Below are 71169 nucleotides of genomic sequence, written 5' to 3'. Positions count from 1 at the left end.
TGACAAAGAGCTTGCCAGGACCTCTGGAACTTTGTGATGTCACAGTGAAGCCCCCTAGCCCCGCCCACCTGAACCAACCATCTGGTGGTTTACTGAATTTTTTCTTACTGAATCAACAAAACACCAAAACCAACTCTGAAAACCTTCAATATCTGTTCATGTATCTCTGGAGCCGACTCTTTAATCTGAATTTCTTTGATAGCTGTTAAAGTGATTACATTTTTTGCCTTTGACCTCATTTAATGAGTTTTATTCGCTCGCTCAATCGACTTCTCCATTTAAAATATAAACATGGAAGAAGCCTGAATGAGCGAAACTATTAAAAAAGATAATTTATTCACACAGTCGTCATTAAAGTGGAACATTTTAAACACATCAGGCTCCGAACCGTTCGATGCCGTCTGTGTTTTAATGATGAAAAAAATCCTGTCTGTCAGGAAAATACGTTACATGTTGTTTACACACGAATGGATGCTGGCAGAAACCCAGATGATCGTTTCCTGCAGGACAGTGGACGAGCGCAGGTTGTGTTCAGGTGGACCTGCAGGACAGGAAACTGAAAGAAATGTAAAACCCCAACGAGCTATAAAACTTCCTGCCACACACACACACACACACACACCTCCTAACAGTAGCTGTGTTTCTGTTTAGAGACAGAAGCCCAAATAAAAGGGAAAATTGTCTTCATCAGAGAACCAGAGTTCAGTTCAGTTCAACTCACAGGAAACTGTCTGTGGTTATCTGTATTTTTGCATGTGTGTGTGTCTGTGTGTGTTTGTGTTGGTGCTTCAGTGTTCAGTGAAAACTTTGACTCCAAACATTTCTCTGTCTCACTTTCAGACGATCAAAGCTGTCTGCTGCGCCTTCCTGCGGCGTGTTCACTAATTTAGACAGCAGCACACAGAACACTGCACACAGACGCACACGGACACACACATCAGTGTGAGCTCCCCCCTGAACAGCCATCCTGCTGCTGCTCCTCCATGAATCCACTGGGCCTGTTGTTATTCTGAGTCCAGACCAGAGTCCAGACAGTCTGCAGACTTCAGGAAAAGAAGGAAACATTCAGAGTTCTTGTCCTCTGAGGCTGAAGAGGTTTCCATCCGTCCTCACAGATCAGCTGTCGATGTGAATCGATGGAGTCAGTGTCTCAGTCGGTGAAGTTCTGAAGCAGCAGGTCTGTTTCACAGCCACTTCAGATATCAATCAGTTCCCATTACAGCAGCCAGGCCTCTCATAGCTGCAGGGATCTGTGCACTTATTCAAACTGACAGTCCGTATGAGTGACTGATTGAGGGCGTCCTTCATATTTTTTACCTTGTCGCTTTGTGATGAGAAAACTGTAAACCCTGCTGTCTCATTACCGCCGACTGTCATCAATCTGACGCAGCAGAAAAATCAAAGAATCGATGGGATGGAAACTAGTTCTGAATGATTTTTCTGTTTGTTTGTTTTTGTTTTTAAAGTAGTTTTTAATCCAGAGGAAGTTTCCAGAATAGATCAGCTCCCAGACATCCTGTCGCCTTTTTAAAGTCCTCCATGATCGGGTTAATTCACATTTCAATACATTTCATTGATTCCCTGAAGAAAGCTGAAATGATTTATTTGTCTACAAATTCGCTGCAAATATGAAAAAACAATTACTCAAATAAAAATAAAAAGCTTATTTCTGATTATTTTTTTTTATTATTATCATATTATTTCAGGTTTCTTTTTATAATCTGATTTTATATATTCAGATTCAGATTCAGTTCGCAGGTTTAAATCATAAAAACGGAGGAAAGAAGGGAAGGAAACGATGAGACTGTCTTGTCAGTGGCATGACCTCATCGTCAGGTTGTGTTGTCATAATGATGACGATTCCCACGTGGTGGGTGTGACTGTTGTTATGGTGCCCGTGGTTACAAGGGAAGGCCCAGTCCGTGTTTGTTGGCTCCATCTTCTCTGACATCCACACTAAAATGGGAGGCAGGACCAGGTTAGACCAGGTTAAAGGGTGCAGGCCCGGCCCCCACCGCACAGGTAGACCCTGGTGTCTACAGTGTGGGAGAAGTTTCTGAGGTGCACTTCTCTGCCTGACGGAGTCTCCTTGGAGCGAAGCTTTTCTGGGTTACAGAGACAGTGAGGGATTACATCCCCCCAGAGCCAAGACGTTACAATCCCCCTTATTATTAATAAACCCCTGAAACCCATGGGACGCCCCCCCACCCCCGCACCCTGCCTATCCTTCTATAATGGATTCATTAATTGACTCATTTTAATCTGTCTAATTATTCAATCAATTAAATTCAATTTAGCTGATTGCACACTTCCCATTTAGCATCAAGTGCATGGTCTTTTGAGAGGGAGGGGGTTCAGGGTGGGGGTGAGGTGAAGGAAGAGAGCGAGAGAACTGACGAATAAATGTGTTTGGCGGTAATAACTGTTAATGTGGCAGCTAATTATGGAGGTAAATTGATAATTTTGTCTTAATTGATTTTAGCTTGTTAAAAGGGCGCCGGCTTCGTTAGTGACGGCGAGCCCTTCGTCTCTATGACACTAATTGGAGGCGAACGCTCTCCTTTTTGTCTTCGTCGGCCCACCGAGGCCTCTCAGCCATCCATCCTCACATGGAGACGGACTCAGCAGCTGTGCTGCTAAAAAACAGAAAAGGAAATCTGGCTCAGAGATTTTCTCCAGGACCAGGACCACAGAAGCCCACCTCCCTCCCAAATGATGGGCAGCAGCAGATCTTCATCAAGACCAGCTGGCCCTGTCGAGGTCTGAATTACTGTCCTGATGGATTGTTGCTGCTCCCTCATTAGATTTTGGCAGCGAGAACAAATTTTGTGGAGTCAACTTTAGCTTCAACATTTTCAGGTGACAGGAACTGAATATTTCTTCCTCGATAGGAAATTTGTCATTTTAAATATTGAATCCTGAGTTCCCCCACAGTGACGGCTGGTTTTATTAATCTGCTACTGAAGCCGCACAGACCACATTGTCAGCAGTTCTCTGGACTGACTCTCTGGAAGAAGTGCAAAGTGTGGAGACGGTTCACAGTGAGGTCTGTAAATTATTCAGAGAAGTCATCACTCTGGACAGACGTGGTGTTGCTGGAGATTTTCAAGTGGAATTTTTCATTTCCTTGACCAACAGAGATGAAAACCAGCTCAAAAACAAAAACTGGTTTTAAGCTGAATTTCTAATTTAGTAACTGACCCTTCAAAGGTCCACACAGTCTGAAGGTCTTTGATTAGAAAGCAGCTCCTCAACTCTTTCAGACAGAGGACTGATTCTGAAAAATCCCCAGAACAATCAGGACTCCAGCTCCAGGAGTCTTTTGGTGGTTTTGATGTATTCATTGGATGGATCAGGGACACAACAGGAAACATGAGATAAGAAGAACAAAGCAGCAAAGAGTTCCACCAAGCAATAATCAAGCTCTCCATTCTTTAGCATGAGACTGCGGGGCTGAGCGCTCCGAACACTGTCCAGACGTCACTGAACGCACCACACGTCTCAGTCATGGTGACGACAAACTTCCTGTTGTGTCTGTGATGTTGGAGGTTGGAGACAGTTAGCTTCATGCAGATTTCTTCTCAGATGCAGATGGCTTCCTTGTGATGTCACAACGAAGCAGTCTCCACCCTCAGCCTGCCACCCCAACACCTGAGTTTACTGGATTTGGGTTCTCTGAATTCTGCCATACTTTTTACTTGATCACGCTCTCCTCTGATTGGCCGACTGACCTGTCAGTCCAGGAGCTGCAGAAAGACGTCTGAGGAGACTGAAAACAACTCTGAGATGGATTTTGATGTTGAAGCCACAAATATATCTTCTGATGGAGATCAGCCCTTTAAAATAAAATAAGGACCTTTAAACTGAGAGGCTTCAGGTAGAAAACAGCAGCAGGCAGATTCCTGCCCAGTTAATAAGAGCAGTTCTGAAGTGAAACTGGATGAAGCCAGAACTTCCACAGCCTCCAGTCAAAGCCCTGACCCAGATCTGCAGGGAACACCTGGAGGTCTTGGTTCACATCTGCTTTGAAATTCGAGGCAGCGGGTTCAGCTGTTTCAGAGAGCACTTCGCATCAGAATTTCCTCACAGAGAGGTCCCGTTTCCAAAAGTTCCAGGAAAACAATGTGAGGACAGTCTGGCCCAGAATCTGAGACCTGATTCAGACATCCTTCCACTTCGCTTCACCATTTATTTCCAGAAATGGATCTTCAGAGATAAAGAATGAGGAAGAGAGAAAAACTGCAGACTTCAGAGCAAAGATGATGACACTGCGAAAGACCTAAGTCATCCATGTGTGTGTGTGTGTGTCTGTGTGTGTCTGCGTGTGTGTCTTTATATCTTCCTGCCCATCCAGCCATGGAATGTCAGATACAGAAGAAGATATGGCTCTGCAGGGGATGGCTGCTACCTAGAGTGTGTGTGTGTGTGTGTGTGTGTGTGTGTGTGTGTGTGTGTGTAGTATAGTGTAGGGTAGTGTAGTGTTTGTGTGTGTGTATTGTGCTATAGGATATTGCACTGCAGGGGACAATCCTAAACTTCAGTATCTATCATTAAATCCTCCTCGAGTCTCTGAGCACACACACATTCACGTTCTCTCTCTCTCTCACACACACACCTTTACACACACAAGCACACACTCCTCTTTAAACTTTCATAGCGTCGGCTGAAGGGTTCTGGGCCTGAACCTGAAAACTTTGCAGTGGAAAGTTCTTTGAATACAAAATCTTACCTGCAGTTTTTAGCTTCTCGCCAGTTTCAGGTGTTCTTAAAGACACAAAATGTTTAATTTCATGAATCAGATATCACAGATTGTGATGTTATTATTATTATTATTATTATTATTATTTCTGTTCTCATTTGTTTGACGGAAGATGTGAACTGTGGCCGATCTGAAACTGAACCAAGTTAGTTCAGATCTGGATCAGTCTGACTGGAGCTCTGCTGCTTTTCCTCCATCTTTGATAGTGACGATAGTCACGTCATGATTTATTATTGTTGTTTTTATCCAGAAAAGAAAGAAACTTAGTTCTTGTTTTCTGATTCCAGAAAGAATCTGAACTGATCAGACGGAATCAGCTGAGGAGACCTTTAAAACATTTTATAAGAAACGCCTTAATGTGGCTTTAAAAAGGTGCAAACAGCCCGTGAACTGGCGTCTGAGAAGTGTCAGTGAGGTCTGACTGAAGGAGAATAAAACCTCATAATAGAAAAAGACAAAAGAAATGAAGCTGAACTGGCTGATGTGTGAGCACTGAATACTTTCAGAGGGCAAAATCTCATTTCCAGTAAAAAATTCAATTTTGAGGATTGAAAGCTCTGTGCATGGTTCCAATATGAAATTCAGAAAGTCAGAGTTTTGTGTGACTTATTATGTAAATACTGAAACACAGTCAGCTCCACCAAATCCCTCTGCAGCTCCCAAAGGTTTGTTCATTCGTTAAATATTAATAGAGCTGCAGAAATTCATTCATTTGGAACCTGACTGAATGTTTATCATTTACCATGTGCACCGACAAAAACAAAAACCCTCATTTTTTTTTTAGATAAAGTTTCCTCGGCCTCACGCACAAACAGCTGTACCCGCTGAAACACACACACACATCTGGAGCCTTGTGGGAGCGACTTCAATCATCCAACATGACGACTTCCACCAGGAAACACACACTCCGAGTCCCTGCAGGCCGGAGCCCGAGGCGGTACAACCCCGAGGCTGCAGCTGATTCGGATTCAGCTCGTCTTTGTTCAGTCCTCGGGGACGCTCACCTGCAGAGCGGCCTCGTCTGCACTACAAAGATCTGACTGTGGAGCCGAGGAAGGTGAATACAGCTGGAAATGGAGAGCTGGAGTCTGACTGAAGAGAAACCTCAAAACCAGCAGCTCAGAGTCCGGCTGAGGGACCGGCTGAAGGGCCAGCTCAGAGTCTGGCTCAGAGTCCAGCTCAGAGTCCGGCTGAAAGTCCAGCTCAGAGTCTGGCTGAGGGACCGGCTCAGAGTCCAGCTCAGAGTCTGGCTCAGAGTCTGGCTGAGGGACCGGCTGAAGGGCCAGCTCAGAGTCCGGCTGAAAGTCCAGCTCAGAGTCTGGCTGAGGGACCGGCTCAGAGTCCAGCTCAGAGTCTGGCTCAGAGTCCAGCTCAGAGTCCAGCTCAGAGTCCAGCTCAGAGTCCAGCTCAGAGTCCGGCTCAGAGCCTGGTTGAGGGACCGGCTCAGAGTCCAGCTGAAAGTCCAGCTCAGAGTCTGGCTCAGAGTCTGGCTGAGGGACCGGCTGAAGGGCCAGCTCAGAGTCCGGCTGAAAGTCTAGCTGAGGGACCGGCTCAGAGTCCGTCTTCTTTAACTCTGTAGGACGTCTCTGTGGTCTCCCTGCTGCTCACCAACACAGACCTGCATTCTGTCTAAAACCATCAGGGGGCGCTCCACTGCAGATTCAACTGAAGTCTTTGGGAAAATGTGCCGCCTAGCACCAGAATGTGGTGATGATGTCACAGTAACCTACTGACAGACCAGCCAGTGTCTTTTTATCATCTCTATAAACAATAACACACCATGTTGTCAATAATTACACACATTTTGTTTTCAGAAAAAGCAGCTCAACTGCCAATATATGTGTTGATGTGTGCAACAAAAAAACACTTTCATCTGTGGAGACACAAAGATCACAACAGCCCTTTAAGGAAGAAAAATGTATACACACACTGACACACAACGTTACAGCTCCTTGTAAACATGAACACACGTATTCAGACGTGTGTATCATGTGAACACACAAACACAAAATCTAAAAGTTCCATTGGGGCTGACAGGTGGCCCCTAACAGAGAGTTCACAACTAGTTCAGGTGATGTATCAGTGTAATGACACACATAAGACACAAAGACACACACACACAGTTCAGCTTTGGCATCAGTGTAATTACCTGGAGCTCAGCAGGGTGTCACACACAAAGTTCTGTTGAAGTTAGTTCTTATATCTTTGCTCTCACACACACACACACACACACACACACACTTATTCGCTTCAAATATGGGTGTAATTACTCCAGGCTTTGCTCTCATTGGTCACAGGTGTTGCCTCCAAATGAGCGTAAATGAAAGCCATTAATCGTAGCTGGAGGCGAAGCTGAAAGAGAGTGATTAGCAACAACACAGCGGGCTCTGCAGGTCGGAGACGAATGGCTGTATGAGAGATGGATGGATGGAGCGAGGGACGAATAAATTCTGTCGTATGTGATCAGTTGGATGGATAGAAACTGCTGCCGATTGACGGATGCATCATGGGACGGATTTTAGAAGCTGACACAATGGACGAGGTTAAAGTCCTGGCACACGGAGGGATATCTCAGTCCGTCTGAGTTCCGGGACTTTTTGAATATCAAGTTGACGGAGGAATCAGAGAGGAGGAGAGAAGTGTGTAATCATTAAAGAGACACACTAAAGCCAACACAAAACAGAAAGCTGCCTGCGGCTCTGTCATCAATCAGGAAGTGGAGTCAGCTGTGTTGGTCAAAGAAAACCTCCAGAGCTGCATTAACTAAAGATAGCTAAGCTAACGTGCTCGGGTCTGAAGATGAAGCTAAGCTAACAGGAAATCGATGGTTCATTTCACTGGCTGATTGGCTGCCGCGGCACAGCAGCTCTTTATGTGATGGAAGATGTACTTTATATTGTAGTTTTAAGGATTTTTATTTAACGTCCCTGTTTTTTTATGTGTGATTTTTCTTGTTTAAATTGACCTTTTTCTTAAATCCTCTGAAACTGAGTTGGCTGGTGTTAAAGGAGCAAAATGATGGAATGATTCGGACTCAGTCAACCCTGCTCAGAGAAAAAAGGGCTTGGTGCTCGGACTGGTCTGTCTGATCGCTGCTAATCGCTGTTCCTCATTTATTTATGATGCAGATTTATCCAAATGTAAAGCAGAATAGGCTTCCTGCCTCAGAACAGTCGTGTTTAGCCGCGATACAACACACCCACAGCAAATATTACACTGCAGCAGCAACAACTACCAACAACAAGAGAAGCTCTTTCTGATTGTAAAGCAGATCCCGTCTATTTTGAAGCTGGTGCAGCTGAACTGGATGGATGAAACATCTTCCAGTTGATGCAGAACTGATATGTTGACGGGAAAGTAGACAGGGAGACAGATAGATGAGCCCTCTGATGACTTCAGCATCAGATATGACCAGACTGCAGGAGGCGGGGGGACACGGGGGGAGGAAATGTGAGCGGACGATTAGCAACAACGTGAAGTAATGAGCACGAGACAAATGATGGGGGGGGCATTACTGAACTGGAGGTGAAGATAGATGAGGGCAAAGATCCAGAGCTTCATTAGAGAGGAATGGCTGCTAACATAACAGCGAAGATTGATGGATGAATTGATGTTTTTCTCTCCACACGAGCACAAATTGGTTAAATGAATGAACTGATGATGGATCTGTGCTTTTGGTTTGTGTGTAAAAGAAGATTAAACCAAACTGTAAATTCACTGTTTGCATCAATCAGACTAAACATGCTGGAATGACATCAGCACCGTCATGTAGGTGAAAATAAATTGGCCCATGGAAACTCCTCATTCTGATTGGCTGGCAGGCATCCATTCATATAAAGTAAAGGACAATGTAAGAGGACACGTCTCAGCATTTTTCAAAGAGACGACTGAGTAACTGATGAAAGGAAAAAGGTGACGAGGGACAACCAAAGAAAAGTTCCTCTCAGGAATCATTCTGACAACTTCACCTAAGAATATTTTTTTTCATTCCAAACAACCAAAAATCCATTTTCCATTCATCTGGTCAGAGTCTGGACTCAGAATAACAACAGGCCCAGTGGGTTCATGGCTGTTCAGGAGAGAGCTCACACTGATGTGTGTGTCCGTGTTTGGTAGAGAAAGCAGATTCTCTTCTTTAGCAATGAAAATGTTAACTCTTAAGCTCACACCATCATGGAGCGATAACTTCACCGGTTTCTGGACGGTGGTTTTGAATTAGTTTCAGCTCAGTAATGAAGTGGAGGTTAATGAGCAGCTGTCTGACAGAGGTCGAAGGATGAGGAGTGGGCCTTCAGCATGGTTCATTGGTTAATTGTTCTGGATCGATTCCAACATTTCGTTGGGCATTTCCCAGGAAACCGGTGCACTCCAGGCGGCTGGATGCTGCATCTTCAGAGCAGGACGCCTGTAGGACGCTGTGACATTTCACCTGGCATTAGCAGACAGTCGGCAGGACCCTGGCAGCACTAACGACGCCTCCTGCTGTGTCAGTATCACACGTCCACTCCACTTACCAGCCCGCTCCATCACCGAGCAACCGTCACCAAGGTGACACCGTGAGGTTGCCACCGCTGTGCTCCTGGAGACCGTCTCTACGGTATCACGCTGCTGTGCGTGCTGTGCCAACAAGACGAGGTTACAAACTCAAGATGAGGTTTGTTTTTTTTCAGACGACAGAAAACTTGTGAAATGTTTCTAATTTCAAGTAAAAAGGTGTTCAGCAAACAGGAAGTAATAAAAAGGTAGAACAAGAGCCATTTTGGGCCCTTACATCAGACTCAACCCCCCCTTTGACCTCTGCACCTGATGCATGCAGGGAACATCTGTAAATCGCAGCGTTGACCATTAGTCTGCTTACGAGGCGTTCAGGGGGTCCTCGGGCTCTGGGATCACCACAGCACAGGGAAGCATAAATAAAAATATACTGAAAATTACCTGAACTTTGGTTCAGTCGGTCTGGTCCAGGTGTTTCGTTTAGAAAGGCAGAAAATATTCACGCAGATAAAATCACAAAGACAAACAGCAAAGGCAAAAAAATCTGTGAAAGGATAAACTCTCAGACGTCGTCCTCATGCAAATGCTTCAAAATGGCTTGACATATTGATAAAGACTCAAAAGGCTGCAAAGAGCTTATCAACGCCTCAGTCGGCAGCACCAGAGATCACAAAGCCTCCAAAGGTTAATGGGATTCCTCAGTCCATAAGGAACTGTCTTTAGTTTGGGGAAGGGGGGGGGGTTCAAAGGCTTTTCAGCATTTACAGAAGAAAAGTCAGCTGATTGATTTGCTTTCAGTTTTACTTCAAATGACACAAAATGGGATTCAATAGTTTTTACGACATCAAATCTTCCGAGTTTATAGTTTTTTTGTTTGAGAAGTAAATTTCATGAAGCTCTTTAGAAGTTTAGCTGAATGCTTAGCCAACATTAGCATTAGCTAACAGCAGTGGATTAGCGAGTGGATTAGCGAGCTAACCAGCAAGTTTATGAATTTAAAGACACAACAAACAGGACTAGATCTAACCAGTTCAGACCAGAGCAGACCGGTTCAGACGATCTTTAAAATGCTGAAACCTGTTCTCTATCACCTCCATATTATGAAGTTAGCTTCCGGTCATCACAACGACCGTACACTTCGATTCGTCAACAATCCAACCTCCAGCTTCCTGTTTGAGCCTCAGTTTTTTTCTGTCCCTCTTCAGCGTTTCCTCAGACTGAACACACACAGATCAGGTAGATAAACGCACACCGGCCTTCCTGCAGACGTCGTTCAGGCGTCTTACATTCTGTCATTTCCCAGAATCAATCTGTTTTGTCCTCTAAGTGGCACGTTGTGTTTCTGTGATCTTAATAAAAATCACTTTTCTCTGTCGCTGCATCTGAAACAAACAGATGTGACCTTAACCGGGCGCTCGCTGGATTTGTGTGTTCGATTAGATTCTGAAGGAGAGAGAGGAGGCGTCTACTGAGCCCTCATTTTCATTGTCGCTCGTTCATTTGGGATCAGCAGAGATGAGTGCTCATAAAATCAGATTTAGTCTTTACGTCCCAAACTTTGTTTTCCTTAAATATCTAATTCCTATAAGCAGATTATGGGATTTTATATGTGAATGCACTGAAATAATGAAGGATTCATCTGGATCCATAAACCAGAGTCATGATCATAAATATATAGATCAGCCAGAACATTATGACCACCTGGTGAACACCTGACCTGCTGCTCTGGACTCATTCACACCTCTGAAGATGAGCTCAGACACAGAGAGACACACACACTCTCATTAGAATAAATAGTGTCTGGGGAAAGAAGGATTTTAGCATTAATAGTTGTTCCAAACAGTCGCACACTGCAGGACACCACAGCCAACCGTTTCGTTTCCAACTGTGAGACCTGGAGGACACACACATGAATATTTAAACAGCTAATATAATAAACACACTCACATATACGATACAGTACATCGACACTGACTTGGGTCACTACGCTAACACGAATCTGGATAAACCCATTAATTTATAATGTGTGTGTGTGAGAGAGAAGTGACAGTGAAGGTCACCGCACAAAAATTTGATATACGCAGCCTGCTGCAAAATGACAACATTAATTTTATGGGTGCACGCATGCACGTGCACACACACACACACACACAGGTTTATATGACATTTTCTGAATAAGAAATGTTGCAGCTCAGAACTAAAAATCAACCCACAGAATTTAGATTAACATTAATTAAAGAAATGAATTTAAGTCACAGAAACTTTTTCCAATATTTTTTAAGTTTAATTAAACTGTAGAACATGAAGGAGTGTGCAGATTCCTGCGCTAACGGAGACAGTGAACGCAGCGAGGCCGTAGCTGGAGGAGTGGGAGGAGCCAACAGAACAGGAAGTTGTCTTGACTTCAATCATCAAGTTAAAAAATGTAAAAAGTTTTTATTTCTGGACAAGAATCTGAGATGCAACTCAGTTAGCTGCTAACAGAGAGGGAAGCTCTGGAGGTTGTAGGTCCCAGCTGATGATGCTGTGACCAATAACACAAACACAGACACACACAGACGTACAACCTTGCTAATGAGCAGTTGAGGTTGAGTTATTGCTCCCTCGTCCTCCATGCTCCGCTGCAAACGGGATAAACATGGACTTTAACACAAACCTCAGAGGAATCTGACGACCTTTCCCAACTTCACTGCTCAGTCTGTGTGTGTGGATGTTTGTACGTCCATGTTCAAGTTCATGACATTATTATAATATAGCATTTGTCCTGAAACAATCTGAAACAACATCAACATTTAGGAAACTGTTTATTTGTTTGCTGGTGATTCAATTTACGTCACAAACAGGAGGTGGAAGTTGTTTTTCCAGAACTACATCAGCTCAACCATCAAAATAACGCTCAACATCTGACATCATATTCAATCTCTGTCTTCTTCATTAAATATGATGGTAGCATGGTAGCTAACCTGAGCTAGCTTAACCCGTCACCCGCGGCTAGCATTAATGCATTAACTCGCGATCTTTCTAAAGTAATTTTTTAGGGAGGGTTAGGCCGAATATTCGGTGCATCCCTATTTTACAGTCTTTCAGCAGGCCAGTCAGTTATAAGCCTGCACATTAATGTGCACATGAATGGTGTCGAGTTAAAGTTTTTATTTTGAAATTTAATTTATATTGTGTATTGTTGTAATGTCAGTGCTAAATAAATATTTTCATACTTTTGAAATTGAATTCTTGCAATGCCTTGATTTTAGTGAGGTTAGCACACATCGTAGCAATAAATGCTATGCTCCTAATAATTTACATAATTTCTTTCGGTGTTTCGGTTTTCGGTTTCAGCCAAGAATTTTCATTTTGGCCAATCCCTATAATTTTTCCACATCACAATGATACAGCAGTAACACAGTGTGTTAAAGCTCCTAGCTCCCATTGGTTTAATGAACGTATCTCAGTAGCAGCATTTTCTCATCAGCTAAAATCAACAAGCTAATAACGTGATGTAGCCTGTTAGCATTTAGCACTGCTCTTAGCGGAGCCCAACAGAGGGTTAGTGGTTAGAAGGTCAAAGCGGCTCTTCAGACTCTCTTCTAGTAAACAAAAGATTTATCAATACACTACGGTAATATTAATCATTAGTTGGTGAGGTTCGTCAGCGTCTCTGAGTGAGTGTCAGGGCCGGAGCGCCACCGTGTGGTGGAGCACGGTAAACACTCTCAGTGTGGGTTACATTAGCACAGGTCGCAGTAACAACTTCATAAATTAGACAGAGGTCAGTGCAGGCCGACACACACACACACACACAGATTACTGTTGCTGTAAGTTGTCAGTCCTTAGTGTGTGTGTGTGTGTGTCAGTGTGTGTCTGTGTATGTGATCCAGCTGTGTAACAATATTAAATGTTGGAGTGATTAGAAGATGATTGATTAGCTGCTTTTCAGAGAAAGGTCCAAGCGTTTCCATGACAACCGGTCTGAACAGTCTGACCTCTGTTTCCTCCAGAAGCGGTCTGTTGATGAATCCCGACTCGGAAAGGAAACGATGTCATCAGGGCCCGTCAGCCAATCACAGCCCGGCGTGACAGCCAATCGTTCAATCAGATAAATTTATGACAGCTTGTTCAGAGCAGTCTGTGTGAGTCTGTGTGTGTTCGTGTGTGAGTCTGTGTGTGTCTGTGTGTGTCTGTGTGAGTCTGTGTGTGTGTCCATGTGAGTTTGTGTGAGTCTGTGTATGTCTGTGTGAGTCTGTGTGAGTCTCTGTGTGTCTGTGTGAGTCTGTGTGAGTTTGTGTGAGTCTCTGTGTGTCTGTGTGAGTCTGTGTGTGTGTCCATGTGAGTTTGTGTGAGTCTGTGTATGTCTGTGTGAGTCTGTGTGAGTCTCTGTGTGTCTGTGTGAGTCTGTGTGAGTTTGTGTGAGTCTCTGTGTGTCTGTGTGAGTCTGTGTGTGTCTGTGTGTCAACATCATCATACGTGATATTGGCATTTCACAAATTTGAGATGTACAACCGTTATCGTCAAAGTGAAGGTTGTGTTTTGGACACAGACGTTGTTTTGTCTGTTTGTGTTCAGTTTTCTCTCAAATGTTTCCATAGAATTGATATTTCAGAATGAATAAATGACAAACAGTGTGTCGTTATTATGAATGTAATTAGGAGATATTCACTTAAAACACATTTTTAAAAGTTATTTTCCAAAGCAAAGCGTGTGTTAAAGCTGTGAACGAAGGTTTCCTGATGGAAGCAGACAGACTGAAGAGAACCGAGACGTTAAGTGGTGTCACTTTTGATTTTTATGGAAGAGCTTAATGAACGGTGCAGTATTGTCAACATCCATTTGAAGTAATCACTTCTTGAATGCTTTCAAAAATGAGTATTTTTAATGACAGTAATTAACACAAACAGGTGTGTTTCTGAGAGAAGAACCACGTCCATCACGGAATCATTTTAATCTGTCTCTGTTTCTCCTCTTTCTTCGTCCTGACACCCCCCCACTCCATCAGTCTGCCAACACATCACAGGTCCGGACCAGCTACAGTGCTGTTCTGAAGTTAAACTGACTTTACTGAAGTCAACTGATTTCATCAGAATAAAATCAGCTGCTACAGCCACTGAGCAGAACTCCTGATCAGATAAAGACAGAAACGACCCAAACACACGAGAGGAACTTTTCTTTGGAGGAGGAAACATTCAGACAGAATCAGAGGAAAGATGGACATCTTTCAAAAATCACAACTCTATGGAGAGAAAACACAAACGCATCAAATAAATTTGATGGTGGAAGAAAAGAGGTGAAATGTTTAATGCTGACAGAATTCAGTGTTTTCTACACCAACATTAAATTGATGCATTGTCTTGTGGCGTGTGAATGAATATGCCATTGACAGTGTGTGTGTGTTTCCCACTTGTCCACAGGTAACTTGTGTGATAAAGTGTGTCACAGGCTCAGGTTTCTATCAGGTGTTTCCTCATATGACAGCAGTGCTGCCACGTTTTAATGAGCCCGGCTCCACAGAGAGACTAAATCTGGATCCTGTTCTGGAAACTTTAGAAATCCTCCGGATTCGTCTTTTCCTCTTGAGGGGTCGGGGGTGTGTTTTCCTCCACGTGTGCAGCTAAGAGCTCATTACTGCTCTGATTTGGTTGTGTTGCTGTGCGTTTAGCAGAGATCAGCTGTCAGCCGGCGAACGGAGGCAGATTCCTCCTGGACTTCCTGTCACTCCAGCTACTTCTGCTTCCATCCCGAGTTTTACTGCACTGAGCTATATTTACTGCCGACAAACCAGAGCAGAAGTTTCTTATTATGATGCACAATGTGGGAGAAAAAAGGTGCCAGAAGAACTTTAAAATATCTTTACTGCTGATGGAGCTCATCATGTCAGAGTTCGGTCTCCAACGTGTTGCACTGATGTTCACTTTTATTTCCCGTCACATTCTGAAATCGTCCAAAAACAGATTCTACTCAGCAACGACAGGAAGATTCTAACTACGCTAACCGTTCTGGTCTGAGTCCAGTCTGAGTCCAGTCTGATTCCTGGTCTGAGTCCAGTCTGAGTCCAGTCTGAGTCCAGTTTGAGTCCAGTCTGAGTCCTGGTCTGAGTCCAGTCTGAGTCCAGTCTGATTCCTGGTCTGAGTCCAGTTTGAGTCCAGTCTGAGTCCAGTCTGAGTCCAGTCTGAGTCCAGTCTGAGCCCAGTGTGAGTCCAGTCTGAGTCCAGTCTGATTCCTGGTCTGAGTCCTGGTCTGAGTCCTGGTCTGAGTCCAGTCTGAGTCCAGTCTGATTCCTGGTCTGAGTCCAGTCTGAGTCCAGTCTGAGTCCAGTCTGAGTCCAGTCTGAGTCCAGTCTGAGTCCAGTCTGATTCCTGGTCTGAGTCCTGGTCTGATTCCTGGTCTGAGTCCAGTTTGAGTCCTGGTCTGAGTCCTGGTCTGAGTCCAGTCTGAGTCCAGTCTGAGTCCTGGTCTGAGTCCAGTCTGAGTCCAGTCTGAGTCCAGTTTGAGTCCAGTCTGAGTCCAGTCTGAATCCAGTCTGAGTCCAGTTTGAATCCAGTCTGAGTCCAGTCTGAGTCATGGTCTGAGTCCTGGTCTGAGTCCAGTTTGACTCCAGTTTGAGTCCAGTCTGAGTCCAGTCTGAGTCCTGGTCTGAGTCCAGTCTGAGTCCAGTTTGAGTCCAGTCTGAGTCCAGTTTGAGTCCAGTCTGAGTCCAGTCTGAGTCCAGTCTGATTCCTGGTCTGAGTCCAGTCTGAGTCCAGTCTGAGTCCAGTCTGATTCCTGGTCTGAGTCCAGTCTGAGTCCAGTCTGAGTCCAGTTTGAGTCCAGTCTGAGTCCAGTCTGAGTCCAGTCTGAGTCCAGTCTGAGTCCTGGTCTGAGTCCAGTCTGAGTCCAGTCTGAGTCCAGTCTGAGTCCAGTGTGAGTCCTGGTCTGAGTCCTGGTCTGAGTCCTGGTCTGAGTCCAGTCTGAGTCCAGTGTGAGTCCTGGTCTGACTCCTGGTCTGAGTCCAGTCTGAGTCCAGTCTGAGTCCAGTCTGAGTCCTGGTCTGAGTCCAGTCTGAGTCCAGTCTGAGTCCAGTTTGAGTCCAGTCTGAGTCCTGGTCTGAGTCCAGTCTGAGTCCAGTCTGAGTCCTGGTCTGAGTCCAGTCTGAGTCCAGTCTGAGTCCAGTTTGAGTCCAGTCTGAGTCCAGTCTGAGTCATGGTCTGAGTCCTGGTCTGAGTCCAGTCTGATTCCTGGTCTGAGTCCAGTCTGAGTCCAGTCTGAGTCCAGTTTGAGTCCAGTCTGAGTCCTGGTCTGAGTCCAGTCTGAGTCCAGTTTGAGTCCAGTCTGAGTCCTGGTCTGAGTCCTGGTCTGAGTCCAGTCTGACTCCAGTCTGAGTCCTGGTCTGACTCCTGGTCTGAGTCCAGTCTGAGTCCAGTCTGAGTCCAGTTTGAGTCCAGTCTGAGTCCAGTTTGAGTCCAGTCTGACTCCTGGTCTGACTCCTGGTCTGAGTCCAGTCTGAGTCCAGTCTGAGTCCTGGTCTGAGTCCAGTCTGAGTCCAGTTTGAGTCCAGTCTGAGTCCAGTCTGAGTCCTGGTCTGAGTCCTGGTCTGAGTCCAGTTTGAGTCCAGTTTGAGTCCAGTCTGAGTCCAGTCTGAGTCCTGGTCTGAGTCCAGTCTGAGTCCAGTTGAGTCCAGTCTGAGTCCAGTCTGAGTCCAGTTTGAGTCCAGTCTGAGTCCAGTCTGAGTCCAGTCTGAGTCCAGTCTGAGTCCAGTTTGAGTCCAGTCTGAGTCCAGTCTGAGTCCAGTCTGATTCCTGGTCTGAGTCCTGGTCTGAGTCCTGGTCTGAGTCCAGTTTGAGTCCAGTTTGAGTCCAGTCTGAGTCCAGTTTGAGTCCAGTCTGAGTCCAGTCTGAGTCCAGTCTGATTCCTGGTCTGAGTCCTGGTCTGAGTCCAGTTTGAGTCCAATTTGAGTCCAGTCTGAGTCCAGTCTGAGCCCTGGTCTGAGTCCAGTCTGAGTCCAGTCTGAGTCCAGTTTGAGTCCAGTCTGAGTCCAGTCTGAGTCCAGTTTGAGTCCAGTGTGAGTCCTGGTCTGAGTCCTGGTCTGATTCCTGGTCTGAGTCCTGGTCTGAGTCCTGGTCTGAGTCCAGTTTGAGTCCAGTTTGAGTCCAGTCTGAGTACAGTCTGAGTCCTGGTCTGAGTCCAGTCTGAGTCCAGTTTGAGTCCAGTTTGAGTCCAGTCTGAGTCCAGTCTGAGTCCTGGTCTGAGTCCTGGTCTGAGTCCAGTCTGAGTCCAGTTTGAGTCCAGTCTGAGTCCAGTCTGAGTCCAGTTTGAGTCCAGTGTGAGTCCTGGTCTGACTCCTGGTCTGACTCCTGGTCTGAGTCCAGTCTGAGTCCAGTGTGAGTCCTGGTCTGAGTCCAGTTTGAGTCCAGTTTGAGTCCAGTCTGAGTCCTGGTCTGAGTCCAGTCTGAGCCCAGTGTGAGTCCAGTGTGAGTCCTGGTCTGAGTCCTGGTCTGAGTCCTGGTCTGAGTCCAGTCTGAGTCCTGGTCTGAGTCCTGGTCTGAGTCCAGTCTGAGCCCAGTGTGAGTCCAGTCTGAGTCCTGGTCTGAGTCCTGGTCTGAGTCCTGGTCTGAGTCCTGGTCTGAGTCCTGGTCTGAGTCCAGTCTGAGTCCAGTGTGAGTCCAGTCTGAGTCCTGGTCTGAGTCCTGGTCTGAGTCCTGGTCTGAGTCCTGGTCTGAGTCCAGTCTGAGTCCAGTTTGAGTCCAGTCTGAGTCCAGTCTGAGTCCAGTCTGAGTCCTGGTCTGAGTCCAGTCTGAGTCCAGTTTGAGTCCAGTCTGAGTCCTGGTCTGAGTCCAGTCTGAGTCCTGGTCTGAGTCCAGTCTGAGTCCAGTGTGAGTCCTGGTCTGAGTCCAGTTTGAGTCCAGTTTGAGTCCAGTTTGAGTCCAGTCTGAGTCCTGGTCTGAGTCCAGTCTGAGTCCAGTGTGAGTCCTGGTCTGAGTCCAGTTTGAGTCCAGTCTGACTCCTGGTCTGAGTCCTGGTCTGAGTCCTGGTCTGAGTCCTGGTCTGATTCCTGGTCTGAGTCCTGGTCTGAGTCCTGGTCTGAGTCCTGGTCTGAGTCCTGGTCTGAGTCCTGGTCTGAGTGAGGCTCAAACATGGAGGCCAGTGTCCTCTGCTCTGTCACCTGTCCACCAGGAGCAGCAGGTGGTGGGCGGGGTCGCTGCATCAGCTGATGCTGAAGCTTTATTTAAAAAGTGAAAAAACAGAAAAGAAGAAAGAAGTCAGAGTTGTTAAAATGATGATGGCAGCAGAGAGACGGTGAAGGTCACTGCACATGATTCATTGGTGGATCCATCTGAATTTGTCCAATTTGTTCAGATTTTAAATTTCATCTGCTGCCTGATGTGGATTTTTTCCTGACTATGTTGTCCTCAAAGAATTTTTATCATGTTTATCGTTCCCTCAGAACTTGAAGTCACAAACACACAGTCAGCTTTAATGAACTCGAACTATCTTCCTTTAAAGTTTTCATTAAATGTGAATTCTTCTGTCTCACCTCCTCAGTGAATGTACCAACCATTTTAGGAAATACCTTCCCAGCTCTGGTCCGCTGAGTGTGTTTTCCTTTAAACCCGCCACATTTCAGTCCTGTGGAATTACAGAATCTGTTTCTGCTGCATGATTTTGTTGCATCGACGTATCGTGAAGTGAAATCAGCCGCCGATCAGTCCAACGTCTTGTTTTTTTGTCTTCTTCTTTGACGTCTCTCCGCAGTCACATTTAAGGCAGCAGCATAAGTTTGTGGAAGAAAACATGAATAAAATTGATTCATTTTCAAACAGTCACCGAAAAAACGATGTGAAAGAGGATTTTCTTTCCGCGGTTCTGCTTTAAATGATTCTCAAACTGTTTCACATTAAAGGCCCGAAGAGATCGAGGGGAAGGATGCAGCTCCTGAAATGAGACACAGCTGGACTCTTTCCGCTCTGCTGTTGCCTTTTGCTTCGTTTTGATGAACTCTCCTCATCTTGTTGGGTTTGGTTGTGGTTTGGAATAGAGATTTGTTTGACTTTTTGTCCTCATGTCTCACTTCATACAAAAACAGAACGTCCTGTGGGTGACCCTTGACCCCTGAGCCAGCCCAGCCTCCTAAACTCTGTTTCATCTGTTTAAATAATTTTCTGCTTTTACTTTCTGCCATTTTACAGAAAGAATATTTCTTCTCGTTAGGACTAAAATATTCTCTCATCGTGACCTTCCCCAACAATATGGAATCCTCCTCTCTCCCTCATATATTGTTGTCCTCTGTTATCAGTGTGTGGACACAGCAGCAGAAAGCCTGGTGTCTGTGCTTTATTTAACTGTGGGCGACCAGGATGACATCCGTATGGTTTCCCTCTGAGAAAGCAACTGTTACTAAATCGCTGCGTGATGGAGGGAGAGAAAGAGGGAGGCAGTGAGATTCTCAACCCGTAGAAAAGTGAAAAATGATTTAAAAAAGGAGGGAGGACAGAAAAAGGGAAGGGGGGAACGAGAAAGAGGAAAAAATGGGAATTTAATGATAGAAAGATGGAAGAGAAGAGGAGGGAAAGTCACAAGATGAAATTAGTTGAAAATTGATTTGAAATGAAAGAAATACTTGAGGGGGCAGCACGGTGTCACAGTGGTTCTCTCTGAAGGTCCTGGTTGGGTTCTCGGGCCTGGGGCCTCCAAAGACATCCCGTTTGGGTTCGTTGGTCTCTGAGACGGACTGCAGACCTGTCCAGGGTGACCCCGCCCCTCGACCTCGACAGAAGAGATGAAGGAGAAGTGAAAGAGAAAACGTTTGTTCCTCCGTTGTGATGGAGGGAGCTGATAGCCTGTCCTCTCCTCTCCTCAGACTTTAAACTGGACTTCTTCTTTCTTTAAGTCTGTTCGCTTTCACTTTGCTCTTCATCCTTTGTTATTTTTACATTCTTTCTGTATTAAAGTTCTTCAGCCTGCTAACATTTCTGTTTTATTCTGCAGCAGCTGTCCTGAGGATTAAAAAGGTATCTCTGGTTCTGATTCTGTCTCCTCCTCTTTCCCTCCAAAATTCCAGTTAAACCCAGTTTGTGTGTTTTGTGTCCAATCTGGATGTTGTGTTGTTGTATCTGTGCTGACTTTCAGAGACTGGCGGAGTCCCACAACTTAGTGAAACAACGTCGCCCCCTGTTGGTTATAAAAATACACCAGCGGTCCCCCGACGTGGTAAAGGAAAGGAAGACAACCAGCTTCAAATCTATTTGGTTTTATTTTCTTAAATTGAATTTCTGATAGTTTACTGAGTTATTTATTGATCGGTGTGATTTATTTTAATTCTTTGCATAGACAATAAAAATAAAATGAATGAATTAAAAGGATAAAACCAAAATAAATTGCTGGATCAATCACAAAAATTTGTTTGTATCAAAAGGTTTCAGTTTTTTATCAGCATCATGAATAAATCCTGGTGGAAGTAAACAGTTTAAGGAGGTTTAAACACATTTTTGAATGATTTTTCTCTCTTTTTGTGTCACTGACTTTGTGATAAATCCAGAGCCCATCTGGTTCATTTTTGAGGACCAAAATCTGCATCCGGATGTTTTTCTACTTCACTGTCTCCATACAGTTCATATTTTACTGGGAGGTCTGAAAACAGCAGCTTTAAAGGTTAATAAAGCTTTATGTTCACTTCTCCAGTCTGTTGTTATAAATTATAGATATGTTTACAGTTTTTAGAACCAAAAGCCATCTCAGAGCAACAACAGGTCAGTCAGCCAATCAGGACAGAGGAGCTCATCCAACCAGAGGAGTCGGTCCAGGTGGGCGGAGCTTTGTTGCTTTGTGACATCACACAGTTCCAGAAGTCAGGCAATAAGCAGCCAGTTAGATAAATTGCATGTCTTCTGTTAATTCCCATATCATGGGATAGCCACGCTCCCTTCATTTTAATGAAGAAGAAAGAAACAGAGCAGGGATGTAAAGGTGGAATTTGGAAATAAAAGTCTTTAGGAATGAATTAATTCTCTGACTGAATTGTTTGATTATATTCATATTTATTATATAGATATAGTTCTTTCTTTACATATTTATTGATTAATTGTTTCACATGTTTCGATGGAAAAGGTGTGTTGGGAGTTTTAGTACAGCTGGATGTTGTTCATTTCCTTTTGCTGTAATATTTTATATATATTATGTACTTTTTTATTGTACTTGCTTTTTTCCACTGCGCTGGCCCCATTTAGAGAGATATAGAGGGAACAGAGAGGAAGGAGCTTCATGATAATGCTTCTTTGTTCTAAAATATTAAACCAATTTAACTCAATATGGAGACAGATGAAATAGGCTGAAAGCAATAAGCAAAGACAATAATGCAGAGAGAGAAAGAGGAAAGGAAATATTCCCAACGCAAAGAGAATTAATATGAGTTTCACTTCCACAGCAGCTTCTCCTCAGATTCTCTTTCTGCTTTTATCTTCATCTAAACACCAACACAGATACAACAAAAGCAGACAGCATCCAGCCGGAGGTGTTCAAGAAAAAATGGAGCAGAAGAGCCAGAATTAAAGATCAAAATCTGGAGCGAGATTCTGCAAGATTAGGCTTTTGATTACTTCTGCCCCGCCCCGACCCCACTCCTGATTCTGATACCCCCTTCACTTTGGTGTTCATTGTTGGGAAGCTCTTACACGTCATTTCCAACTGGGTCAAATATTCCAGGGTGGGGGTGAGGGGGTGTCTGTTTATTGAGTTAACAGCTGAATGTGTCCATCAGCAGGACAAATACAGCAAAGTGACCCATAAAGACTGTTCTCTGGAGTCGGGGAGAGAAACTCAGAAAACAAGAGCAAGAGCCAATAGGAGCGTCCGACGTGGAGACATGACTCTGGACGTCTCTGTCAGCGATGGAGAATGAGAATGGACGGATAAACACACAGAACGAATCAGAGTCAGACCAAAGTTGGTTTGAAGACTCACTCAGTCTGGAGGTTTGCTCCTCCAGTTAAAACGAGATGAAGTCAGAGAAGTTCTCATATAGAAGCTTCCTGCAAAAAGGTCCAATGGCGCGTTCAGGAGCATCTGTAGAATGCAACGTCTGGTTGAACTCCTGCCTGTCCACCTGATGGAGCAGCTGTCCATCCAGTCCGATGCGGACGAGACTGTTTTTCGACGTGATCCGTCCCACCTTTGTGTCTCAGCTGGACAAAAGTGACAAAATGAAAGATGAAGATAAAGATGAAAATAAAAAATGTGAAAAAGACAAGAAGAAGTTCGGTGATCGCACAGAAAAAGAGTTTCTTGGGTGAGCTTGTTCAGAAAAACAGAGAGAGAGAGGTGGAGCGTGTCATCAAATATTAACCAGAGTGTTTAATATTTAATGTTGGAAATCAAAGATGCTTCACACACCTCATCCTGCTGCATGTGCCCGACACTTTGGCATTTTCAAGGTTACAAACCTAATTCAGCCTCACAGACGAATCGGCATCAGTAAAACTGACTGGCTGCGCCTGTTTTCTGAAACATCACAGACAATCACTCATCCATCACACGTGTTCACGTCACCACGGAGACACGCTTCCTCCACGACACCACAGGTCTGTTTATCCGCTCGATTCTGCAGCCAGCTCCACATATTGCTGTTTTTCTGCTGAACAGCCACTTCATTTGGCCTGGAGGTCAGGTTCATCTGATCTGGATTCATCTAAACTCAGTTTTGCTCATGTATGTTGCATCATGCCTGCAGGTGAGCCGAGTTAGAACCAGAGGCGTCGGAGTTATCAGCATAATGGCGGGCTTCAGTTTGTTTGTCAATGAGTTCAGACAGTCAGGCAGATATCAGCTTTCTTTATTCTGAGTATCTCTGGATGAACTTTAATGCTAGTTTAACCTTCAGTTTACATTTCTGTCAGCTTTGTTCCTCATAGGATCTGTATCTGAGGATGGAGTTATTCATATTTTGTGTTAATTACAGTTTGTGCGTCTCATCAAAATTCTTGTTATGTGTATCTATCTCACTCTATCTTCAGACTGACACACAGAATAATCTGCGTTCACCATTTTACTGCTAACGAAGAAAACAGGACGTTGAGATAAAAACTCCAAACTGCAGATCATCTCCAACAGACACCCCAAAAGTCATCAGTGTTTTTAATCATCTATCACTGATCATGTGATCTGAGACTATGTCTTCAAGGGAAACTGGAGACAGGCTTTGTAGGTCGCCTCCTGTTGACCGTTTAAGGAACTGAAAGTTTCATTTTGTGTTTTGTATGTTTTCAGTCTCTGAGCTGCTGGTCCAAGGCCTCCAGTTCTGATTGAGTGTCTGAGATTGTCAGTCACTGTGGGAGGCGTGGTGGCCAAGTGGAAAGGCGTTGGTCTCGTAAACCAAAGATCACGGGTTCGATCCCCGTCCATGCCTTCAAAGCTCTTTATGGTGTCTTAATCTGTTAAAAGGAAACAGGAAGTGACTCATCTCTGTTTTCACTGAAAATCTGATCATGTTTCTTTGAAGGCCACAAACTCCTCAGGAAACCCTCGGCTCGTCCGTTGGCACAAACATAAAATCTGTGATCCGATGCCGGGAAGAGGAAGGGAGAGAGTCGATCAAAGGTGGAGGGATGAATAACTCTCATCCTGCCGTTGTCCACCTTTCCTTCACCCTTTCATAATCTCCTGTTTTCTCCCTTTTTGTCTTTTTATTCCGCCATCATCATCTTCTCATTTCCTTCCCTTCTTCCTCCACTTGTTTCCTCATCCCTTACCTTTCCTCTGCTCTAACCCCCCCTCCCCCACAGATCTATCTCTCCCTCTCTTTTCCTCCATTTCCTACTCATTTCCTTTCCTGCTCCCTTTAATTCCTCCCTCCTTCTCTTCCTTGCTCTTCTCCTCTGTCATTTCCTCTCATCCCACTCCATCGCTCAGAGATTTTCTCCCACAGGAGGCAGCAGGAGCTAATCCCAAAAAAGCTGTTTTGAAAGGATGGAGAAGCAGCAGCACCCCCCCACCCCATTCAAAACACACAAACACCCACAAACATAAAACCGTCTTCTCTCTCTCCGTCCGTTTTCTCCTCATGTTCCTTCTCTCCTTGTTAAAAGCTCCATAAACACTCGGGCTCAGATTTATCATCATCATCATCACACTCTGTCCTGCCCAGAGTGTGTGTGTGTCGGGGGATCAGCTCTCTGAGCACTCGGCCTCGTGGCCCCCGGTGGGCGGAGGAAGCTGTAATAAACACAAACCCTGTTTGATTGGGAGCTTCTCCTCATTCCGACCAGCCGACGCTCCTCTTTTTTACTTTAATTGCACCTTCCTGCCCTTTTTCCTTTTTTTGTAAGAAAATCAAATGTCTCCCGCGGCGGCAGTGCAGAACAAAAACAGGCTTACAACTCGCCTCTCGTTTTGTGTTTTAATAAACTCATAAAAAGAAATATTTGGAGTCCAACAACAGGGACACATATTGGCTCGCTCCTCCCTGTGAGTGGGAATCTCCTCGGCATGAAATTGTTAAACATGCTCTAAATAAGACAGCAATGAAACATAAAATGACCGGTCGGTGTTGGCGGCGGGTTGAGAGGATGGAGGGAAGAAACTCACGCAGATTCTGGAGGCCATGATGAGGAGAATTGGTTGGGAAATGAGATGAGGAGACAAGGGAAAGGGTGGGAGGAAGAAAGGTGAGCAAGGAAGCAAGAAAGGGGATGAAAAAATGATGAGGAGATTAAATCAGGTGAGGAAAAGAAGAGGAAACAAAGAAGGCTCCAGGAGAGATTTGATCAGGTCAGAGAGGAAGAATGAAGGCGGAGATCAGACAGGAAATGAGAAGGAAGCAAGGAGAGACAGAGGAGGAGAGGAGGCTGTAAAGGAAACACAATGGATTTGGATGACGGAGTCAGAGAGCTCCAAATCCCCCGAAGACAACAACAGAGGCAGGCAGACAGAGCGAGTGCTGCATGAGGAGAGATAGAGGTAAACCAGCAGCGGCCCACATCCTCGGCTCCGGCCCCCAAACCCACGCCGCCACCCGGCACCACTTGCAAAAGCACAAAACCGAGCAGCGGCCGTGTAATCCCAATTCCAAAGGCGTGTAATTAGAGGAGTTAAATTGGGAGCTGCTGCGTCGTGAAAGGCGGGCGCTTATTTAGAAAATGCCAAATCGCCTCATGTTGAAGTTACAAACCAGATCTTCCAAATCCATGTTCAACATGTTTCTGCTTGTAACTCCACAGTGCGAACCTGGACCTGGACCCGGTCTGTCCTACACCAGATTGTATTTGAAGTCTTTGGGAAAATTGATGGAGATGTTTTTATTCCGCCCAGGTAACGCAGTTTTTACTTCCTCTCCTCTAATATAGACAAAGTCATTATTATGATTGTTGTAATTCTTCCATGGCTGCAGTCGCCTGCTGAGCGGCTGTAACTTCACACGGCTGCAGCTCCATTTCATTTCTGTCACATTTACAGACTCAGACTGAGTCCTCCTCTTCAGCAGACGAGCTGCTGCCTGTTGTGCTCAATCTTAAAGTGGAAAACAAACAGGTGAGTTATGAAGAAAGAACGACATTAACATCAACCCCATGAATTCATTATGAGTTCCCAAGAAGGCAACTTGAACAAATGAGGTGAAGTCTGTTTCTATGTGTGAGGCCCTGAAGAGGGAAACTTCACATGAATATGCTGACTGTTTTATTCATATCAGCAGTTCAATATAAAAAGAGTTGTTGTAAAGTTTGCAGTTTTGGACGTTTCAGCTTGAACTTTAAATCAGTCCTCCATGTGGTCTCTGATTCTGAATCAGGTCCAGGTGAAGGTCCCAGTCCTCAGAGAAACCCTCACAATCTGGATCCACCCAGATCCTCTCCTCTGATTGGCTGAATGGCCTGTTGCTCCTGAAGTCTGAGAGGAGATGCTTTTTAAAACCACAACTCGTGAATATCAACCCCTCAAAATAAAAGATAAGGGAAATATAAATACAGACTTTTAATGTGAACGAATGTCCTCTAACCTTTTAAATACAGATTTTAATATAAAATACAGACCTTTAATTCTTTCATTAATTCTCATTAACAGAAGGAACCTAACAGTAAAATATCTGTCGACCAATCACCAGTTCACAGGGACCCCCGAGGCCCCGGTCACTTCATTCATCCCCAAACCCAAATATCATTCAGAAAATTACAAAGACACAAACATGTATATCAACGTATACAACAGCACAAAGAAAGTGTTGTGCAGATTTATTGAGGTAGAAAAGTGCAAACACGAAACACACAAACACACACTTGGCCCACACTAAAGCTCATCCAGCTCCTTATGCCCATGCCTCACTCTGACCCCCCAGGGAGCACAACACACACACAAAAGAGGGAGAGAAAAACTGACCCGAAGCCAAATTTGTTAATAGATTTATCTTTAAACCAGATGCACGCACACAGACACACACAGTGGCACTGAAGCTTTGGTGCCATTACCCAGAAGTCCCTGTGTGTTAGTACCCATCATGCTCTGCTTCAGCACAGATCTGGAAGTGATGGATGAGAGAGCGTTCAACTGATTGGACGAATGAGCGGCAGGTCAGCCCCGCCCACCTGAGACAAGCAGGGGGGGGGAGTCTGTAAGAAGGAAAGGCAGTGAACGCACCACGGGGCAGTTTAGCTAGAGGGCAGCAGCCGAAACATAAATGTGGCCGAGCACGCTTTGTTGAACGTTCCCAGTCCAAACAGCTCGGCCACCAAACGACGGCCGACTCTCTGTCTCGTTTTGGCGCCTCGGGCTTCCAGACAGAACAACACAAACAGTGCTGCGCTGCAGAGATAATGAAGTGAGCGACAACAACACAAAGAAACACTTTGACGGCGTCGAGTTCATGGGCAGATATCTGAGTTCTGACATGACAGAGCTCAGCTGACACTGAACTGATCCAGATCTGATCAGTTTCAGATTGGACAGATCAGCTGACTCTGTTTAAGAAGGAAACAGGAAGAGCCATCAGAGAGTAGCTGATGGAGGAGGAGACTCTTCCTGAGGTCACTTGACCTCGTCCCGTCCTCCTCAACATCTTTAACAACCTGTTCGATTTCAGGAACACATTCTGATGAACTCTGACTCCTTCAGATTCTTTAGTTTTGTTATTGTCTCAGTTTTTCTTTCATTTACAACCTGAAAACTCACAATGATGGTGACGTGCTGAACACACACAGCCTGACTGTGTGCACCGATGCACACAGGCACCGATCAGGCAGTTAGCTTTCATTAAAAAAAAGATTGAATTACTTGGTATCTTAATTGAAATGACACAGAGCGACCCAGAAAGAAATACAGCCTGCAAAGAAAGAGGAGAGCGAACAACAAGACCGAAGCAACAGGAGGAAGAAGACGCCTGCCGGCTCCGTGTGAAGGAGATATCTGTCTCATTAAAGGGCCTCCTGATATTTCTGCTCAGGTTCTTCAAGGTTTTCTGAGCGCTGACTGGGATCATTAACGTGACAGCAGGCAGACACCACACACTGATTATGAGAGTGTTATCTCTGAGCGATAAACTCTGACGCCGTCTGAGGTCACGTAAAACCGTCTCTGCGGCGCAGGCGGAAGAAACCCAGACAAAGTACTAAATTGCAATTAGAAAAAAATTACCAATTTGGCTGATGTGTTGTTCATTTCACCTGATTAGCACAAAGCCCCAGCTTCAATTCAACACAATATTTGTGCAGCCTATTTTCTGCCTCTGCAGACAAAGCCGTTTTCCGCCGCAGTTTTCCTTCAGTGTGGTTTGGTTGATATTTATCCATCTTCAACTGCTTATCCGAAGTCACAGCTTTACCAAGGAGCTCCACACTTCCTTTTCCCCGGCATCCAAGGTGCTCCCAGGCCAGTGAGGAGACCCCAGGTGTCCTCCCAGTTGGACGTGCCAGGAGCAGCTCCCTAGGGAGACGCCCTGGTGACGTCCTTCTCAGATGACGGAGCTTCTCCTCCTCTCTCTAAGGAAGACTCCAGCCAGCTCCACTGACTCTGGACTGGGATCATGGTGGCTTACGGTCTGAGACTCAAAACAAAAGTGTCGAGACCAGCGTCCAAGTCCAGGTCCAGGTTTATAGAGGATTATGGTTTTACACCGACAGGCCAACCTACGACAAAAAGGTTGGTTGGTTGATCCATCCATGCTCATCCTCCATCTTTGATAGTGACATCACATCAGATTCTCCTATTGGCTGCAGTGGGTGATGTCACAGCCAATCGGAGTGTGTATGATGGAACAGATGGGTTCACAGAAACTCAGATTTTACAGCCAACAGTCAAATGAATTCATCTGGTTTGTCATCGTTACTGTAAGTGGACGATAATTCCTGACGTCTTCCTTTGCTGGCAGACGTCCATCGTCGATCGTTTTTCTCTGCTGAAGTCGGTTTCCTGATTAATGCTGATGAGCTGGACGTGTTCCTCGACTCATATCTGGCTTCTTCTCAGTTTTTCTCTTCCTCTCTGAGGCCAGTTATATAATCTTAACCTCCCGATGTACCCTTGGCGTGGACTTGGTGCTGATGAAGGCCTTAATTAATGTCCTCTCACGGTGAAGCATCAGGCTGCGTGTCAGTGTCTCACACTTGGGAAATGGGGGGGTCTGGTCTTTGTTTCAGATGGGTGGAGACATTTCTCTTTAATGAGGCTGCTGAGCTTCATGATGGTTTAAAGTCGGCAAATGGAAACTTTCAACAGTTGTTTTGACAGAATTAAAACTCAAATTGACCCGAGACCTGTTAATTACCCTGAGAGAGAATGGGGGGGCAGAGAGAGAGACAGAAAGACTGTAAGAAATAAAACAAGTTAAATTGCTTTAGTTTTATTGTAACCATGACAACGGAGATCGCTCAATCACCATCTTCTCCTGAACCTAATCAAGACATGGCTGTTGCCATAGTAACCAAGATGACAGTTCAGTACACCTGCAGCTGTAGTGATGCTGTGTCAGAAGAAAGCCCCTGAACTGGTCCAGGTTAGAGCCAGTCTCCTTCATCGCCATGGCAACTATTAGACAGTTGGGTTAAGTTCAGGGAAATATAATAATGACTGATTTGAAAAGAACTTCATCCTCAACAACAATCAGTCTATGTTGTCATGGTTTCAATGTACTCCCATCAGTTCTCCTGATTCGCTCTACAAACTATGACAACAAAACTTTTCCCTCCTTTTCGCTCCTGTTGTCGTCACTACGACCAACAGATGTCGCCTAGCAACCAAACCTGATGACCAAACCATGATGATGTCACAGTGACCGGCAGAAAGATGAACCGTGGACCTGATTCTGATTGGACGGCGCCTCCAATAAGAACTATGTGTAACATCTTCAACCTTTTTTCAGAAACCTTCAGTCTGTTCCTGAAATTTTCGATTCACCCGTCTATCCGTCTGTCTGTCTGTCTATGGTCTCTCCTCCTTCCTTTTCCTCCTTCCTTCCCTCTCTCCTCCCTCCTTCTGTGTTTCCCCTCAAAGTTGATCTTTCTGGCTCTAATTGGAGCATCGAACCTCTGTTAAATAAAGGATGAGGGACCAGAGTGTGTGTGTGTGTGTGTTTCCTGTTTTGGGTGTGTTTGTGTGGTGGGGGAGGCTTCGCCACAATAATGGATCACTTTCATCCAGCCTGTTGCCTGAAGGACCCCCCCATCTGAGCCAGGAAGCCATAATTCTGATCAGGCATCTTGACGGGCACCAGGGGGGCGTTCACTCATTTAGCCTGGAGTCATGGAGCTTTCTCCAAGTTACCGCACACATATGGACACACAAAGCACACAAAGAGAAGAAACACACACCTGTAGTGGACCAGAAAACACTCGGACACACAACTGAAGTGACGACAGTCAAATGGGTGGATGAAGTTCAGTCAGGAACGAAGCCGGAAACACAAAACGTTTTCTGGATCGATTTTATCTGCTTCACATTTTATTTTCCAGTTTAACTCTAACTTCAGATTCATGAACCTCCTGCTGTGTGACAATCACATAAACACACAAAGTGTGCTCACACACACGCACACACAGTCTGTCTCAGTGCTGTTTGTCATGAGGAGGTGACTTTGGTCAGTCAGTCTGGATTTGGAAGGACACACTGTCACAGTCAATGACACACTCACACCAACACACAGACACACAACCATTTCCCTCCACCTCCCTGGTGAGTTTCTGGTCTCAGTCTGAAATACATGATGTTCATTTAGAGGGAAAGGGGAGGGGCTACTGTGTGACTGACAGACTGAACCATCCAATCAGGAGAGAGTCAGCCACTCCTCGCTGCTCCTCAAATCCACTTTTTTGAGCAACATCACAAACCTCAAACTCATATGTTGTGTAAAGTTACACAACTGTCAGCTTCAAAAATGACACAATCAGAGCAGTCACTTTAGAGCAACACACACAAAAAACACACATAACTCCAGAAAGTACACACAACATCTGCTGAAAACCATGTTGCCAACTGTGAGACCTTGTTGTCCCACCAACACACACAGTTACTACTTCATGCACACACACACTGTGAGTGGCGGGGTGCTTCATTAGTCCTGGTTAATAAAGTGTAAAGGATTTTCATTAGTGCTGACGAGCCACCTGGCTAAGGACAGAGCTGACTGACAAGAGGTCAGACAGGAGAGGAGGGAAAGCTTAAACCTAAAGTACAACGTAAGAAAAGAGTCAGAGAGAAAGAAGAAGTAAGAAGCATAAATGTGATGAAGTGTAAAAAAAAAAAGATGATGGAGAGAAGGAGATGAAAGGATAAATGAAGGTTTAACATTTGAGACAGGACGGAGATCTACAGGTGAAGTTAATGTGATCAGACAAAGATCCAGATCACATCGATGGTTCTGCCCACAGGTGTGATGTCACAGTGCAGCAGTGACCTTGAGAAGAAGAAACCACATTAGCTGCAAAGGCATGGATGGGGATTGAACCCATGATCTTTGGTTTACAAGACCAACGCCTTACCACTTGGCCACCACGCCACTCTGGTGTAGCTGCACGATCTCCTGAAGTTCTGTGTTTTCCTGTTAGACCTCAGTTACCATAGCAACAGTGGATCAAAAAAAGAAAAAGGTCCCCTGACACGAAAAGAGCTTCTACAGGAACCCAGATTTTCAGGTTCCGACCGGACGGAGGGCGTCAAATGTCAAAGGTCAGCTTCACTGTGATGTCATAAAGAAACCTTCTGATGTTACCTTTATATTTTTTTAAACAGGAAACATCCTGAAATCTGTTCCAATCAAGACTTCACTGAAAACTAATTTTTGTTTTCGTTTTTTCTCAATTAGTATGAAATCTAATTTCAGAAACCATTAAAACATTAAGACATCTTAAATATGGAAAAGATGGAGATAGAATCAATCTTTCCTGCTCCCCCCCCCCCCCCCCCCCACACACACACACACAGCCTGTTTCTCTGATCTCTCAGGGATTAGTCTCCCTCCGTCTTCCTGCCTTTTATAGACTGATTTTAAATTAACATCTGCTGCAACTCCATAAAAAAATGAACCTGGAGGATTCATTTCAATTAGAACAAAAAAAGGGAAGGGCTTAATTCATTTAGCAGGAGATGAACTCTGAAAACTAGGCTGCCTCGGCCACCTGTGAGGACGAGAAGGCAGAAAAACCTTTTTATTCACGCTATGAGATTTAAATCAGCTTCAGGTTTTTCTGTTGAACATCAGCAGACGATAATCAGACTCCTTCATGATTTGGATAAACCAAGTCTTAACTAAAAAAGAAATAATTCAGAATAGGTCGATGATGAAGGTTCAAGAGCCAAAAACTAAATAACACACACGTGTTTCTGTGGCAGTTTGATGAAGACCTCAGAGTGAAGTAGACAGATCAGGATGACGCCTGTTGTCATTCAGGAGGTTTTAGAGTTCCCAGCAGATGAACTTTAAAGGCATGGACAGGGATTGAACCCGTGATCTTTGGTTTACGAGACCAACGCCTTACCACTTGGCCACCATGCCTGTAGCTGCTGGCCAGAGAACCATCCAGTCAGGTCAGTTCCAGATTCTCCTCCAAAGATGGTTTAAAAAACCAAGATGGCCGACAGAGAGATTCAAAACGCCTCAAAGTGAGAACCTGAACCGTTAAACTGAAAACCCTGACAGATGTTGGTTGTTTTGTGAGGACCTTTGTGTCTGTCTGTGTGACTCTTTGTGCTTTTTGGGCTTCATAAATGTCACAGCTCAGATGATTCACTGCGGCTGCATTAACACTCTTTCCCTCCCCGTCCTCTAATCTCAGCAGGTGGGCGTCTTCAGGCTCCATAAAGCCCCGAGGACGACTCCGGCTCAGCCGCTCAGAGTCCCTGTCTCATGGTCTTCCTCTTCAGATCGCTCTGTTCGTTTGGTGGTGTGTGATTGGTCCTCCGGGTGGGCAGCGGTAAACCCTGTAAGCCCCGCAACGCCCTCACACATTCACAATTAGCCTCCCACACAGCACATTCTTTTCCTGTGTGTTAACTCTGCTTGGTTGTGTGCACGTTACACATTTAGCGTAACATTAATCCGCTGGGCTCACCTACGCTCCGCTCTTTGGCTGATTATTAAAACGTCACATCGTGTTTGACTCCAGCATTGAGGACTGATGAGGATTTGAAGGATTAAAAACATGAACTGAAACACAACACCAGTAAACATGATGCAACAACAGATGTGGGTTCAGCTAGGTGAGCACACACACAGACAGACACATAAAGACCGTTTTCTCAGCTTTAACCTTTTGGTGTCAGAGAGGTGGTGCAGCAGGTGGATGTGATGACGGCAGCTGGAGTCACAGAAGCTGTTTGCAGACATTCAAAGCTCTGTAGAATCGAAGACTATTTCAGATGTTCTCTGACTTTGAAGGAGCAGTTCAGGCTGCGACAGAACAAAAGTCATCATTATTCCTTGGCTCACTCTGATTCTCTCAGACGTCCTGAAAGCTTTCTGACTCTTTGAGGCTTCGTGTCTGAACCATGAATCATCATCATCATCTTCTTGATCTTCTTCATCAGCCTCTTATCCAGGGCTGGGTGGCAGAGGTAGCAGCACCAGCAGACGACCCCAAACTTCCTTTTCCCCGGCCACATCGGCCAGCTCTGACTGGGGGATCCCAGGGCGGTCCCAGCTGGACATGCCAGGAACACCTCCCATGAGCGGCGTCCTGGTGGCATCCTTATCAGATGCCCGAAACACCTCAGCTGGCTCCTTTCCACGTGAAGGAGCAGCGGCTCTACTCCGAGTCCCTCCTGGATGGCTGAACTTCTCACCCTATCTGTAAGGGAGACTCCAGCCACCCTCCTGAGGAAACTCATTTCAGCCACTTGTACCCGCAATCTTGTTCTTTCAGTCAAGACATCGCTCATGACCACAGATGAGTGCAGGAACAAAGACTGACCAGGAGATCGAGAGCTTTGCCTTCTGGCTCAGCTCCCTCTTCGAACACAACACCGCCCCTGCTGCTCCGATTCTCCGGCCAATCTCAGGCTCCATCTTACCCTCACTCATGAACAAGACCCTGAGATACTTCAGCTCCTTCACTTGGGGTAAGAACTCATTTGGCACCATGGGCATGAATGTGCACCCCAAATGTAAAAAAATTGGATAAAAGATTTTCAAGATACATTAACTCAAAAACTGAAAGTTTGACCTGATAGTGGCGCCGCAGGAAAGGTCAGCTCATCAGGGTCCGTTCTCCTGTGGTCATTAATGCCAGTAAATTTGAGAAGATTTGGATGAAAACCTTTCAAGATAAATTCAGACTAATTTAAAAGTTTGGCCTGCTGGTGGCGCTGCAGGGCAGGACAAGGTTTCATTATCAAGGGGTATTCATGTATTCAACAAATAAAGTGCCTGACACACAAACTTGGTCAACTATTTTGTGTAAGTCATTTTCTGGAAACAAATATCCCCGGGGTCAGAAATGCATTAACAACGGGCCCAAAACAAATAAAAGAACATCTAAAGGAGGCCAACAGACCAGGTAGACAAACTGTACTCACACACATGCTGCACACAAAGACACACAAAGACAGCAGATGCCTGGAAACCCTCCATGGCATAATTCCCCAACAGGTTTCAGGCTGTTTGTGTGAAAGCTGCTGCGATCCGTCCTCAGCCAGCACCTCTGGCAGGAGCAGCCTCCACATGATGTTCAGGTCCATCTGGACACCACGCACGCACACACACTTCCTCCCAGACATGGTGACATCACCTGTCCTCAGCTGAGGGTGAATGTTTGTGACAGAATTGCAGACGCACATAAAGCATGGTCGATCTGATTGGTCCGTGAGTTTAATCAGCTGAGAGATAAAATCTACAATCTGACTTTTGTCTGAAATTACAGTCAAACTAAGGAAAGATTATATACTCAATATTTTATACTTTTCCAGTTTTTCTTTTCTTCATTCTCCAACTTTATGAATAGGGGAACATTTGTATGTTGGATTGTGTAGCAGACACACACTGAGCTTTATGATCAAATATTGATGAATTGTAAATGAAATAGAAAAGCTGGTTTGTGACCAGACTTTGGTGTCATTTCTTCAGGTCAGCTCCAGTCAGTTGTTTTTGAGCATGTATGCCTCATGTCATGTCAGGAAATTACAAACTTAGACCCAAAAAGTCACTCTGCTGTGCAAAAAAAGAATTTAACTCAGCTTCACCGTGGACTAATTGCACCGTAATAACTGTCGACGAGTATGAAAGATGTTCCCTGCTGCTGTGTGTGTGTGTTTTTATTAGATTTCAGACCTGGTGCAGCAGTTCAGAGAGGAAACCCAACAAATACATGCAGCCGCAGGAGGCCTGTCTGTAATTGTGTGTTTATGTTTTATACAAAAGCTCAGCATGATGCAAATGTGTGGGAATGTTCCTGTGCAAACGGAACAGGCTTTGTTCGAGGGAGAGCCACTTTGTGTGTGTGTGTGTGTGTGTGTGTGTGTGCGCGTGTGCGTGAGGGTGTGAAATCATATAACAGCCAACATGAAGGCAGCGTGTGTTCTCTCCCGTGTGTCAAAAGGTTTCATACAGCAATAATGGACGCTGTTTGCCTTGTATTATCGCTACTACCCTTAAGGCCTACACACACACACACACACACACACACACACACACACTCATCGCAGTGCTATGCTGCAGAACAAAGAGGCTGGATGTGGAGTGCTAGGGAGAGCAGTACTGTAACACAAAAGATAAACAGGACATTTTTAGAGGGGAAAACAGGAAATATTGCTGACACTCAAATAAAAGCAGCTTTTTTAATTTATTCCATGAACTCTTTCATTAAGGATGAAGAGATGAAGAGGAAGCCGATGTCATGTGACTACAGGAAACAAATCTCCATCCTTCAAGTTCCTGATTAATGAGCAGCAGATTAAAGCCACAATTACTGATAATCAGTGACACAACTAAATAAATACAAAGATGTCATTTGTGAGGGGTGGAGCTGACCTGCTGCTGTTAATTCAGCATGTTTGAAACACTTTTACTGTCTGGACTCACACACTCGCTGGCGTGGTGGCCAAGTGGTAAGGCGTTGGTCTCGTAAACCAAAGATCACGGGTTCAATCCCCGTCCATGCCTTTATAATTCACTTTATCAACAACCTGAAGAAGAGTGAGGACATCAGTCAGAAAATAGAGCACGAGAGAAAGCAGCTCTGGGTTTAACTTAACTTAACTAAAAATTGTTCACCTTTGGCCAAAATCAGGGACAGTTTGACACACCAGACATTTCAAGAAGAGCACAGCTGCACCTGAACATGAACTCATGAGGCATTTCTGATGATTAACTATGAGAATGAATGAGAATATAGAAGCACATGTAGCGCTGCCTAATAAGAACATTCTTGTTTGGCTGCTCTCAAATACAGGAAGTATGAACAGGGACTCCTGCAGCTCTTTCCTATTGGCTGTCTCAGCCTGTGAACCTTGACCTCACTGATCATGGATCCCCCTCTGACCTTCAGGTCTGCTCCATCAGACCAGAGTACAGTCCTCCAGCCTTCAGCTGTTCCTGACTGTATTCCCTGTTAAACCTCAGAAAGAGCCAGAGTCTGATCTCTTCTTTTGCTTTTGAAGAAAATTTCAAATTGTGAAATATTTGGTGTTCTGAAGAAATCCTTCAATCAGCCGGTCTGAAGGACTCCTGAAGAAAATTATGAAGAGCAAAAAGAAGCGGCGGAAAACTGAGAACAGCCCTGTGATGCTTTTATTTTGTCGGCTTAAATAGAGAAAAAGAGAGAAATGTGGAGGTCGTCCTTCAGAATGAATCACAGAGAGAGGAACGGGCAGCAGGAGCTCTCTGCTCTCATCTTCAGATGATCGTTGGAGAGAAACTGTTGTTCTCTGAAACACTGGCGCCAACCAAGTGACCCCATTTAGTTTCACGCTTGTTGTCCAAGACTTTAGAGTCTCAACAAAGAGAAATGTGGAGGCATGAATGGAGGACAAACCCGTGGGCTTCGGTTTACGAGACCAACGCCTTACCACCTGGTCACCACAGCCAGAGACTGACAGACTGTAGCATTCAATCAGAGCGCGTCAGCTCCACCTTCTCCTCCAAATATGGTTTCTTCTGGTCTCAAAAAACAAGATGGCCGACAGATATGTGACTGATGGGTGACATCACAGATATCTCAGCTCCACCTTTGTGATATAGAGGACAAATATGGAGGACCAGAACATTGTAGACTTCCTCCTGGGGAGGAAATCAGCAGCTGTGAACTGATAATCCAGCCATAAGTCATAGAGGAGCGAACTGGACGTGGCAAGAAGCAGAAAAAAGAAACGTACATAAGGACGAAGGCAAATGAGTCGAAGAAACAGAAACACCAAGAAGCAGGATGGAAGGAGAGGAGGTGGAGAAGGATAAATGGAGCGAGCTGACAGTTCTATTATGAAGAAGGATGACGGGAGGAAAAGTGAAATCTGAGCAGATCTCCTCACTCCAGTTGTCTCTCACACTTTGCTCAGTTTCTCTCCGTCCTTCTCTCCACTCAGCTCCACTTCTCCCTCCTTCGCTCCCATGAGCCCGACGTCTAAATGAAAAAGGAGAGCTCTAATCTTTGGCCCCTTCTGGATGATTACCATTTTATCTTTCAATTACCAATAATCCTTCTCTTCTCACTCTCCCTCTACAGGTCTATTTTTATCTCACCCTCACTTTCTCTCTTTTTCTCTTCTTTACTCCTTCTACCTTTAGTCTCGTTTATTTTTTTTCTTAACCATTTTTTAAGTGACAAAGAGATTAAAATGGCTTAAATTTCATATCCCCACTTTTATAATTTGGAAGGATTTGGTTTTAACTTTGGCTGATATGTTTAATAACTTCTGCTTCATTCTTTAAAAAATACTGTATATTATTTGTGCATGTTATCAGCTCCCCACTTCGTCCAGTTTTTAATATTTCCCCACGTGTGAACAGTCACAGCCACATTTTTGTTCATTCATCCTTTTTGTGTTTTTTTTTTTTTCAGCACAATCTCAGCTCACAATAAACATCCATTCTTCCTCAGTGTCACTTCGTCTCCATTAACTCATGTCTCCACTTCCACCAAACTAAAAACTCACTCTGAATGTTTCCTCCTCCAAAGAAAAGTTCCTCTCAAGTGTTTGGGTTGTTTCCATCTTTATCTGATCAGGAGTTCTGCTCATTAATGAAGAAAAATCAGCTCCAAATATCTGATTGCCTGTCAACACAATAAACTCCAAAGTTGGTCAAAGTTGAATCAGAAAACAGAAACTGACCAACAGAAACATAATGAAGCTCAGAAACTCTCAGTGCAGTTCGTTACTTCCTGCTCAGTGTTTAAATAAACCTTCATTGGTCCCTCGCCACCGATCAGAATACTTAATGAGGGTCCATAAATCAGGCCCTCTGCAGCTGCTGCTCATTGTTCAGGCCCACCGACACAATCCAGCTCCTTAAAGTCAGAGCTGGGGGGTCAGAACAGTCTCATGATGAATGAACTCTCGCAGACTCGTATTTCAGACTTCACAAATGTAATTTTGAGGCACACTTGCAATATAAATTCACAGAGCAGACGAATTGCTGAATGCGCAATTGACCTTTTGCAAAGCCCGCCCCCAAAACGGTCATTGTTACTATGTAAAGAAGGTCCGTCCAGCTGCGGACCTGCAGATCTCCAACAAGCTAAATGGTGAAGCGATGTGCCGATGGCCTATGTGAGTCTGACAGTTTGTCCGAAAACACAACAGGAGCGGTGCCTACAATGGATCAAGCAGTGTGGAAGGCCCCCCCAGCTAAATGTCACGAAAATCAACAAGCATGCATACGTCTGCTCCAAGGCTAGGCTAGGCTAGGCTAGGCTAACGCCATGTGTTCCTAACATTATGTTTCGCCAGTTTATGTCAACATTGAACATAGCGTCCCAACAGGCAGTTTGATCTTATTTTGTTTTCATCTTTCATGTAGCATTTTGTGAAAATATCATCTAACACATCCAACATGAACTTTGTTCAAATCTTTTTTGTCACAGTTGAGCGGGGCAGAATAACGGTACAACCAGCAATTATAACAGTTTGTTGGTTTTCTGGAAGGCTAACTTTGGCATACTTAGCTCCGTGTTCGGTAGATTGTACTTCGCCTCATAGCACAAAAAACATACCGGTTTTTCTCCTGGAAGCACAAACATGTATTCGCCTTCCCATCTTTCATGAAACTGACTTCCATCTGCATTAATTTTTCTCTTCCTGGACATTTTGGGATCATTTGTATTTCTCAATTCCAACTGTTGAAAGTCGCATTGATCTGGATACACCGCAATCTGTCACTTCACGGGTAACATAATCAGCATGCATTGTGGGAAATGTAGTTTGTGGTCAATGCACACTTTTGATTTGTTTATTTTAAGACAAGACCTAGTTTTTCCAAGTAGAGGTCATGAGGTTTCTCTGATTTAGCCACTGACCTGTATGCTTTTTTCCTCGACAGTTGTAGTTTATTATTATACCCCTTTTGCCTCTTTGACCCTTTGACCTGGATGACCTCTGAGATACTTCTTTTCCCGCCATCACACTGCTGACACTCTGTCGGCGTCAGGAAGTTTGATGGGCATAGCAACAGTAACTAAGGAGGGCGGGGCTTTTGCGAAAGGTCAATGATGAAATCTGTACGTTGAAATTTTGTCATCATCCACCATTCGTCACCATTGGTGCATTCATCAACCAATCAGGTGTGTTTGGTTTCAGCCAATCATATGGCCCCTGACATTTCTCCACATTTAACCCGTTGGTGACCGTCGTAGTTATGGCAACAATCAACAACACGCTTCACAAAAGCATACATTTGATTGACAGCTTTATCAGCCGATGGTGACCTCAGATCAGCCTCAAAATTCAACGTACAGATTTCATAAATGCACATTCAGCAATTCATATGCTCCGTGAATTTATATTACAAGTGTGCCTCAAAATTACATCTGTGAAGTCTGAAATATGAGTCCGACACAAAGCCCCGTGAGAGTTCATTCATTGAGGCTGTTCTGACGGCCCTAAAAAACTGTTTGTCTCTTTACTCCAGTCATTTCCTGAACATGACACAGTGATGACATTTTACATGGATACTAACGGATCAGCGCTGCAAGTGTGTGTACTTCTGTGAAGTGTGTGTTTGTGCATATGTGATTTTGCTTGAAAGTTCGTTTGCATACTTTGTCTGCTTTGTGTGATGCATTACAAGGCGTGCACGTTGCTCATGTGCGTTCAGATGATCCTGACATCCTGGTCTCCTGGTTAATGAGGTGTGAAGATGGATGTTGCTGTTGAAATGCTGCCAGGAAGATGATGATCACGATGATGATGATGATGATGATGATGATGATGATGATGATGATAGGACAGACTGTGTGTTGTTTGTGTGTTTGGCCGCTGGGCTGAGAGGATAAGCAGGTTTGTGAGGTTCGGGCTGAGTGGCGCTCTACAGTTACTCATTAAGCGTGTCTGATGAAGATTACCTCGCTTATAGAACCATCACAGCTCTTGACACTCAATCATTTCATAAACTGCAAATACTCTGATTGGATTCTGTGTGTCCTTGTGCCTCAATAATGTCGAGGAAATTGAGTTATTTTATGAATTGATGAGAGGAAACTGTGTAATTAATGAGTCTCAGGGAACAAATATGAAAATGGCTGCAGTTCTTACTCTGATCTGCTATTTAATTAAAAACACTGAGCATCATTCATCAAAGACCATGGCACATTTACATTTGTGTGAAATTTTTATTTAATAGGCACAATATAAAAAAGTGTGTGGGGGGGGGGGGGGGACTGAACCATTTAGGTTGATTTCAAACCTGCGCTGCGTCAGCAAGTGTCTTTGTTTTAAAATAATAATGTTGATTTACAGATTGTCTGTCTGGAAACATCCAAACTACTTCTCCATGCTGGGTCATCAGTGGGTAGAGCCAATCCCAGCTGAGGGCGGAGTCTCCAACCGAAACCTGCGGGTCTTTGGACAGAGGGAACCCACAAAGGAGAACATGGCCGCAGGTCTGGGGTTCAAACACAGATCCGTCTCACTGTGAGGCAGTGATAACCACTGAACCACTGCTCCCTCCAAACACCAACTCAATCAGCTCAAATATGGCAAAAAAACAACAAGAGAACTTCCTGTTCAACACAAACAGTGATATCAAAAAAAACAGCAACAAAGTGAGAAGGAGGGTCATTTTTCCATAGACTTCAATACAATCTGTATGTGTATTTAAAAGAAATGAGCTGAAAAGCACACAGCGAGATGAACAGTTGACCAGAGAGCCTGAATAAATATTCAGTTCCACTTTTTCAAAAGTCAAAGTTCAAATTGTTCGCAGTTACGAAATAAACCACCAACAGAGAACTTACAGGCCCAAGTGTCTCAGGGGACATGTTAGAGGGCCACATCATCAGGGGCCTCAGACTGAAGGAGCAGAACTGAGCAGACAGAATCAGATGGGTTTGGGTCTGTGGAGACTTTTTAAAAATGAAAAACAGAAAGAGATAAAACACGAAAAGCCTTAAAGAGGCTCTGACTCTAACAGGAATTTCATCAGTTCAGTGAAGTTTCAGGAAACATCAACAGGTGAAAGCGTTCAGAGCTGAGACGGCTGAAAAAGAGCCGCACTCTCAGGACGTTCACTGATACTCTGCTGCCATCTAGTGGAAAGTCTGGTCATTTGATTTGAATGTTTCATTTGTGCAGGTGTGTCAGTTCACACACCACAACATACATTAACCACCAATCAGCAGAGGTAGTTTAGTCAGAAACCACAATAAAAACATCATTCATTTATGGTGTTTTCAGTGGAATATTTAAGCATCCCCTGATCGCTGGCTCTTCGAGTTTGGTCATTTTGAATTTGTTCTTTCGTTGGTCTTTTCAAACTGCATTAATATTAATCTGTGATGTCTATTAACGTGTTGAAAATGTTTGTTTGTCTAAGCTGTGAGTTTGTAGTTTAAACCTATCGGCCAGAACATTATGTCACAGACAGGTGAGGAGAATGACACGGATTACCTGGTAACCATGGATACCTGTCAGTGGGTGGGACATATCAGGCAGCAGGTGAACAGTCAGTCCCAATGTTAAAGTTCAGAGACTCAGATCCTTCATCTGGTCCAGACACAGAAAGGGAAACCGCCAAGCCGGGCTTCTGTCAGACCAACCAGCATCCAAAGAGACGAAGCTGCAGGATTTTTATTTATTGTGACTTTCTCTTTGAGCAAGCAACACAACGTCTGAATGTGTGAAGCCAAACTGAGCAAATAAAAAGTACTAAATGCCGTAACGAGGCTGTTCATCAGCATATTTACATCACAGTTATGATGCCAAAAACCAAACATTAAACATTTAAGGTTTTATTTTGCAGACAATTGGACATTTCTGATCAATAAAAACAAAACAAACACACAAAAAAGAAATTCTTGTATTTGAAATTAAAATGTTAAATTATTATTCAGTTGGCTGTCTGAAACACTGGAATTGTTCTCTGCTCTTCCTACCACCTTTAAATTAAAGTCAGGTTCAGGCCTGATCTAATCAGAGTTGTTGTCTCCAGCTGCGTTTGTTTTTCTTTGGTATCTCAACTTTTCTGACTAACTCCCGAAAACATGACAACAAACTGAACACAACAGAAACACAGATATTTGGTTTGACTGGCGAACACAAGCTGGTAAAGTAAATCACCAAAAGAATTTAAAACACGTGAAAATGTAGATTTTGGTGAAAGCGGTGAAGCTACTGCAGGAATATAAGAAACAAGCTGCAGCCAGGAATACTGGAGTTCAGATGTTCTGTTAATTCTACTTAATTTGACAGAATGTTTGATATAAATACGAACCAGTTTAGAGGTTGAACAGTTGCAGTGATATTATCCTGAACGGCTGTGGATGTCTCTGTCTAAAACTAAACTACTATTTACTATTGAACTATTTATTCATTTTGACTTCTGGATGTTTCTGTGAATCAGCTAAACTAAACTGCTCGTGGTGGATTTGATGATTGGCTGCTCGGAGTGACAACGTCATTTGAGATTTATATGAAAGACTTCTGGTGAAGTTTATTTCCTGTTCGCCACCGTCCATCAATCAAAGTAGTAGCACTCAACAAAGATGGTTTTGAAGCCAGCATAGACCGGCGAGTAGTTGTAGATGAGGACTCTCTCCTCTTCTGCAACGCTGGAGAAATGGTGGTGGTTCTTCTTGGCTGGAGGAAAGATGAAAACCCATGAAGATTTTCTTTCTTTCTTTCCTATTCGTTATATGGTGTCCTACAGATATAACAAAAGATGAGCCAACAGAGGAACGACCTGTTACCTTCAGAGACGAAGAAGCTGGCGGTGTGGAAGCTGGCTCTGATGGCAGACGAGGAGTGGACCATTCCCGGCTTATCGACCCACTCGAACTGGCTTTTCTCTGGATGCCACTGAACGGCATAAAACGGGTAACGGGTGGCTGAAGACAACCAGAGACATGGTCAGCAGGCAGCAGCTTCCTGTCAGTCAAACTCAGCACAGTATTGAGCGGACAGAAGTACCTTCCATGGTGGAGATGAACTCCAGCTTCCCGTTGTTGTTCGTCGACAGGATCTTGTAGAACCGCTTCAGTTTGGCGCTCCGGCTGTAGTTCTGGGGATTCAGAGGTTTCACGTTAATACAGCTGGAGAATTTTTGATGGAGGAATCAAAGTTTGACCTTTGTAACAGCTCAGGATTGACTCTGGAGGTCACACCTGAGCTCAGGTGACTCACGACAGTGGTCATAACAACCAGGAACACGAACCAACCAGGTGATAGCAATGTCCTTCTGACCCTCTGAGGATAAATACCAAAGAGGCCAGAGGCCAAAAACCATCAGAGACTAGAAGATCAGGAAGACATATGATCAAAGAGGCTTTAAGGTGTGTTTGTGCTGCTGCTTTGAAGCTCCTCAGATTCACAACCCAACAGAATTTTTAAACAAAAAAACTATCGCTTCTTCAGCTTCAACATTAAGTCTGAACGAATTGTCTGCGTGGCCAAGTCGTAAGGCAAAGATCGTGGGTTTGACTTCCATCCATCAACCCATATTAACACTGTCCTGACGGCTTTACATGAAACAAACAAACAGTGAACCAGACGGGAGCTGCGTTCCATACTTGGACAGAGAGACTCCAGAGGTGGAAGTTGGAGGTGATGTTCTCCTCAGACAGAGACTGCAGCAGATCTTTGGGGAAACTCTGGAACAGGCGGCTGGTCTTGGCCGCTGGAAAGCAGGAATTACATTTCACAGTAAACTGAATTAGCTTTGGTACACAGTGATGCGAGGACAGTATCACACGAGTGTCATTTTAAAGGCTGCCATCAAAAACAGTGTCTAGTTAGAAACAAACATGGAGGACAACAAAACTCTCAAAGCTTTTAAAAGTAAGTGGTATTTGTAGCAGTTAGCTCCACCTACAAACTGAGACACTCAGCACCATGAGTGGACAACAAGGCTTAAACACGCACTATGAGTAAACCATCAGTGCTCACAGGAGGTAGTGAAACTGAAAAATAACAACACATGTTTCTGAACAGAAATGCACCTCCCAACATGACAGCTGGCAGACCTGGTCCAGCAGCAACCAGAAAGTTTGCAATTAACTGGGGAAAGAAATTAAAGGTGTAATGTCTGGAGCTCAATCAAAAGACGGCTGAAGATGAGAGGAGATAAAAAAAGGACCTGGTTTGAACGTGAGTGGCAGAGCCACAGCTGTGGTGTTGGTGACGGTCAGCAGGTCCTCGTTGGCAGTGAGGACGGACAGCTGCTGGAAGCCAAGACACGTCCCCCACACTGGGAAGAAGTCCCCAGCATCGTTGGCCTGTGAGTGAGGAAGAGGATGGTAATGATAAACTTTGATGATGATGACAAAGACTGTCTGTCCCTGATGCTGAAGATCAGGATCTTCACCTTCAGAGCCAGGTTGTAGAAGATCTTGGCGGCTCGACTGAACTCTGACTTAAGCAGATCCACGTCGCCCCCCGGCAGCAACAACCTGTGGACGGAGCGTGCACCACGTTAGACGCATCTGGTGCATGCTGGGAAATGTGTGAAAGCCTGCTCTGGATGAATTTTGGTAACCAAAGGTGACTGCGTCTAAGAGAGCAGAAAAGAGTCCAACTCACCCATTTATTGAGTGAAATATCTGAGAGTATTCTTCTTCTGTTCGATTAATTCTGGTGAACAAACAGAAATAAACTGTGAACAGTTTAGTAAAACAACTAACTATAGCTGGTAAAACCACTCAGGACCTTTTCATGAGGTCACGGCAGGTATTTATTCTTTAAATAGAACTCAATAGTTGAATCATTGTTTTTATGAGAGCAGCAGCTCAAAGCTGAAACTTAAAGGATGCCACCCAAAACGGTCTCTAGTTACAAACAAATATGGAGAATGACAAAACTCTCAAAGCTTTTTAAATTAAATGGTAGCTGTGGCGGGCAGCACAGCAGCGTAGTGTTAGTGCTGTTGCCCCACAATAAGAAGGTGGTGGGTTCAGTTCCTGCGACAGTAAAAGATGGATGGATGGATTGTACCAGTTAGCTCCGCCTGCAGCACTCAGCACCATGAGTGTGTCATGAGTGTTGTTGACTGAAAACACAACATGTTGAAATTCAGCAGGACATTTTGCTCTTTAAGAAACCTCCAGCAGGATTCAATAAAAAAAAAAGCAAAGCATCCCACCTTCTAAAACTGTAATACAACGGAGCACATGAACACAACAAAGTCAGATCAACACAATATGGCAAATTTCACAACAAGCTCTTTACGCTGAAGTATCCATATTGTCCCTCACTGAACACCGTAGGAGTCACAGCTCTACGAGCTGCCAACAGTTGAGCTGCCAAGCTCAGCCTTCCAACGGGTGTGCTGGTGTTCTAAACCGGAGGTTGTGGGAATGACCTCAGATGAAACCCTGCCTGTTTTCCTGACCTCTAAACTAACCAACACAACAATGCAACACAACTAACATCCATTTAACTGAGTCTGGATGAGTGTGAACACTCACTCCTTCAAGCTGATGAGGTCATGTGATCCCATTAAAGGAAAACCAATGAACCAGTTTAGAGAGGAGAATCTGTTGAGTTCTTTAGTCAGTGTTCTTGATGTTCCTGAAGAAGTCACACGGTTTCTTTTGTTGCACACACTGTTGTGTTACTGTACAATTCCATCTAAGCATGGATAAATGTTTAAAACATAATAAATGTGAAGAAGATACTTTAATGTCTCCATTTGTCATTCTGTCAGACTGCAGTAGATCACGAGTATCCTTTGCACACCTACAGATTGAAGCAGAAATCATTATGAATCAAATCGTTTTGAATCGTATCGTGAGATAGTGAAAGATTCCCACCCCTAGTGGTTACTGTAGGAACTGGTACCTGATGGGCATGACTCTGGCCCCCGCTGCCTCCAGGTATTTGACATAACTGGCTGAAATGTAGGAGGTGCCCCGAGCCAACGGATCTCTAGGCAGGTTCTCCTGAGCCAGAATGCCTACAGAGACCAGGAGACACAAAATCAGGACCTGATGCAGACCAAACCACCAGATACTGACATCAGGGAAATGTCCCTCCCTCTTCCTGGTTTATTGGCTCAGTAAATGTTTTTTAAGCATTTCATTTTTAAAATTTGTCTTAAAACCCACTTTCATTCTTTGCCGTTTATTACTGTTTTTTTTAACAATAAAAGAATTACTTTAGTGTTTACTCATCTTATTTTACTTATTTTATTGTTGTACAGCACTTTGTCTCAGCTGTGGGTGGGGGGGGGTTAGTTACAATGTGTGGAGAACATGCCAGGAATCAAACCCACAACAACAAGGCAACAGTCTCACCATTATGCTATCCTGCTTCCTTGCAGACATATTTTTTGGCCTGTGCAGAGGTCATACTTGTCTTTGGATCCTTTTGTGTGGGACAAACTGGGCACCTGCCGGTGGTTTGTACCATCCCATGTCGCGCTCTGATTTCTCAGTCCAGCTAAATTGTAGACAAACTGGACTGTTCATCACATGCTGTTTGTTGGAATGGACGCATGAAATGGAAAAAAACATTCATCAAAGGCCACCATGCAAATAATCAAAGTTCTCTTTGGATTCATACTTATCAAGTCAAAAGTACCAATCCTGCGCCTGCAGGTGTAGGTCGAATTAACATCAAGGACAATAGGAGGGTTGAATGACGATGTCTTCCATTAGTTTCGTTTTCACATGATAATCATGATAAAAAGCTTGTTTCATGTTTTCAGGTTGTGTATTTGACTTGGCCTGTTGTGTCTTATTTTCTTTTTTTTTCAGACAGTAAAACAGATCATCAGAGGTCCAAGCGAAGCTGGAATCCTATTGTGATTGCTCCGATTTTTTTTTCCTCCGCTTTTCTTCTTCTGCCCATAAAACCGTACGTTGAAAAGTCAGCAAATTTGGTAGGATTGTAGAGGGTCATGTCCTGATCAATTGTGTACAAGCTGGTGTCCATAGTTATATGACCTGGCAGCCATTTTGGATCAAAGTTGCCATTTTCAAAAGGTCATGCCCCTTGGCCCCTTTGACCAAAAGTCACCAAACTTGGCATACAGGTTCACCTCATTAAAAGCAACAAAGTTGCCTCTTGGACCATTATTGGATTTTGAGCCAATTTGCATAATGATGATTTCAGCATAAACGGCATCTTCTCCAGAACAGGCCGATCGGCAGGAAATTTGAAACATCATTTTGAGCCAAATCTCGACCTAAATTGCAAAGCAGAAGATGATACATCAAAAAATATGGCCACAACAAGACAATCGATTTGCTTCTTTTACTCATTAATATGCAAATGAGCCAATATCATGCACCGTTGCATCAATTGTGAAATTTCTTGTGCACAATGGCAAGGCCTCACTGACAAGATATTCAAAATTTGTAAGCAATTCATCAAAAAATACACTCTCCAGAAACCATTTTTAAGATCATTTTAAATCTGTGAAAAAAAAATACTTAAAATGATCTTCTCGTGAACTGTAACATCAATTGTTGAAAGAATTCATTTTGGGCCCCTGGGGTATCTAAATTGTGAAGGAATGGTCACATCATAAAATGTCAGAGCTGTGTGTCAATCAAATTGCAATGGTGATATAATGAGTTTTCTGACATTTAATAGTCATCTGCTTCTGAACCACTGGCCTGATCAACACAAAACTTGGCATTGAAAACCCTTACACTGACCTCTGTCTAATTTATGAAGGAAAAGTTGTTATTCCAAGAAACATGGCTGGTGAAGCCATTAGCAATCTTATGAACTGTACCCCATGAATCCCCCAGTAACCCAATCTTTTTCTGAACTTTTTCTATACACTATCCTGTTAAAATATTCATCACTGATGTTTTGTGCATGGAATAAACATCCCTAAAGAATTTATCTCTGTGGGCTTGGACCCCTTGGATATTCTTGTTCTTGTGATTTTAACAGGAGGACTGAGAGGGTTTAGACACGGTGGACATTACAAAAGGCCATGCTTCAGGCTAGAGCCTGGAGATGTTTGTTTGATATCCTCAGCATGAAAACACAATGTGAATCAGTCAGTGTCTCATTTTGGAAACCAGAATCCAGACCACAATCTGTCACAGGACTCCACTGAGCATCAGACATTCAGAACCAGAGACCAGGAGCTTGGACTGGTTGTTCTGGGCCACATCACGGGGGTTAAATCAACTAAGCTGTTTCTAACCAGACAGGCTGTTATGACTAATAATGATCATTATTATCCTTCATTTTTGACAGGATAAACATCAGAGGAAGAATATTATTGGATCAATCCATCATTCAGTCATCAACAGCACAGGAACAATAAATACTGACACAGCAAGCAAATGTGTGTAACATTTAACAACGTTTAAGACCATTTTGTCTGATATGAGCAGGAATAAACGGATGTAACCTTCAGAACACACAACGTGCTTTAGCTGTGACATAACAACAAACACACACACACACACACACACACCTTTCTCGAACATCCCCCATGATCACCATCACACACACGGACCGATGATCGGACCTCTTACCGATGATCGGCCGCTGGTTGAGCTGCTGGTTCCGGACCGGACCGAGGCAGAACCAGAACCAGAGCCAGGCGGTCAGTGCAGCCGGCCGACACATCCGGAGTACAGGAGGCGATGGGGAGAGCACACGAAGCCTACGTGGTCGGAGGGGCTGGAGGCCGACTGTCCGTTCGGGTCGGACTCCCTGCAGGCTCTGCTGTCAGTCCGCTCCGCACACACACTTCCTGGACTGGATGGTGCTGCGTCACAGGCTTTTTAGGCATCCTGGGGTTCCCAAGGTAACCACAGACCTGGACCAGGAACCGGCCGACTCCGCCTCTGGTTGGCCTCTCCACACATAACGTTTCACGGTTCTTTACAGTGGCCATATGGGATTCCTACCATTTTAAAGAGAGCAAAAGAAAAGAAAATGTACGTGTTTTTATTATTTGTTTTCATGTCATTGTTCTCTTTGCTACTGTAACATTGGAAACATCACCAGTTAGACTTTGTGCTGAATTAAGCGTTATCCCCGAGGAGTTTCAACTAATTTAACATATTTAACACGTTAGATGATTATTTTAACACGCTAGCTGTACCAGGGAAAAATGGTACAAAGTAAAACTCCCATCTGTGGATCTTTATCGTTATTCCTTCATTTTTATGGAGAAATGATCCCGCTGAACGGCCGGAGCTGACACATCCATATTTACAGCGACCTGATGGAGTCCTCCGGTAAGAACATCGTTTAACCTGACAGATAAAAAGTTAGGCTACATCGTCATTTAACAGCTTTTTGTAACCCAAACGTTTAAAGTCTGTCCCACTTTTTGGGGTTAAAACGTAGTAGGTGGATGTGCGTTAACCTCTGTTAGCTTCAGTGCTTACAGTTAGCTTCGGTTAGCTTCAGCTCCTACAGTTAGCCTCGGTGAGCTTCAGCTCCTACAGTTAGCTTCGGTTAGCTTCAGCTCCTACAGTTAGCCTCGGTTAGCTTCAGCTCCTACAGTTAGCCTCGGTTAGCTTTAGCTCCTCGGTGAGCTTCAGCTCCTACAGTTAGCTTCGGTTAGCTTCAGCTCCTACAGTTAGCCTCGGTTAGCTTTAGCTCCTCGGTGAGCTTCAGCTCCTACAGTTAGCTTCGATTAGCTTCAGCTCCTCCAGTTAGCTTCGGTTAGCTTCAGCTCCTCCAGTTAGCCTCGGTGAGCTTCAGCTCCTACAGTTAGCTTCGGTTAGCTTCAGCTCCTACAGTTAGCCTCGGTTAGCTTCAGCTCCTACAGTTCCTCCAGTTAGCTTCGGTTAGCTTCAGCTCCTCCAGTTAGCTTCGGTTAGCTTCAGCTCCTACCGTTAGCCTCGGTTAGCTTTAGCTCCTCGGTGAGCTTCAGCTCCTACAGTTAGCTTCGGTTAGCTTCAGCTCCTCCAGTTAGCTTCGGTTAGCTTCAGCTCCTCCAGTTAGCTTCGGTTAGCTTCAGCTCCTACAGTTAGCCTCGGTGAGCTTCAGCTCCTACAGTTAGCTTCGGTTAGCTTCAGCTCCTACAGTTAGCCTCGGTTAGCTTCAGCTCCTACAGTTAGCCTCGGTTAGCTTCAGCTCTTACAGTTAGCTTCGGTTAGCTTCAGCTCCTACAGTTAGCTTCGGTGAGCTTCAGCTCCTACAGTTAGCCTCGGTTAGCTTCAGCTCCTCCAGTTAGCTTCGGTTAGCTTCAGCTCCTCCAGTTAGCTTCGGTTAGCTTCAGCTCCTACAGTTAGCTTCGGTTAGCTTCAGCTCCTCCAGTTAGCTTCGGTTAGCTTCAGCTCCTACAGTTAGCTTCGGTTAGCTTTAGCTCCTACAGTTAGCCTTGGTTAGCTTCAGCTCCTACAGTTAGCCTCGGTTAGCTTCAGCTCCTACAGTTAGCCTCGGTTAGCTTCAGCTCCTACAGTTAGCTTCGGTTAGCTTCAGTTGGAAAAATGCAGTAGCAGAGATGGAAAGAGTACGGAAAATTTGTTCTCAAGAACAAGTACTGTTACATATTTTAAATTGTACTCAATCAAAATAAAAGTACTGAATACTTAAAGTACTCTTCTCAAAAACTACTCAGAGTATTAGTTATTTTTTAACCAATGGATGTTTAATTGTGTCATCAATAGATCTGATTCATCTGTATAAAACATCTACGTTCAAAGCACATTTCTCTGACAAACAGTGTAAAGACAAATTACACACACTGACACACATGAATAGCTCACTGACTCCACAAGTCACACCATTCCAGTCAGCCTCAATTTATCCAGCTGTAATACTGTTGAAGGACCCCAATAAGCAGGAATAATAAAATAGAACAGGCAAAATTACATAAATATGCAAAATAACCACATGGGTTTTGCACAGAACTGCAAGAGATTAGAGTGAAGTGGATGTATCTGTAAAGGGTTAGGCTGGACACTTATCATACTAATACATTTTCATTCAGGTATCTTGAAGAAAGAGAAAAGGGGACCCCTTGCTCGTTAGCTTATTTTAATAACAGGCTAACAAATGGCAGTTACAATATCTTTGCAGACTTATTTTAGCAAGCTAATAATCTTAAAACCTCTTCTGAGGTTGAGGGGCACGTCTCAATTATTGCCTCCATCCCCCTGCTTGACAAGCGGAAAAGAGCTGGTGTCTGTGTCGCAAGAGCCAATCAGATATACAATCAGATTCTAGTATGTAAGCTGTAGAGATTTTTTTATTTTATTTCATTTGCTTATTTTTATTCTGTAACGCCAGTTATTTCAAATGTAGCAAAGTACAATATTCAGAAGAAAGTATACTCAAGTAAAAGTAAAATTTCAGATTTTTTTTAATTAGTGAAAGAAGCACAAATTACACAGAAATGCTACTCAATTAAAGTAATGAGAGTAAATGTAATTCATTACTTTCCACCAAGAGTAGCATTGTATACTTTTTCCACCATAGCACAAAAGTCACACAGAAACTCACAGACATGCAGAAGCAGCTGAACATTGCAGCACATAAACTGATCCAGTCAGCAGAAACAAGGTGGAATTAAACTTTTTTTTTTTTGGACAGACTTTGGGAGCAAAGGAAAGCAGTTATCAGCACACTTTGTGTACTCAGGAAGAACGCCCGGTTCTCAGGCACTGAAGAACTGGACTTGATCCAGTCAACAACTGAGGCTTTGAGTAAACACGAGAAATCTCTGCAGCAAAACATTTGTGTCTTTCAAAGGTGATTCCTGAGAGCAGCTGCAGCCACAGAGTGCCAAGGTACTTCCCTTGCTAGACAGCCGGCACAGCATGCCAACATTGCTTCCGTGGGATTTAGACAATTCACAGTCTCGCTGTCTGCAAGTTTCTAGACCTCATCTTTAAGAACCTTGCATTCAGCGACCAGGCCAATGTGGAAAATATAAAGAAGGATCTTTTTTCAGAAATCCACTGCCTCCACCTCTCGGCCAAGTTCTGCCTCACCAGTGTCCCCTGCAGTTATACCCAGCTCTACCACATCCACAGCTAAAGCAGGGTTATGGGCAGATTTCAACTCTCAAGCTCTATAATTCTTGTCTCCACCGTCACCCATGAGATTCCCTGATCAGCTTGAAGAAATCTGGGATCAAAATAGTCCCCCTCACTCCACACATGGCAAGATCAAGGATTTGATCCTCAAAAAAGAATTGCACCCCTCTCCTTCCTTAGCTTTCTCCATCAGCCATGGCCCCGACTGCTCAGCCCCTGCCACTGGCAGCTGTTATCTCCATCAGCGTCAATGCTGTTGTTTAGGACGCCAAGGGCCTCTGCATTGCCAAGCCCCATATCAACCAGAGGTTGATAAGACCCTCTAAGACCATATATACTGCCAAACTAGAGATTAGATAAGAGAGGGACAGTTAGACTGTCCGATCAGAGAAATGGAATCCATATCCCCTGGAAGAACCCACCATCCCGTTCTACTCCAGCTAATCTTAAACACGCAGTACTCAATGTCAGATCTTTAAATAACAAACCTAAGCCATAACCTCCACAACACAAATAGCTACTTTACATCCAGCTAGACACCTAGAGCTGACACATTTCACACCTGTCACCGACATCAAGGTGCTGCCTGGATGAGTTATCCGCTAGATTTCTAAAGTCTGTGCTGAGCAGTTTGTTACCACAACTTGCCCAACTAGTCAACATTTCACTTAAGACTGGAACATTTCCAAAGGCTTTAAAAACTGCTGTCATCGACCCTAACCCCTAACCCTATCTTGAGGACAGGACGTACTTTGAAATTGGCAACTGTGTCTCAGATCAAATGCCTATGACCTGTGGTGTTCCCCAGGGGTCAGTTCGAGTCCTGACTAGAACCAGGAAACACGACCATATTAGTCCAGTGCTCAGGTCTCTGCACTGGCTTCCTGTCGCTCAGAGAATAGACTTTAAAACAGCTCTGCTTGTGTACAAGTCTCTTCATGATCAAGCACCAAAGTACATCTCTGACATGTTAGAGCCATATGAACCCTCTCGGGCTCTGAGAACTTTGGGGAGTCTCCTGGTGGTGCCCAGAGTCAGGACTAAACATGGTGAGGCTGCATTCCTGCTTTATGCTGCTAAAGTCTGTAACAGCCTTTCAGAAGATGTGTGCACATGACAACTGAAAGTATTGAATCTGTGTTTTTGTTTTTTTTAGTATTTAATTCATTCAATGATTACTTTATGTTTTATATAATGATTTTCTCTGCTTTCTTGTAATTCTTTTTCTGTATCTGTAAATATATCTCTCTCCCTCTCTCAACCCAACCGGTCGAGGTAGATCCCCCTCCCAGCCTGGTTCTGCCTGAGGCTTCTGCCTCTTAAAGAAAGTTTTTCCTGCTCATCGGGGATCTGTTGGTCTCGCTTTATAAATAAATCTGATTTGATTTTTGATTTTGATTCAGACAAATGACAAACTGGAGGCTTCAAACCAGCAGCTCACTGATGACACCATGGTGTGTTTACAGTTATGAGGCTATGAATTGTGGGGAGTTTCCTCAGGAACGGTCTACAGAGATCTTCATGTGACTGGTCCATGTGGCCCCCTGCAGACCTGATGGACTGGGCCTTGATCCATTCTGACAGTCTTGATAAAGATAGTTTTTTCTTTCTCACTGCCGCTTTATATTTTTATTTTGTGTTTTTTTTTTTTTGTTTATATGTTGTCTCTGTTTGTCTTATATTCTTATACCTTTTTTTCTATACCTTTTATACCTATACTGGAAGAATTTCCCATACGTGAGATGAATAAATAACTCTTGCTCTTACTTCAATCAGATTGTCATGTGTTTTTGTGAGGACAAGTTGTACACTTGTGCAATTTCGTCAGTGTTGTGTATCTGTAAACTTCAGCTGCTCTGCTGACACACATTCGTCATCAAAAGCTTTTTTATCTGTTCATGACAACACTTTATCAGAAACTGTCTCACCTGTCTCAGATACAGTCTTATGTGTGTGTGTTTGTGTGTTACAGCATGATTTGTCACCTCTGGTCATCAGTGGAGTGAAAAGGTGGAAGGATGTTTAACACTGCAGTGCTGTGGAGGAGTTTCAGTGTGTGTGTGACTTTATGTCAGCAGTTTGTAATGCAGGTTGCTCTGACCGAAGTCACACTCTTGTTGTGGGGGTGCGAGGTTCAGTACTTCTAGAGAGAGACCACAAGAGGTCACCCTCCTCCACCAAACAGCCTGCACAGTTTTACATTGTGTGTGTGTGTCATTATCCCGGGGTCAGAATCATTATCATCAAATCTGGATGTTTTTTCAGACTTCAGTTAATTCAAAGTCATCTACAGCTGTTTACTGAAAGAATGTAACTTTCCTCATCTTCAGACTCTGGATGTTTTCTTCTTTCCCAAAGAAAAGTTCCTCTCGTGTTTGTGTTGTTCTAGCACTGATCTGAAGTTTCTATCTTTATCTGATCAGGAGGAGACAATGCACTCTGCTTTCCTTTTCTAACCGGTGGAGTCGCCCCCTGATGGTCAGTAGATGGGATGAAGTTTTAGGACTTCAGCTTTGGCTTCACTGAAGCCAGTGGTTCTCAAACTTTTTTTCTAATTCCCTGCTTTGGACAGGGGGGGCATTGTCAAGCCCCACGGAATGGTACACCAGGCCGTTTTTTTTACTCAGAATCTATTGAAATCATGAACGTAAAGTAACACCAGTAATAGCACAATAACTCAAGTATTCTACTGAAAATTACATCGATTACAGTAATCAAGTAATTAGATAAAACAAATTTTTGTTTCGTTAAAGAGCAATTATAAATATACATGAGAAAATAAGACATTATCAGGCTAAGTTGTCTGATTTGTTTGAGTGGGAGTTTGAGTTTTTCCTCCCTGACAGACCCATGTAGAGCCCAGGTCTTCAGTCTGAACTCTGAACCTTCAGAGTCTGACTGCTTCAGCCTCAGGCCTCAACAATCACCAGATCAAATAATGAGAAGACAACCAAGAGACCAGTTCAGCAGCTCTGCCAGAGGTCAGACCTCGAAGCGAAGGCTGCTCTCTGGTCAGGTGCTGCGCTCACCCTAACCCGAAGGAAGTTCAAAGTAAAAGAACTGCTCCAACCAGAAGAGGCTGAAAAAAAAAAAAAACAGACTTCCGGCCTGGACCCTCAGTCTGAGTCCACATCCAGCTGTTTGTCCAACTGTCCATGCAGAAAGTAAGCAGTTCAGGGCTGCGTGTAGTTTTCAGCCTTTTTTCATTTGCAAATTTTAACTCTGATTTAACTTTGTGATTTCCAGATAAATACCTCCAGTCATCAGCCTGTTAGAGTTGTCTGTGTGGTTTGTGTTTGCTTTTTTTTTTTATAGAAAAAGGTTAAAAGTTTTTCCAGCTTCCCAAACAGTTTCTTCAGAGTTGACAGTGACGTGTCCACGACAGGCTATTTCCTGTGAACCCAATTAACGTCGGTCAGCTGAGGCAGAGTCTCACTGAGCTCACACACATTTAATTATATTTTAAGGTTCACAGCTTTAGGGATTTGTCTGTGCGACACTTCTGTCAGGGTGCTGACAATTCAATTAGGAAAACAAGCAGAAGTCGTCACATATGGCTGAAGGTGAAGAGGACTCTTTAACGGTCGGGCCTGGTTGGGACTTCTGGTTATCATCAGTGTTATTACTATTTTTTTTATTCTTTTGTTTGTGTTTTATTGGCTGCTTAGTACATTTTTGTTTGTTATTTTCAGGAAGTAACAATAAAAATAAAATATTCAATGGCGGGTTCACCCCGGATTTCGCTGGATGCGGAACGTCTGCGGAACGTCTCCGGAACGGCTCCCACCGCCGTCCGTCGACTCTCACCGGATCCGTCTGTCACGCGCACTGTTGCGGCTCCGCCGGACTCACGAGATCTCAATTCAATTCACGCATAATCGCGCGATACAGCCGGTTGTAGTTTCTGTAAGGAGACCAACAAAAGCATTGAAACAGTTCGTGTACATCCAGAGGACATTTACTGGACCAGATTAGTAATTTTCCATCCGCTCCATTTACGCCTGCGTCCTCCTCACAGCTGTCTTTATAAAAAAGATGTGACGGGTTATAGATTATTCTGTGATTTGGACCTCCAGAATCAGCATCTCCGGTCCACGGTGTCAGCGGGGTGACCTGTTGACTTCACCCATTATGACGTCATCAAGTCGTGAACACGGGGTATTTTATTTTGAAAATAAACCGGATGTTTTGTTTTGTGTCAGTGCTCCATTTTCCGTCCCGCGCGACCTGCTCTGTGCGTAGCCTATGCGCCGTGCTCCGGCATCCGGCCGAACTAGAGCTCTGAGTATCTGCTGCGGAGCCGCGGCCGTTCCGCATCCAGACTTTTTCTGACCTGATAAACAGTTTGTCTTGGACGCAGCATCCCGGTGGGGACCTCACGTGACTACACGCTCCGCCCTCATTCCACCTGAGCGGAGTCCTAATTAGAGTGGAACACCTGCGAGGGGGCGGAGCCTCTTCTGTCCCGGGGTTCGTATTAAGGCTTCTGACGTCACCAGCCCAGGACCGAAGTCTGCAGCTGGGATCCGGATCGCCGTGAGACCGGTTTGAACCTAAACTACGGAAATCTAAAAACTTTGGACCGAACTGATGACGGAGAGCCGGAGACACAGAGACAGAGACGCAGGAAATGAGACAGAGTGGAGAGAGGGGGTGAGAGAGGGAGGGGGAGACAGGGGTGAGGGAGAAGGAGGCAAATACAGAGAGCCACAAAGACGGACCGAGCCGGCACAGACCGGGACGGACAGCGGGGCGCAGAGACACCGGAGCCGCAGAGGGACCGACCGTCACACGGACCGTCAGCGAGCGTCCACACAGCGACACACCGGGGGACGACGGACGGAGGACCGGGGGGAGCCGGTCCATCTGCTGCTGTCGGCTCCGGGCCATCAGCCCGCTTCGGACCGGATCCGCCGCCCCCCACCGCCATCCTCCAGACCCGTCCTCCTCTTCCTCCTCTCCTCCATCACCATGCCGGGCTGGAGGAGGAACCTCACTTTCTGTCTGCAGCGGATGCACGAGGAAGGTAGGAGACGTTCGTGTGTGCGCGTGTGTGCACGTGCGCTCACGTGCGCGCGGGTTTGTTAGTGTTTGAATGAGTGCAGTTTGTGTGTGCGCACACACACTTTGTGATCTTTGTGTTTTTGCTTCATGTGTTCATGTGGAGTTTTCTGGATCATTATAATTGCGCGCGCGAGGCTCGTTTGCTCATGTGCTTAATGAGCTGATTGAGAAGCACCTGCAGCTTCTGGTGTGTGTGTGTGTGTGTGTGTGTGTGTGTGTGTGTGTGTGTGTGGGGGGGGGGGGGGACACGCTCGGTCTGTTGGAGCCGCGCGATCTGGGCACACGTGTCAGCACCGGTTTGTTCCGCCGTTTCAGCAGAACCCACGAGAGGCTACTGATGCTGGCAGGTCAGTGTGTGTGTGTGTGTGTGTGTGTGGGTGTGCGCGCGTGTGCGCAGCGTGAACACTGGTGGAGGGAGACAGCGATGTTGTTGGTCAGCTATATTGTGCGCGTGCGTGATGGTGCACACGTGAACGTGCAGTGGAGGCAGGTCATGTGACAGAACAGCAGTTTTCGACTGATCAACTTTTTCTTTTTTAATCTGATCATGTTATTGATCATTGATCTCCCATAACATTAAGGAGAAACTCTTCACCTCATTTTCTTCTAGCTGAAAGCTGAAATGATGGGGGGCAGATGAGGGGGCAGTGGATTTTAGGGGGTGGGGGGGCAGATGAGGGGGCGGTGGATTTTAGGGGGTGGGGGGGCTGATGAGGGGGCGGTGGATTTTAGGGGGTGGGGGGGCTGATCAGAGTCCAGTGGTCACATTGTGGTGAGGCGTTCAGGTGCCTGATACGGCTCTGGACACATCAATGTTACTGTGAACGGATTAATTGCAGCACTGTGACAGGAAGTGTGAGAGGCCCCCCCCCCCCACACACACACAGGTTTGCCTTCTAACTCTCTGCTGACACCCTGTGTGTGTTTGTGTGTCTGCCTGTGTTGGGGGTGTTTGTGACAGAGAGAGATGAGGTGATAAAGCAAAATTATGCTTGAAAAAGAGACAGGATTACGTGTGTGTGTGTGTGTGTGTGTGTGTGTGTGTGTGCCCACACTGTCCACTGATAACGACCTCATGGGCCCCTGATTGTTTGAATGGACTGTCCTGACTCCAATTAGTGACGGCGGCTCTTGAGCAAGGCAGCAGTTAATCAGAGTGAACATTGGTCCATCATGTGATCTCTGATCAGCTGTTTTTGGTGGTTGGTCATTCTTGGTGCCTTTTTTTTTTTTTTTGAGCAGATTTATTTCTGGACTTTCTGATTAAAATCTGTCTTCATCAGATTAAAACACTGATTCATAAAATCCAGAGGCCTTTCAAAGTCGCAATGCTGCGCTTTGTGTGTTTCTGGTGCAGAAACCATTAACCAATGGACACCTTGACGCTTAAGGTGGATTGACTGAACTCTGGTGGCGGTCCTCTCCTGCCCGGGTCTAAACCAACCATCTGGTGTTTTGTTTTTTTTTTTTTTTTTTTTTTTTTTCAGGTCTGAATGAGTCTATATGATAGACCTGATCCAAATCCTTGAGGTGTAGTAGACAGGGGGGGCCGGTCCAGGAAGTGACGCATCTCATCTCAAACATTAAGTCAGCTGGTCAAAATGGCCACCTCTAAAAATGTCATAACTGCTGGTAGTCGTTCCTTTTTTCTGGTCTTCAGCTGATGGTTTGAGACCTTCACCCTGAGAAGTTCTGACCTTCTGGTTCAGATTGTGGCCCTGCTGAATGATTCAAATACGGCCTGATCAGTTGTGATGTTCTTCAGTGAACTGCGTTCATCATATTGCTGCTTCAGTCAGTCCTGAGCTCCTCAGAGGACACACAGACCTGATCCAGGTTTGACAGATCAGGTGGAGGCTCTGGGTCCTGAGCTAATCCTCCATGGAGGTTCTTCATCAGTCCGTTGTGGTCATGACATCACATCCACCTTCTGAGACTGTGTTCTGTCGGCCATTATACCAGGTTTAAAAAAACAACTCAACCGATGACGCCTGGAGTGGACGGGACAGAGAACCGCTGACTGTAATGATCTGTGGTTCACATTTGAACCCTCGCCGGCTCCCGAGCTGCAGGGCGTGGGGGCATAAAAGCATCATGGCTGCTTCACAGATGGAGATAAGTTTGTTTCTGGCTGTCAGATGAAAATAAGCATCGCTGTCTGATGCATTTATAAGCAGCTTCACCACCGCTGTGGAACAGCTGTTGGATCAAAACATCTTGTGTGTGTGTGTGTGTGTGTGTGTGTGTGTGTGTTAAGGCTAGAAGTAACAATGGCCTCTGTGATCTGCATGAAAGAAGAATGAGAGAGACAGAGAGGATGAAGAACAGTGAAGGAGTGATAGAAAGCTCCGGTCCAGCCCTTTGTCAGCTGAAGGAGATGATCCTATTAATCAACTGACTCGAAGATCAAATAATGTGTCTGTAGTCTTTCATTGTGTGTAATAAAGTGGGTGTGTGCTGCAGCAACCCTGTAAAAAAGCCTTTAATAAGGTTTAGTTGTGTTATCGCTGAGGGGGGGGGGCAGAGGAGGAAGCACTGATGGTTTGTTTATTTCACACTTACTATCATACACTGGAAGGACAAAACTGCAAACACACAAACAGACCTGCTGGTTTAATGTGATTTGTTCTTTATTTTGTGGCGACTCATTTATTGTTTGAGACACAAAAGGATGGAGTTGATCTGCAGCAGCTGCTCTGCTGAGGATGCATTTGGAAATCGACAATCCAGCACAAAAGAACGACAACTTCAACAATCAAACAAATGAGACTAACTGCTGCTGTTTGTAGTTTTTTATAATTAGACCTCGGCTGCTGCAGCTCAATGGAAACGTTCCAAATGGCTCAGTCTTATTTAGGCTTGTTTACACGACAATAGGACAGAGGACGGATGGAGACGGGCTGACAACGGGGAGCAACAGGTGGGAGAGGAAAGGGGCAAACATGAAAACGTAAAATGGACTGCTGTGGTGGACAGGGAGGGGAACTGGAAGACAGGAAGTGATGTAGAGATGGCTCTGAAATGAGCAGTAGCGTCGACCCCCGCTCTTTTCAGCTCTCTTTTATTTATTTCAGTATATTTCTGGTTTGTAACTGACACTCAGTAGCCCTTTGAGCCGAACAATCCAGAAGCTGGGCGACCTCGAACATCAAGCTGCCTCCTCACATCATGTCCAAACTGTCCTCAGGACTTTACCCTACTGTTGACCTTTGACCTTTCATAAATGAATCAGCAGAGTTACTCATCGTGTGCGACGCTGACTAAAGAGACTCTAACTGCTCAGTGACTTTGGCCTCCGTCACTCCTCAGATCTCGTGTTTACAGTACACAACTGTCAGCGTGTGATCGTGTCCAAATATATCGATGCATGCAGCACCTTCTGCTGTAAAGGTCACATGATCTACTTTTTTTTCCCATGTTTTGTTTTTTTCCAGTCCATGTTGGAACCAGCTCTTCTGAAATGATGGTGATGTTTGAGGAGCTCTGAGCGGCGTGTGTGTGTGTGTGTGTGTGTTCTTTATAATGAGATTGTGAAATAGAAATGTTTTTTTGGATCAGCAGAGGATTTAAACAACAAAGCTCGTTAAAGTGCAGAAGGAATAAAGTGACTTTCTGTCTCATTCTGAATCTGTTCGAAGAATCTCTGACATCAGAGTCGACGGAGTAGATCTGGAAGGATTACTGTGTTGAAGCCAATGAAACGGTATTTATTGTGACAGTGACGTGCAGACAGTAGTTTCCACTGAAGTGTTTCCTGTGGAGGAGACGCTGAGCTCTGTAACAGGAGAGTGTTGGCTGAGCGCCCCCCCTCAGATTTTACATTTCACAGCTGAACTCTCAGGTTGGATTAAAAAAAGCAGATCGCAGATTCTAATCTGATATTGATCTATGAACATCCGTCCTCTGTGGACGCCTGTGAAGTCAGGCCTGGTTGTGTGAGACACAAAAATTGGAGTCGCTGTCAAGTTTAACAGCAGATAAGTTATTTATATTTTGGATTTAAAGTGGAAAAAAAAAAAGTCGGCAGATCTGGATACAATGTAAGAAGCTGATAGAGGAAATTGTGAGCTAAGGCTATACAGTTAATCAGAACTCCTCTGAAATAGTATCAGTGTGGCCAAATGAAATAGAAGTCTCAGGACGTGTTGTGTTGATACAGGGATGTCAGCTGATTGATTACGAAGGAACACATGAAAATCACATCTTTTGAAGCACAGAAATGATCCTCTGTTCGTCCTCGTCGTCCTCAGTGAGGTCACTTTATGGGCGTAATAAACTGATTTGGATGTTAAACTGTGCGTGAATGTAACTTTGTGTCTTTGTGTTAGAAGAGAATCATCAGGACCTTCAGTCACCGAGGTATCTGAACTGGATCGATCCCAGAAAGACCAGACTTGCTGCCTCACCATGAATCTGACCAACCTCTGCTCGGAGCAGAGCTCAGTCCGCAGCTCAGTCAGCCTGTCGTGTGGCGTCAGCCCGAAGGGTTTCCTCAGGGAGGGGGCATTGTGACCAGGAGTTCCTGGAGATTGATCTCCAGTTTTTGTGTTTAATTAGCTCCAGTTCCCTCTTGAAGGAAGGAGAGAAATAAATCTGGAGTGGCTCTGACTGCCTTCAGAGTTCAGTCTGGTTACAGTAAACTGATGTTGCTATGGACTGTCTCTGTCCAGACCTCCTGAAGAGCCTCAGCAAGGAAAATCACAAATGGACAGGAATCGAACGCAGCACTCTAGCACTTTATAAACTGTCACCGCTTCCTCCTGTTGTCGTCACGTCCTCAGTACAATCACTAGATGTCGCCTAGCGACAGAACCTGACTATGATGTCATAGTGAGGGGCCCAGTATGTTTTTCCTTCGTTGTGATTCCGTGGATTTCACATCTCTTGTTGGCCACAGCGGCATGAAGTCACTTTGGTTTAGGAAGGGATTGAACTGGGTGGGCTGGGAGGAGCGGGGGGGTTGGACAGTAATTGAAAATGACAGGAGATATTGAAGTGTTTTAAACGCGACACAATGGGACATATTGTGCATCCTCATTGTGTTTGTCGTTGCTGTTTCTTTACATTTTAATCTTGTTAATGTGTTTTTGTTGGATGCTGGAAGAAAAGATGCTGCCTCAGTGTTTTGTGCAGAGAAAACACAGAAACATCCCCGTGACTCCAGCATTGTGTGTCCGTGTGTAGAAGGCATGTAGCCGTAGGTTAGCTGTAGGCGAGAGTGCTAACGCTGCTTCAGTCTTAATCGGATCTGACGATGACTCATGCAGAGCAGAAACAACAAACGCTGCTCTGCCCTCCGTTCTCCGTCTTCTCTTTGACTCTCTTCCTTTCTGTCTCCTTTTTTATCGTCTTTCCTCCTCCTCATCTCTCTCTTCCTTATCTCATCATGCAACGCTCCCCTCCGTCTTATCCGTTTGCCTCGAGTTGCTCTACTTGATGTTTTTTGTCTCGTCTTTTCTTTCCTCTCGTGTTTCCTGTCTTCTTCCTGTCTCTTTGCTTCTTCCCACGTCTTTTTGCAGCTTTCTTCTTCTGTGGCAGCTTATTTTCTCTCAAACGTTGCTTCCTCCCTCCGTTTCTATTAGTTCTTCTTTAATCCCTGCCTGTTCTTCTTATCTGTGTTCTAACTCTCTGCCTGCAGCAGATATTCACCTCTGTCTTTTAAAAGACCATTTCATTTCTGAGATTAGAAACGAACGTCCAGCTGAGGCCTCGTTCTCTGCCAACAAATGCACATCAGGTGATATATGATGTGCTTCCCTCTCTCTGGAGCATCAGATCAGGTTTCTGAATCGGGTCTGGATCTGGTTCAGCCTGTTTCAAACATCACAGCGAGCCTCTGTCCGTGGCTTTGTTGGGGCCGGGTGCTGGTGCAGGTTTGGTGTTTGCTGAGGGCTGATTACTTCCTGAACCTCTGACCTGTGGCAGACACAGCAGCTGGAGTTGTTGTTTCATCTTTCTTCTGTCATGCTGAATCTTCCAAACACACTGAAAACGGGTGGTTTCCAAGGAAAAAAAAGTTTTGCAGAGGTCTGTGGTTTTAGTTAGAAATGGAAGGTTTGATATGGGTCTATATTTGGCCAAAACATCTGGATCAAGATTAGGCTTTTTCAGCTGAGGTTAAGCTGAGGTACATAACCCAGAAATAAAGTCAGATTAATCAAATCTAGAATGAACGGCAAATGAAATAAAAGATCTCTTTAAAGAGGCTAGCTGGTACTGGGTCTAATAGACAGGTTGACGGTCTGGATGATGAAACTATAGAAGCTAGCTCTGAGAGATTTAGAGGTGAGAATGATTCCAGAGGTACAATAGGTGTTGCAGTTCTGTTGTCATAGTTACGAGAGCAACAATCAAGTTAGTTCAGATCTGGATCAGTGATGTCTGCAGTCACGTCTCTACATCGGACACTCCTATTGGCTCCCGTGGGTCTCTGGATCAGTCCTGTATGTTTGTGAGTTTGTGTTGACAGAATAAAGAGCTGATTTTTCATCATTAGTGAGCAGATAAAGAAAATCCAAACACATGAGAGGAACTTTTCTTTGGAGAAGGAGGAAACATTCAGCGTGTTTGAGCTTCTCTCCTCGATTCCAGAGAACAGAGTCAGCCACCTGAGTTGTTTTCTTTCTGCTGCAGAAGCCCAACAGAAACGCACTGTTCTTTGTCCCGATCTCCCTTTCACACAAACGGACCCCCCCCCCCCATCTGCGTCTCTAGCATCATTATCTGCTCTGAGCTGTAATCATTTGTCTTGAGCGGTGTTTCGTCCTACCAGCATCCTAAATTTAAATAGCTTTCCCCCCCCGACTGTCCCTGACTCTACTGTGTTAACACAGTGTCCTGCTGCTGTTCTGCAGTGGCCTCTAACTCCCCCCTCCCCCCCCCCCCTCCCCCCCATCCATCCATCCTCGTCCTCCACATCCTCCTCCTGCAGCTGTAATTATCTGATGAACCCGGAGCCACACAGACCTGATCCCACCACGGCTGACTTTTGACTGACTGAAAAGCACAAACACTCTTCAGCTCTGTGAAACAATCACTGAGATGAGCCGTAATATCAGTACTCATTTCTGCTGAGGCATAAAGTGAAACCTCATCACTGCAGCTGCAGCATGAAGCTCAGCGGACGACTCCAAAATATCATTATTATAACTTTTTTATTCAGCAGCTTAAGAAGAGATTTTAAAATACTTTGACACAAACCAGAGAAGGAAATAAAGAAGTTGGAGAATCAAAATACTAAAATACAGCGAGCCGCTGTGACTCAAACACAACATAAAGAACAATGACAGCTGTTCCACACTTCATGTTACCTCCAACACCTGACCTTTGACCCCTTTGTGCCATTCCAGCACTGTAAACTCAGAATCCCGACAGGAGGTTGTGATGCCTGATTTCTTTGGCTTGTTAACCTGCTGATGTTCCATTTCACCGGTTTGTTTAACTTCTATTGATGTAAATAAGAAAGATTTAAGTTCACCTCTTTGTATTTCCCTCCAGATTCTGATAATTTCATTTTGATTCATTTGAGTAGAAACGTTGAAGGTCAAAATGTTGTAAAATGAAAATGGGAGCACATGCTGTCAGAGCTGAGAACATTATTCATAATTATGTGAGAGGAGTGAAGGTTATCAGTCACTGTCTCACTCTGACGACTCTGGTCAGATCCTGATTAGATAAAACCTCCCTGACCTTTGGCAGCCAATCAATGACACAAGCTGCAGTTCAGTCACACTGAACGTTCAGCAGCAGCAGATCAGATCTTTGCCCTCAATGCTCCATCAAATATTGGCTCTGAACTCAATCCTGACTTAAAGCTGAGATTCTTCCCTAAAATTAAGCAACAGCAGAAATGAACATTAAATGTTTAAATCCGGTTTCCTCTGGATGTAGTCGGTGAAAGAAGGAAACGTCTGTGACTGATGGCCTGTTCCATCCAATCAGGGCAGAGAGCAGAGCAGGTCCAGATCAGCAGCTCAGCTGATCCTGGATTTTGCCCCAATCCTATGAGAAGTTGCCCCCGATGGGGTCGTCGGGCTGAGGGCCAAAGAGGCTGCTGCTCCATCAGCTCGGACTGTAAAATGAACGTGTGAATGTTGTTTACTGCTGCAACCTCCAGCACAACATGAACCAGAGTCGGTGGGGTGGGGGGGTCGTAAAGGTGGGGGGGTGAGCAGAGAGATGAGAAGGAAATGAGTTCAAGATGAGACGGAGCGAGAGAGAAAGTGAAGAGGGAGCGAATGTAGGAAGGCAAAGGGAAAAAGATAATTGAATCTTAAAATGTCCTTTTATCGATCTGTGCGCCGAACGGTCCGGCTGCATTTCAATGTGTCACAATTCTGAAGAGTCACAGCAGCTTCCTGCCCCCCCCGATCCCCCCCATCCCCCGATGAAATGCCCAAACAGCAGCATCAATGAGACGGAGGGAAGAAAACACAGAGATGGAGGCGACAACGATTCAACAAGCGACTCGTCGCAGACCGGGTGACGCTTCCTGCTGCGGCCTCTCTGGTGTTTTCCTTCAGTGCAGCCGAGTGTGACGGCACAAACACCTTCCAGCAACGAAACCCAGTGTTTCAATGATTAAAGCCCCCCCCGACTGAGTTTGGCTGTTTGGAAGACGCTTTAATGGTTCCACTCGGTGGCTTCTCTTTTGGCGCTCCAGTCAGTCGGCTTGTTTTCCTGTCAGACTCGTTCATGAATCGAAGCCGAAGATTATGTGGTGGTGGTGGTGTTGTTGTTGTTGTTGTTGTTTTTTCTTTTTGTTTGTTTGTTTGTTTACCCCTCTGGAGTCTGAGGGGACTTTGGCTGTTTTTGACCTTTAAAAACCGTTTACCTTGTTTGGTGTCACTTTTTTCAGCACAGCCTCGTCTGTGAGACTTCAGAGGTGATTTTCATTTTGACACGTTGCATTAACACAGTGGACCTAAAACCACAAAAACATTTCAACAAAGCATTTTTACTTCAGAAACTTGTGTACAACTTTAGCAAACAACAAAGCTATATTCAACTTCTCCCAGGAAAATACAGGCAGACACTTTTTGTAGAACTATTTACAAAATAATCAGGCGTCACAAAAATGCCACAACAGCTCTCCACAAGGCAGTGGGGCATGAATGTGAAGGGGGCAGTTGGGCTCTTCTTTGAGCTGAACTGCCCCCTCATTCCCACCTGGAGTTGGTAATCCATTGGTTCTCTGCTGCATAAAATAGTCTGACCATATTCTTTAGTCATTTTTGGAGGAACTGTTTCCTGCCTCGTCTCTGGACTTCCTGTGGCGGATCTGTTCCTTCAGTCTGAAGACATCTTTGATCTGCTTGGCCGTTCAGAGCTGCCCTTCTTGTTTCAGATCTGGTTTCCATCGACAGCATCCACCTCTGAGGTCCGCTGTGATCCCCGATCTGCTACTGAAACAAGAAAGGAAACCTCCGGCTTTTTGTCCCAGAGCTGTGAAGGTTCAATAAAGTCAGGATGGAGTTTTTATAGAAGATTCACTTCAGCCTGTTTGCTCCTGATAAAGAGCAGTGACTGAGGAAGAGGAGGAGATCTGCAGTATTGCACAGATAAAACGAGATTGTGAGGGGGGATAAATCGTCCGCTGGAGGAAAAGCTGCAAGACGAATGGGAGGCGTTAGTGCCAGGAGTGATGATGCATTCAGGTAACGTCGGCCATAGTTCAGGCTTTTGTCTCTGAGGAAAACGCATGTCTTAACTAACAAACACACAAATCTGACAACAGCTCTGTCTCAGAAAAAGCACCGACCCTGCTTCCAGGTCTTGGATGTAATTTAACAATTTAAAATGCACATTATCAGCACATGAGAAATTAAGACTTCTGTTTTTTTTTTTGTTTTTTTTTCTTGTCTCCACATGTTCAGAATCAGCTCAGCACCAGCTGATTCTGTTTAAGGAGGAAACAGGAAGCAGCTGATCTCCTCTGTCTGCTGAAGGCCCGATTAAATCTTCATCCCATTAAATCAAAGTTTGCTCTCAGTTTTGGTTGGATGAAGCTGGTTGTGCGTCTGAGTGTTGATTGTGTTGAACAGACTCCAGTCAGACTGCGTGGATTAAACTTTGTTTATCTCATCGGGTGCAAAGTAGCTCTCTCCCTGCACAGAGTGCGTGTCTGCTGCTTTGTGCGATAATGATAGTTGGTCTGTGTGTATGTGTGTTTGTGGCCCCTTCTGCTCTGCAGTTTTAGCTGGCTGACCTACAGACAGGCAGGGCAGCTCCGCAGAGAGTTATTGCCTTTATGGCCTTTTTTGTGCAACATTGTGCATGAGGCTGTGTATAAGTGTGTGCTTGGAGCCATGACAGTGTGTGTGTCTGTCATTTATTATTGTCAGTCTGTGAGCATCTAACTGCCCTTGTCTCTGTTAGTGTGTGTGTGCGTGAGAAAGCCCTATTCAGTGTTTGTGTATTTGCTCACAGATCTATTTTCTTCGATTGCTCTGTTGTTGCTGAATGTTTAATTTGTGTTTTTGTTTTTCTCACTCAGTAAATTTGACCAAAGGCATTTTTTCAGGAATTAATTTAGTTTTGGTTCTTCAGGTCTATAATGACACTTTCATTAACAAAAACGAACCTCCCCCTGATTTCGAGCCATAATCCAGATCTCAGATGTCCATCATCATAGATTTGGGTAGAAACGTTGATTTGTGGAGTCCTATATGAAACCCAGCTGTTATATTTGAGGTGAACTGTCAAATCTCTCTGTGCTGCAGCCATTGGTTTGTCCAAACACAATCAGTTCTCCTGTTGTGGGAGAGACTTCAAATGTTAAAGACGGCAGTTTTAACTGAAACCTTTTGACAGCCCCCCCGTGACAAACACACACTCTGTGTAATTTAAAACGCAGTGTGACAGTTCCTTACCCGTTTCCTCGCGTCTCATTTTCAGGTCGACGTGTGAAGATCTGCAGTTACAGGAATTGCTGTAATTATCTGACAGCAAATGTTCGGTTGTTGATTTGCCAGATTTCTATAAAAACTAACGTGTTGCACTTCCTCATCCAGACTTTTACTAAAAATAAAGAAACACAACCTCGTTTTACATTCAACACCGTGGAAATTTTAGTTTGGCAGCAAGAATGAGAGTCAGGCAATGACACATGGTGTGTGCGTGTGTGTGTTAAAGTATATGTGTTTACTTCTTTTCATAGCCCACAATCAGTTTAGCCCATAATTGACTTATAAGCTGCATGTGGGCGTGCAATTAACTGAAGCCTAATTAAGGAACCGCCTGAAATCTGCATAAGCAGTTAAGCCAAATCAACAACAGCCAGAATCCACAATGGAGGTTTTATTTTTACTGACTATGATGAAACAAATCCACCGACATCAACACGATGTTTGATTAAACTGGCTGTTTATGCTCCATCTTCGTATTTGGTCCGTATTTGAACTTCTCGTTGGTCGTGTTTCAGAACCAATCTTTGGATCAGAGACTATCAGACATTATGCCCTTGAGCCAGGCACTTCTCTTCCAGGGGTTTAAAACCCGTAATTAAGCTGAGACAGGAACGAATGACAGCAGCAACACACATAATGTGTAACTGATAACGTGTTGGATCGACAGTTTGGATTTGTTGCAGGAGGTTTAGAGCACCTGATGGTTGTGTTGTTGTTTTTCCCTGTTTGGGAGTGTGTTTGTGTGTCAGCCTGTCACACGAGCCTCTGACCTTTGACATCCTTCAGTTGCTCTGATCGGTCCACCTCAGACCAGATGAAGAGGAAGTCTCCATCTGGTTGAATTCACTATCAGGTCTGTTGTTTTTCATTGTCATAGTTTTAATAAGACGAACATGAACGCGCTGGTGTTGGAGGAGGAAGGAGGAAGGAAACGGTGGAGGGAGATGGAAATGATTAGAGTTTGAAGCTTATTGACCTGAGAGACGAGAGGAACGCTGAGGGGAAAGAATGGCTTCTTATCGACTTCTTGTATGAAAAGACGCACACTATCTCTCTCTCTCTCTCTCTCTCTCTCTCTCTCTCTCTCTGATAAATGGCAGCTGGAGAATTTATTGATAATTGAGGTTGTTTCATTGGAAATCACACCAATACGGGCTGGTACAACACACAGACTCACACAGATACAGTTTTTTTTTTAAAGGTTTCACAGATATAGACGTGGTAGTTATTTCTTTGTCAGGGTTTTCCTGTAAAAGACTTTGTTTGTGACAAGACGGAAAAGAAAACGGAATCAAGCCCTCATACAATGCCACAATCTGACATCTGTGCACAGAGAGAAAACAAAAACAGTTTGTCATTGGCTGCTGCTTCAACTGACCTTTGACCTTCATCAGATGTTCAGCAGCAGGAAGTTTAATCCACTAAACAGTTAGCTTGTCTCCGTAAAGACAGAACCACAGATCAGATCAAGAGGACTTCCTGTCCTTTGCTGAGTTGGAGTAGGAACCAAAGAGGCGTGATTTCAATCAGCTGTTTCTCGTCCTTCTCAGGATGAACGATCCAATCAGAGCGGGCCTATAAAGCCTGCTTCCTGCTCTGGTTCCTCGACAGACTCCTGGTCCCGATAAGGAGCCTGAATGGAGAGAGGCAGAGAGATAGTCTTCTCTGATTAACTGAATGTCGACTGATTTCTGACGCCTCAGGCTGTTTTTCAGTCTGCTGATATAAACTTTAATCCAAATGATCCCAGAAATCTCCCAAATTCAGTGCTTCCCCCACTAACTTCAGAACAGGAAGTCTCTGAAACAGTCTGAGCCGCTTCAGGATGCTCATCATCGAACAAGAGACGCAGCGAGTACGAAGGAAATGAAATCCAAATGTCTTCACCCCTCTTTCTGGAAATTTGCACCATTGCCAACGTTTGTGTTTCCTATTTGATTGTGTTTGCACATGGGAGGGAAGACGTGATTAAACACCACCTCAAAGGAAGACGAGGAATTCGGACGGAGTTTCATCTGAAATCTGCTTTTATTCTCAACTTGGTTGAAAAGTTGAAACACTTGAGCAGATTCTGATCGGCCGACAGGCCGAGAAAGGAGCCAACCACACTGGAGAGAAGTGGGCTCTTCATATTTATTTATTTATTATTTATTTGGATACTGAATTCACTGTATTGCTGATTATTATTGGATATAAATTAAATGTGGCAGGTGAGCTGTCACAGTAACACAACCACACAACCACACAGAAGCTCACACATGAACAAGCAATTACAGGCGGATACAAACAGCCCCCATCCGCTTCACACACAGCCTGACGGCAGCGTGACGTCTCTGTCGGTGAGAGCAGACCGACGCAGCAGATTCTCTCAGCTCGTTCAGAGTCTCACCAACAAATTAGCCTTTTGGTGAATCAAGTCGTTGAACTTCTGATATCTGAAGCTTCACGACGAAACCTCTCAGCGACCGAAGCACAAAGCCCAACCATGGGCTGCGTCACTGAGCAGGTTTGGGAATTTTATGGTGAAATGCAGATACATCACAGTGAAAAGATTATTATGGGATATTTATGGGATTTCAAAGCAAAATGAAAAGGCAGAAATATCCTGAAGCACTAAGCGATGAGGCGTTCAAGGACACTGGTGAAAATAGGAGCTGTCAGTATGACAGTCCGCACAGTCCAGATGGACACGTCTCTGCTCGGTCAGTCACACTGGTGTAGTGATGCCCTTTTGCCGTATTTGTTTAATGCTCAGTTACACAACCACAGAAAACGCACAAAGGGTCGGTGACTCGCGTTCAGGTTCTTCATTTAATTTGTGTTAATTGACGAAAACAGGAAGTTTTTATGCAGACGAAGAAAGATTTGTGAGTGTGTGTGTGTGTGTGTGTGTGTGTGTGTTGATTTTTATAGTGTTTGTCTCAGGCTACAGTGGACAACAACCTTCAATGGCAGCAGAAAGAATCCA

At 44.6% G+C, this 71169-nt stretch overlaps 1 protein-coding gene and 4 non-coding genes across 9 annotated transcripts; 2 read left to right on the top strand and 3 right to left on the bottom strand.

The window, feature by feature from the left end:
• The first annotated feature begins 23546 nt into the window (after window positions 1-23546).
• trnat-cgu (transfer RNA threonine (anticodon CGU)) lies at window positions 23547-23618 on the top strand. The gene has a single exon. It is a non-coding gene; the product is annotated as a tRNA-Thr (tRNA).
• Window positions 23619-31115: 7497 nt separating this feature from the next.
• Window positions 31116-31187, bottom strand: trnat-ugu (transfer RNA threonine (anticodon UGU)). Its single transcript has one exon. It is a non-coding gene; the product is annotated as a tRNA-Thr (tRNA).
• A 924-nt stretch (window positions 31188-32111) lies between these two features.
• On the bottom strand, window positions 32112-32183 carry trnat-cgu (transfer RNA threonine (anticodon CGU)). Its single transcript has one exon. It is a non-coding gene; the product is annotated as a tRNA-Thr (tRNA).
• Window positions 32184-35711: 3528 nt separating this feature from the next.
• On the top strand, window positions 35712-35783 carry trnat-cgu (transfer RNA threonine (anticodon CGU)). The gene has a single exon. It is a non-coding gene; the product is annotated as a tRNA-Thr (tRNA).
• Window positions 35784-42015: 6232 nt separating this feature from the next.
• On the bottom strand, window positions 42016-48899 carry LOC115044214 (gamma-glutamyl hydrolase). 5 transcript variants are annotated; one of them, XM_029503129.1, is made up of 10 exons: window positions 46103-48891; window positions 45940-46000; window positions 45730-45832; window positions 44846-44896; window positions 44631-44715; window positions 44403-44541; window positions 43837-43943; window positions 43238-43328; window positions 43018-43155; window positions 42019-42907 (listed from the first exon to the last, which is right to left on the bottom strand). In XM_029503129.1, the coding sequence occupies exons 3-10, from the start codon at window positions 45759-45761 to the stop codon at window positions 42786-42788; spliced, it is 765 nt and encodes a 254-aa protein (XP_029358989.1). In that variant the 5' UTR covers window positions 45762-45832; window positions 45940-46000; window positions 46103-48891; the 3' UTR covers window positions 42019-42785. The 5 variants fall into 5 exon arrangements, 4 of the variants coding, with proteins under 4 accessions (XP_029358986.1, XP_029358989.1, XP_029358987.1 ...); XM_029503127.1 differs by having other exon boundaries at window positions 45730-46000; window positions 46103-46217; window positions 46558-48891; XM_029503128.1 differs by having other exon boundaries at window positions 45730-46000; window positions 46103-46737; window positions 48766-48811.
• Between the last annotated feature and the right edge of the window lie 22270 nt (window positions 48900-71169).

The sequence above is a fragment of the Echeneis naucrates genome, chromosome 5 (assembly GCF_900963305.1).
Source record: "Echeneis naucrates chromosome 5, fEcheNa1.1, whole genome shotgun sequence".
NCBI classification, from domain to species: Eukaryota; Metazoa; Chordata; class Actinopteri; order Carangiformes; family Echeneidae; genus Echeneis; species Echeneis naucrates.
Note: the sequence above shows the minus strand (reverse complement) of the source record. Positions and strands in the feature narration are given on the sequence as shown.

Bases quoted from the DNA above. Each gene is read 5' to 3' on its own strand.
- LOC115044214 (XM_029503126.1), bottom strand. From the start codon at position 48,859: ATGTGTCGGCCGGCTGCACTGACCGCCTGGCTCTGGTTCTGGTTCTGC. The intron at 46,218-48,765 runs GTAAGAGGTCCG...TGGTCTCTGTAG, and splicing joins CAACCAGCGGCCGATCATCG to GCATTCTGGCTCAGGAGAAC. The intron at 43,156-43,237 runs GTACTTCTGTCC...GGTTGTCTTCAG, and splicing joins GTTCATCTCCACCATGGAAG to CCACCCGTTACCCGTTTTAT.